The 72,089-nt window shown below is 38.5% G+C and overlaps 1 pseudogene; it reads left to right on the top strand.

The window, feature by feature from the left end:
• The first annotated feature begins 59,051 nt into the window (after positions 1 to 59,051).
• On the top strand, positions 59,052 to 60,046 carry LOC132233147 (notchless protein homolog 1-like; annotated as a pseudogene).
• Positions 60,047 to 72,089: the final 12,043 nt, after the last annotated feature.

The following is a 72,089-nucleotide window of genomic DNA, read 5'->3' as shown; positions in this document are numbered from 1 at the left end:
CAGGTAGAGAGATAAAATCCAATGGAGAAAAGGGGCCAGGTAGCAAGAAAAGAAGATATTAAGGAGGAGACGATACAACAGAAATATCTGGATTTTTTTCCCAAATTTTGCTAAACCCAGCTCTGACCTTAGGGAGTATTTATAAATAGGGAGTATTTATTTTCTCCACAAAAGGAGAAAATCTTGTCATTAGTTCATTGTGATAAAAGTTTTCCTTCTATACTTTCCTCTGAAATTATCTTTATGGATAAGCTTATAGGAAATGCTGCTAGTGCACAGGCAAGCAGATTTTTATTTAGTTTAGCTCTGCTTCTGCAGCAGTGCCATTTTGTGTCAGCAGAAATCCACAGTCTGAACCAGCTTAATTTTTAGAAACCTGCTAATACAGAAATCTGAGTAAAAGAACATGAATTGTGATGCAACTTTATTTCCCAATGTGGAAAAAGTCATGGAATTGAGAAGCATAAGTCTCAACAAGAACATGCCATGGAAAACAAAATAAATTAATAGAGAAAGGAAATAAAAATTTTAAAAGTACTCAAAATATTTTTGGAGCAGTTTTACTTTCAAGTATGAGGCAAATTACATAAAATTTGAATTTGACAAAGCATAAATACAGAGATATTTATTACATGTCACATATATATCTTTTAAAAAAACTCATGTTATCAATAGGCAGAACAGTTTGGTGGCTAGAAATATTTAGTCTGATAATAAAATTATCTGTCTGAAAGCATATTAAAATGATGAATTTTTTGCTAGCAACTTTTAACTATAATATCTAAACTCTACTATAAAAATTCAAATTATGTGTACTTGAAATTTGGTAAGATTTTCTGATCATTATTCTTATAACCCAGCATTTCTTGAAAAAATTCTATGTTCCATAGAATTGTTATATAGAGCCCAAGACTATTCAAAGTAATACACTGAGCTGCTAGTACAAAATATATATATATAATCATATATATAATCTCCAAGATAATTCCTATAATGAAAATATGTGTATAATACATATTGGAGAAAAGATTAAGCCATTAACTATTCAGAGGAAAGAAGAGGACATATTTGAACCAGATCATTAAAAGACTATTTATAGATGGCTGCTGCAAGAAAGGTAATATTCAGGAAATCACTAGTTCAATATTGATGTAATGTAAAATGTGAAGATCTATGACAGTAAATGTGTCTAGACAGGTAAGTGGGAACAATACTCTTAAAAATCAGATATGGTTAAAAAATAATATTTTTATCAATATTTTATAATATAAATTGGTCGTGCTATTCTTATATTTATTTCTTTAAAAAGATTATACTGAAAGCAATGTGACAATATGTTGTGAAAGATTAAAATTCTGAGGCAGGATACTGATAAAGAGGTGCTATTTTTCAATATTTCTCCTTTCTTTCTCCCTTTTTCTTTTTATTGCTTTATTTGTTCCTTTGTTAGCTCGGCTCTTCTGCCTCTATCTTACTTGTAATTATTGTTCCTGGCCCCTCACAGCATGACCTTTTCTCTAATCATCTGAAGGCACAGCCCCTGCACTCGTCTTTTCTGATCACAAAACGGTCAGAAAGGCCAGGAAATCGGGAACTTGAACTGTGGTAGTTCTTGTAAAAAACAGCACTAGTGTTTTTCGTATCATTTTTGTGTGTGAAACACTACATATTTTCATTATAAAAATTGATATAATGGAGCCAATACATTAATTACAGAACACAATTTATATTTCATAAAGAAATACTGGTTAGTCTATGATATGATAGTGAATTTGTGTGTGTGTGTATATATATATGTATATATATAAATTCATACACTTACATAAATGTATATATGTACTTATATATCTATCTGAATATACAATAAGTTTCTAAAGATATTGAACTTAGAAGAGTGCCCAACATATCAGTCATTAAGAAAATTACATAAGTGAATAGAACATTAGTAATATTTGAGCTTTCTTCATGATCTGATAAATATCCAAGCTGTCACAAGTTGCTATATAATATGATGAAGCTATAAAAACAGCATGCCTGAACCAACAAATCTAATATTTACCCAATAATATCATTAAAAAATATTATGTTATTTAAAAAAGAATGGTGAAAAATAAAGATGTCTATTTTTAGGCAATGTGACAGGAATGTACCATTTACAAGAAAAGATAGGAAGTGTTAAATACTAGATGTTAAAAAATGATTTACATAGATTCACATAAAATATAGATAACTGATCTTTAACAAAGGAGAATAATCAGTTACAATTAGAAAAGACAGTCTTTTCAATACATCACACTGGAATAACTGGGCATTCATGCAAATAGTGAATCTAGATACAGTTCTTGCACCCTTCATAAATATAACTCAAAATATTTCAAATATAAATGTAAAACAAAACACTATAAAACTCCAGAAAATAAAATAGGAAAAATCTAGATGACCTTGGGCATGACAATGACCTTTTAGATAAAACTAAAGAAATAATCCATGAAAAAATTTGATAAACTGGACTTCCTTAAAATTGAAAACTTCTGCTTTGCAAAAGATACTCACTGTAGAAAATATTTGCAAATGGCATATCCAGTAAAGGACTGTTATCCAAAATTTACAAAAAACTTTTAAAACTGAAAAATAATAAATTGAGCAACCTGATTAGAACCCAATTAGATATGGGCAAAGGACTTTACTGAACACTTCACTAAAGCAGTTATACACATGGGCGCTAGCCGGTCTGGCTTAGTGGATAGAGCCTCGGCCTCCAGACCACATGGTCTTAGGGTTTGATTCTGGTCAAGGGCACATACCTTGGTTACAGACTCCTCCTCAACCTGGGCCCTGTTCTGAGCTCTTGTAGGAGGCAATCAATCGATGTGTTCCTATCACATCAATGTTTCTCTCTGTCTTTTCCTCTCTCTTCCACTCCTCCTAAAAATTAATGGAAAAATATCCTCGGGTGAGAATTAACAACAACAAAGAAATGATACACATGGCAAATAGGCTTAGGAAAGGACGCTCCACATAATACATCATCAGGAAAACACATGTTAAAACAAAAAGGAGGCACAATGCATGCTATTAGAATGGCCAGAACAAAATGCAGACACCACCAAATGCTGGTAAGGATATGAAGCAACAGGGACTCTCATTCAATGCTGGTAGAAATGCAAAATAGTACAGCCTCTTTGGAAAACAGTCTGGCAATTTTTTACAGAACACACATTCTCTTTTCACATGATCCATCAGTCACACTTGGCATTTATTGCTCAAATGAGTTGCAAACTTATGTCCATTCAAAAGTTTGCACATACATGTTTATAGCAGCTTCATTCATAATTGCCAAAACTTGGAAGCAACCAATATGTCCTTCAGTAGGTGAATAGAAATATAAACTGGGGTGCATTCAGACAAAAATGAGTATTTAAGTCATGAAAAACCATGAAGGAATCTTAAGTGCATAGTATTAAGTGAAAGAGGGCAATCTGCAAGTCTATATACCGTATGATTCCAATTATATGCCATTCAAGAAAAGGCTGAACTATGGAAACAGTACAAATATCAGTGGTTGCCAGAGGTTAAGGGGAAGGAAGGGGTAAATATGCAAAACACAGAGGACTTAATATGGCAGGGAAACTACTCTGTATTACACTGTAATGGCATATACATGGCATACATCTGTCCAAGCAGACAGGATATACAACACCAAGAGTGAACCCTAACTTAAAGTGTAGACTTTAGGTGAAGATATGTCAATGTATGTTCATCAGTTGTAACGATGTGCCATCTGGTGCAGCAGACATTTTAGTGTATGTGTGGGGGCCAGGGAAGTATGTACCTGCTGCTCCGTTTCACTGTCAACCTAAAGTTTCTCTAAAAAATTGAAGTCAATCTAAAGGAAAAAATGATTTACCATACTTATCTAAGTCACACACTATATACTTTTTATCAGATTTAAAATATGGACTTTTGAGTGTCAGTACATGATTACCACATAAATATTTTTAATTAGCATGTTTCTATTTTAATAAGGCATCCAGTTTTGTAAAATATGCTGGGTAAAATAATATGTATTTATCTTATGATTGTGTTCATTCTTAAATCCCATAACATATTATCTGTGAACCAAAAAACTCATTGTCTTTTGCATTTGTTCTTACTTGAATATGAAATTATATTATATTACTCATACTTTTTAGATGTTAGGATTTGTGAATGAAATGTTATAAGGTTGCAGTTACTAAAATCAAATTTCAAAAAAAATCCAATCTCATTATTTAAGTTAATTTAAAAATAATTTTTTTCTCTCTTTTTTAAGGCTCAACTAAATATATTTCAAAATTCATAGCAGTGAATATCCTGGGCTCACACGAAGTTTAGGTTATTTCAACTTCAAGTAAAACAAATATACCAATATTGAAAATTATATATTTCTAATTGTTGAAAATAGATATATCTACATTTACTACATCCATGTTTCATTATGTAAATTTAATTTGTTGAGAAAATCTTATTTAATATTGATTTTCATATTAAAATAATACCTATAAAATATACTTAAATAGGTCCTAAAACATAACATAATAACTATTACCAAGTAGAAGTAAAACCATGAAAAAATATGAATGCATTTATTGTTTTACCAGTAAAATAAGTATTTTTTCTGCATGTTTCTAAATTAAACCTCAAAAGCTTATATTTTTAATAACAAACATGAAATTATAAACACCAGCTAGTCAGATACGCAGATGGTATCCCTAACATGGCAAGAAAGAGGAGCATAGAATGACACTTCCATTGTTTATGTTTTCAGTTAAGGAAGAAAGCCCTGGGGAGGTGGAAGTGCAGACATAATGTATAATCTTCACCAATTAGTAATTAGACTTTATGCACACAAAAGTGTAAAACTCTTTTAATTACATGCTTTCCTAGAGCCACAAATGGGCATACTGAACTCAGAGAACTCCCCAGGCCTTTTACCTCATTATTGCTATTTCAGTCAAAAGTATGTTTGTTCTTTTGAGTCCATCCAACCATATTATATTGTGCGCCACGTGAGTCAGAAGCCTTCTGCTATTGTCTACAAGACATACAGCAGCAAAGTACATGTTCTACTATCAAGCTGTTCTAATCTAGATGAAGAGGAGACAAATATTCAAATTAATATAATTTTGATAATAAAGAACTAATATGCTAATTAGACCGAACAGCTGAATGACCTTCCGGATGGACATCCTTCCGGACGAAGCTGGGGCTGTGAGAGCCAGCTGAGGCTGTGAAGGGCTGCAAGGGCCAGCTGAGGCAGCCAGGGCTGCGAGGGCCAAGACCCTTGCACGAATTTCGTGCATCAGGCCTCTAGTAAAAATGATAATAAGATCTGACTGGATTAGAAAAAAATTGACTCTATCTGATTCAAAATAAAGGAAATTATATAAAGTACAAAGTACAGAAAATTCTTCATGGAGCTAGCATTTGAGCTGAGCATTGAACCGAGAAAAAAGATACAGAAGGTGAATCAGAGTTTAGAGAAAAGTCCATTACCACACTTTCTTCTGGGGTGAGCTCCCTGTAAAGATTACAAATCAGTAATGTCTTTTCTCAGACATTACTAGGCTCAAAATAATGGAAGGAAGCTTGTAAATGGAGAGTAAATTTAGGTACAGACTCCTGAGGTAGAATGACCACCATTAAATTGCAATTGAGAGGAAGAATACCCACTGCTTATAGCAGAGACGTAGGAACCCCAAGTCTCAGAAATAAACTAAGCTGATAAGCAGCAGCAAAGGCTTCAGAAAATAAGTGAGAAAGGACTAAAGAAGATCTTTGAATTATTTTTATCAGTAGCTAATTGGTTAGCAGATTTAGGGAGCAGTGTCAGTAGAATTTAGAGGCAATATTTCAAGGACGCATTTAGTGAGTAAATAATATTACGTATGTGTCCGTGCAAGGAGACAGTCATCATGAAGTAACTTATATTAGTTTTTATCATTTCCTCAGTTGAGGGGATTAGGGTTTTGAGAGAGGCTATAACATTTAGAAGCTGCATGGGAAACAAAGAAAATAACCTAGGGAATGCCAATATCATCATGTCATTCATTCATTCTTTCATCAATGTTATATGTCTGAGGGCTGCCATTCACAACTGAGTCTGCAATGCACATGACACATAAGGTCCCTGACGCAGATGTGGAGTGGGATAACAGAATTTAACATTTACAAACAAGTATTTTATAAAATACGTCCCAAAGGCAAAGCTATCTCTGCCTTTTTCTGATTTGTCGGTGTCCACTGATACCAATGATTAAAAAAACAAAACATGACTCTACCTGCCGGTTTGGCTCAGTGGTTGAGCATTGTCCCATGGACCAAGAAGTCACGGTTCAATTCCAATCAGGCACGATGCTTGGGTTGTGGGCTTGATCCCCAGCAGGAGGCATGTAGAAGGCAGCCAATCAATGGTTTTCTCTCATTGTTGATGTTTCTGTCTCTCCTCCTCTTTCTCTCTCCAAAATCAATAAAAACATTTTTTAAAGTCTGAGTTTGTCTTACAGATTAGCGGGCTTCAACTTTAGAAGAGAGTGCTATTCTAGTCACCTCATCCTGTGTTATATGTGTTAGAAATATATGTATTTTCATGTTTGTATCTAGACTTTGCCTTATGAGTTTTGGCAGTGTCTAAGATTATCTCTAACAATTATAATAAAACGAAGTCTTGGAGGAGTCTGGGGCTGATTAACTTAGAGGGAATGACACAGTATTAATAGCTATAAAGCAGAATACATTCTCAGAGTAGAAAAATGAGAGTGAGGGTGAAAGCGCTGGGAGAGACTTACATGGGTCTGGCATTCTATTGGGGCTCTACTTTAGTAGGTGGGATGCCACTCAGTTGACCTGGGGAAACACGTGTGCATTTTATAAGGTAACAAAAATGGCGGTGGGAGGACTACCGTTATCCACTGGGGGTAGCTAGTAAGAAAATGGGGACTTAACATTAGGTAAAAAGTAAATTTTTCAAATCATGGTGAGAGATTAGATGACATTATGTCACATTTGTCCAATTCCAGAAAAAATACTATGGTTTTTGTTTGTTTGTTTTGATGTGTGTGTGTGTGTGTGTGTGTGTGCGTGTGTATGTGTTTGCATGATAAAACTGATATTGAATGTAAGAGATAGTAGACCCACTAACGTCTAGCAATTTACAGATATGAGGTACAGGGAAAAGATTAAAATATCTAGGACTCTGTGTATCATGTCATGAAAGACAATGGAGATTTGGTTGGATAAAGTCTGACTGGAAGCCACAATGAGACTGGGGGCTACTAGCATAGGTAACAGGGAAGCTAGTAAGAGTCACTATTAAGAGTAAAATTAATGAGAATGGGGGTAGTAGAAAGACATTGTATGTAGAGAGAGAAATTATTTCAGAATTTAAAATATAAGACATAAGACATTTCTGATAGAGACACATTTTAATATTAGTTATTTATTAGTTGCCTAAAAAACAGTGAAGATTATTGCAATTTAAAAATTTAATGAAGAGTGAGACCAGAATTTGAGAAGAGTCTTTACTGTTTATTTTAAAAAATTCAAAAATAATGGTAGAGGGTGAGTTGACTATGAAAATTATGATGAATGAGCTGAAATTATTAAAATAATTGGATGAGTGTCCTGGACTTTCATAGATGACCCCAATGAGAAAGATGGTGAAAATGGTATCAGGATGCAAATCACATGGAAAGGGGTTATTGTGGGGCAGAGGTTCTGGGGAAAGAGAGAGCCATAGCACATTTAGTTCCTTTTCCAAAGGTATGAATACTAAAAAAAAAAAAAAAAAAAAGACTGGAAGGAAGGGCAGCTTACTTTGGAGAGCACCTCAAAGTTATAATAAGGCTAGAAAAATTACAATTAATGAGAGATTATATGTGAATAGAAAAGTCAAAATCATAATGGAATTTGCTTATGATAAAGGTGTTATCCTAGAACAATTCCAAAATTAAGTATAAGAGAACCACATCCCAATGAACTTTATAATTATAATTTGATTTACAACATCAACAATGAAGAGTCATTAAAATTTAGCAACTCATTGTGCAATAAATACAATGTATTTATTTTTCATACAAATATAATAAGGACATAGTTTTCTATTATGGTTTTTATAATGTCTATCAATTAGTATTTGAACTTTGTCACAATTATAGTAAAAAATTCAAATACAGTCAAATAAATTCAGAGGCCCACAAAAAATAATACAGAATTGTTAGTGAAATTTATGGATTAAACTTGCCTTGAATCGCAATGATCTAAATCTTGTTTTTATGAGATATTTACATTCAAGTCTATGTAGGTCATTAACAAAAGTAATCATATTCAGTATACTGTTACATAAACTTCAAATGCCAGTCACCTGGAACTTGTTGTTCACTGACTGTAAAAATGGCAAAAAGATGGTATTGCCATGATTGTTAATGAATGAATCTTAATACAATACTTAGTTAGCTAAGTATTGAAAATGGGCTTAATTTATGAATGGCATTTATTATCTTGTTCTGTAAGTAATAGGTTATATATTAAAATGTTACTAAGTAAAATTATTAGAAACCAACCCATGTAGTCTTACTACATATTTAATTATGAGAACCAAAAAGAACTATTATAAATGGTGTAAACTTATATATTGAAAACATAGATATATTCAATGTCTTTCATTAACGTTATATGTCTCTATAAATCAAAAGCAAATTCATTTGCTCGAGTCATTCATTCTGTATTTCGCATAATAATTCTACACGCATTTAAGTGCTAAACCTGTCCCAATCCTATGCTAATTTCCAGAGATACAGATTAAAAAAGAAATAGTAAAGATGGATTATTGTAAATGGTAAAAATCTCTAACATTTTCATATGAATATGTTTGCAATATCAATGCACTTATAAAAGTTTAAATAAATGTTGTCTTAGTGGGATGATTTGGTTCTTGTTTAAAGTAGTGAATACTAGCCCCTGAATATGCTATCCCAGGTTATATATGTTGGTCTCTTCTGGACATTATGATGCTGCATAATGAACAAACACAAAATCTCTGTTAGTGTGAATTGCCCTGCCATCACATTCGGAGTACATTCCATCTGCCCGAGTAAGTCAGACGGCCAAGCCCAGCATCAGTAGGGCAGGGACGTACACACTCCCTTTTGTGAAAGAAGCCACAAAGGTCACGTGGCAGACACTGTAGATGGGAGAAGAAACAAAGAAATGAGGATGCTAACATGATTTACCACACTCTCCTGGAATAATATACAAGCAAAGGTGGTATTCATTGCTTCTTCCTATGTGCACTTACTGAAACAACTCGTTTAAAGAAAGTGAGAAAGTACATGAATGATCATGAAAAAATTTACCTTATACTAGTAAACACTTTAGATGTCTGTAAAATATTAGTGGCAAGCTAGTTGAAGTTTCAATATAGTTCTGTATTCCATACAGGATAAATACATTTCCTACAGTAGTGATTTCCAAATTATGTTGGGAAGCTATGATACATAAAATATTGATGTGTAGGCCTTTCCCTTGGAGATTTTCATTTAACTGGAGTTAGGGGACTCAGATATATGTATTTTTAATGGAGTTCTCAGTTGATTCTTAACAATATTTCAATACTATTGGTCCATTGATATATTATACTGATGTCATGAACATTTATTAATTTAAACATTTTTCAAATATTTGCAAGAAGAGTATCCATGAAATCTTTTTAAATGGTAATTTAACAATGATTTTATATAATCATTTCTCACAGGATAAAACTTTATAGTTTACCTAAAAAGTAAAAAAATATGAAATATTCAGAGGGGTCAACATAGAACATTTAATGTGAACAAAATCTATTAAAACAATACAATGTTTTTTTAAGTTTTTAATTTTGACACTGTTGCAGATGTCCTTCACCCACTCCCCTTTGCCAATGTCCATCCACCCCCACCTCCACCTCCTTGGCCTTCACCACACTATTGTCAGTGTCCATGGGATATGCATATATGTTCTTTAGCTAATCCTACCACCTTCTTTATACAGTCTCTCCCACTGCCACCCTTCAGTTTGTTCCATGTATCCATGCTTCTCTTTCTATTTTGTTCATCAGTTTATTTTCTTCATTAGATTCCAAATGTTAGTGAGATTGTATGGTATCTGTCTTTCTCTGACTTAGTTTGCTTAGCATAATACTCTCTATCAGCCGTGGGCAAACTATGGCCCGTGGGCCGGATCCAGCCCGTTTGAAATGAATAAAACTAAAAAAAAAAAAAAAAGACCGTACCCTTTTATGTAATGATGTTTACTTTGAATTTATATTAGTTCACACAAACACTCCATCCATGCTTTTGTTCCGGCCCTCCGGTCCAGTTTAAGAACCCATTGTGGCCCTCGAGTCAAAAAGTTTGCCCACCCCTGCATCTAGGTCCATTTATGCTGTCTCAAAAGGTAAGAGATCCTTCTTTTTTGCAGGTGAATATTATTCTATTGCGTAAACGTGCAATGGATTTTTTATATTTAAAAAAATTCCCATCACCATTTATCTCCTCTATGCCCTCTTCCACCTTCACTTCCCCCTTTCCCAGCCCAATCATGACATTGTTACCCATGTCCCTGAGATCTCTCTCACCTTTTTTTCTTCTTTGTTCAATCCTTCCAGTCCCCCCAAAACCCTCCCCTGCCCCACCAGAGCTATCTGCCTGCTCTCTGTTTATGAGTCTGTCTCTATTATGCTTGATGGTTCTGCTTGTTCATTAAACGCCACATATGAGTGAAAGCATATGGTACTTGTCTTTCTCTGACTGGCTTATTTCACTTAGCATAATGTTCTCCAGGTTCATTCATGCTGTCCCAAAGGGTAGAATTTTCTTCCTTTTTAAGGCAGAGTAGTAGTTCCTTGTGTAAAATGTACCATAGCTTTTTTTATGTACTCATCTACTGAGGGACCCTGGGCTGCTTCCAAATCTTGGCTATTGTAAATAACACTGCAATGAACATAGGCATACATATATTCTTTTATTCTTTCAAATTAGTGTTTTGGGTTTCTTTGTATAAATTCTGAGAATTTAAATCACTGGGTCATAAGGCAGCTTCATTTTTAATTTTTTGAGATGACTCCATACTGCTTCCACAGTGGCTGCACCAATCTGCATTCCCATCAACAGTGCACAAGGGTTCCCTTTTCTTTATATCCTGCCAACAGTTGTTTGTTGACTTATTAATGATAGCCATTCTGAAAGGTGCAAGGTGATATTTCATGGTGGTTTTAATTTGTGTTTCTCCAGTGATTAGTGACGTTGAGCATGTTTTCACTGTCTATTGGCCGTCTGTATGTCCTCTTTGGAGAAGAATCTATTCATCTATTTTGCTTATTTTTTAATTAGATTGTTTGTTTTTCTGGTGTTGAGTTTTTTATAAGTTACTAGAGGCCTAATGCACGAAACTTGTGCAAGAGTAGGCCCTCCTTCCCCCGGCTGCTGCCAGCTTCTCTCTGGCACTCGGGACCCAGGCTTCCCTCGCAGCCCTGGCTTCGTCCAGAAGGTCGTGTGGAAGGACATCAGGTCTAATTAGGATATTAAACTTTTATTATTATAGATTTATAAATTTTGGATATTAGCTCCTTATCAGATATATCTTTGGCAAGTATGTTCTCACATTCAGATTCAGGGGGTTGTCTTTTCATTTTATTACTGGTTTCTTTTGCTGTGCAAAAACTCTTTAGTTTGATGTAGTAGCATTTGTTTATTTTTTCTTTTGTTTCCCTTGCCCAAGGTGTATATCAAAAAAAATATTACTATGAGAAATGTTTGAGATTTTATTGTCTATATTTCTTCTTGAATTTTTATGCTTTCATGACTTATATTTAAAGCCTTTTTTTCCATTTTGAATTTATTCTCGTATATGGTGTAAATTGGTGGTCTGGTTTCATTTTAAGCATGTACCTGTCTAATTTTCCCAGCATCATTCATTGAAGAGACTGTCTTTATTCCATTGAATGTTCTTGCCTCTTTCATCAAATATTTTTTATTATTATTATTAGTTAAGGTATTACAAATGTGTCCTCATCCCCCCCATTAACCCCCAACCTCCCCCCCCCACTGTCCCGCACACTCATGTTCCCATCCCCCTGTTGTCCATGTCCATTGGTTTGGCTTATATACATGTATACAAGTCCTTCAGTTAATCTCTTCCCCTTACCCCCGCCCTCCCCTACTTTCCTTCTGGGGATTGATAGCCTGATTGCTGTTTCTCAGTCTTTGGGTCTGTCCCTTTTCATCAGTCTATGTTGTTCTCTATAATCCACAAATGAGTGAGACCATGTGGTATTTATCTTTCTCTGACTGGCTTATTTCACTTAGCATAATGCTCTCCAGTTCCATCCGTGCTGTTGCAAAAGGCAAGAGTTCCTTTTTTTTTTTTTTTACCACAGCATAGTATTCCATTGTGTATATGTACCACAGTTTTCTAATCCACTCATCTGCTGATGGGCACTTAGGCTGTTTCCAAATCTTAGCTATGGTGAATTGTGCTGCTATGAACATAGGGGTGCATATTTGACCATAAAGTCGTGGGTTGGTTTTTGAGCTCTCTGTTCTGTTTTGGTCTATACGCTTGTTCTTACGCCAGTACCAGTCTGTTTGATTACAATGACCTTGTAATATAATTTGATATCCAGTATTGTGATCTCTCCAACTTTATTTTTCTTTCTCAAGATTGCTGAGGCTATATGTGGTCTTTTTCCGTTCCATTAACATTTTTGGAATATTTTTTTCTAGATCGGTGAAATATATCATTGGTGTTTTAATAGGAATTGCATTGAATGTATAGGTTGTTTTGGGTAGTATGGAAATTTTATTGATGTTAATTCTTCCAATCCATGAGCATGCTATATGCTTCTACTTATTTGTAACAATGCATTTTTTTAAAATAAATCATATACTATATATTGTTATTTTCATAAACATGGTTAGGAAAACATTAAATATGTCTATAATGTCCTATAAAAAGGAGGTTTGAGCTATGCAAATACTTCATAAAGATTAATCTTTCAGAATATTTCTTAATATTCTGAAAATAACATTAATTTTTATTTTTAAGATAAAAGAACTGTCTTAACACAAATTAAATCAAGATAAATAATATTGACATAATTACTAATATTTTGGTTAGTTTTAAAATTCCAAGATATTTTTTCTCATGTAATTGTTTTAATACACCAGTAATTGTGGTCCTTTGCCAGTTTTATAAATACGCTCATGGGTATAGCCTTAAGAATATGTGTACAGAGCTAGCAAGGAAAAGCAGGAAATGAGTTTAAAGTAAATGTGATATAAATACTAGTGAAATTCCAAGCATGATACCCTGTGTTTGGCATTTCACTGGATTAGGGTGATACATTATTGTAGAATAAAGACATCGCTCTACCCTTTTCATCCTTCTGGTGAAAAAAGTGTCATGTTTATGATACATATTTAAGGACGAGCACAAAGTACCCTGGATCTCAGCTCTGCAAGCACTAAAGGCTATTAATCCTAGCTACCTAGAACCTGGAAGTCATTGAGAATAAGCTATAGTAGCCTGATCATCTCTATTGAATATGGTTTTTCTATCTTGGCCCTTGAGACAGTAGAAAGTCATTCTTAGTATGTCAGAATAATTTGGTGATTTGAATAATGGAGGCATCTGTGTTTAAACGATGCAGACACAGTCAATACACACTGTCAAACAGTTCTTATTCCATGGAGAATAACGGAAGTTAAACATCTTGTTCGGTATTGTGAACATTACGTGTTTTTCAATTTGCAGGGACTTATCTGTTGACTTTGTCAAAGATGAGCTGGGTAATTGAGGCAGTTATCACGTTCACTGTACTCAAATGCCCTCTTGGGGAACCTTATATTTTATATCAATTACAAAATGAAATTACTTTTCCTCTGCAATGAAAATGTTATTTTCTAAAACCACATCCAATCACTGTTTTCACTGAAATGACTTATTGTTTATTCTCATAGTTCAAAGTATTCAACAGTTTGTTATAATAATCACCATTGTTTTTAAAATTAGCAATATAAGCACTAGCATTGAAAAAACATTCTTAACCCAAAGATAGTTACTCTATTTCTCAGAAAAATTCTGTAATTTGCAAATGAGAAGACAGAGGCTCCGACAGGTTAATTAAACTGTCCAGGATCTGGATGCAAATCCATGCTGTCTGCCATAAAACTGTGCTCCTCTCACTCCGCCATGTTGTTTGGGAACTTTAGGATGAGCTTTTACCTGCCTATGTACCTGGCTGAGACATATTTCCCAAAACTTAGGTTGTATATACATCAAACGAAATACCAGATCGATAAAAGAAAATAAACAAATGCATGTAAATGTAATTAGTATCATGTACAGAAATACATGGCAAGCCAGGATAATTACAATTTAAATAAAAAAATTAATGTATACTAGTAGGACATGTTACAGGAAATTGTGTATACCTGCAGCTAATTGGTTTAATGTATAGAATTCACTGCAAGTGTTCATGGCTATGCCCTTATTTCACTTTTCAGAATTTAATGTTTCTTTGAGAAAGAATTCAGTAAGGACCTAAGCACTAATCATGGCTTATCAAAGAAAAACTATTAAATCAATCAATGTGATTGATTACTATATAAATAAGACGGTAAATACAGTGTTATGAATATTACATTTTTATATTCCCTCATTTATGGTACAGTGTGTAATCCTGAATTAACTAGATAAAAAGTCATTTGAGAACAGAGGGACAAAAGTGATGGATTTTTGAACTATGAGTTTATATTGGAATATAAAATGTAAAGAAAATAAAAATTCAAAAGAGGATTTATGCCAGCTTTCCTTTTGTGTGTGTTTTCATTCATTAGAAAATTATATCTATTAAGGGTTCTACATTAAGAGACGTCCAGGGAATATAGCAATTAATAAAATAGGTATGAATATTTTACCAGTGAACTTTTGCTCCTTTACCAACCAATACAAAGTTGAGTGCTTTAATAATGAAGCTACATTTCCCCTTTAATCTTTACATTTTAATTTTGGATGATTGAATCATATTAATTAAATAAGCAGTTATTCATGTCCACCTAAGTGAGAAATACTGCTTTTCATTTTTTTATTTCATTCTGATGGTTATATTTATCTTTATCTCAGGAAATATTTTGTCATTGATATTAATTTTCATGGGTATCAATTATTAACTGAGCGTTATCATGGTTGCTAAGAAACTGAGGAATTGAATTGAGAATTTTTATCTGCACTGAACAATATCCAGGAAATAGAATCTGCGAATTTGGTAACAATGTAAAACTACATGGTTAAAAATAAACATAATTAAAATTATTTCAAAATAGTATGAACTGAGAACTCAACAAATATGTAACTATATGAATGAGTTTTAATAAAGAAATAGTTTTTCATGGGAAAATAACATCATAGTCATTAAAAGTTTGCCATTTTAGAAAACAAAAGAGATAAGCTATAGTCTCCAAATGGAATAAAGTTATATTTTCCCTCCTCCTGACTATTTATAAAGATGGTACTAATCCTTTTCATTTTAAAACCCATGTTAGTTTCAGAAACATTTCAAAAAATTGTTTTGATGACAATGTCTCAATAAAAAGCCTCTCCATTTATATTTCAAAATTTTCAAACAGTGTCAATAAATTGGCTAATACAAAGAAATTATGTAAATTGTCTTTTAAAGCCTTTTGGATTGTTTTTAGTAGTAAGCAGGCTGCTGATGTATGCCGGGAGAGGTCAGGTGGTGCTGGGAGGGGAGCGAGGGGCGGGACAAAGGAGCTTGCTTTCCATTCCTGTAAGCCCCAAAACAGCCCAGGTACTCCGGCTAGCTGGTGCTCAGAGCTTTCTGATCCATTTAATGAATTTTGAAGATTTGGGATATTTGAACGTAGGGGAGGATTTGGGTTTCCCTGCTGAGAGCTCCCACGGACAGGGCTCTCATTACCTTTCAAAATACCAGTACACTTCCAATTGCCCACATAATTAGTTTCCACGATCTTACATAGCCCTCATCACCTGAAGATGCTCACTGTTCCTGTTATATTCCAATTCAGTCTAGAGACCTGAGAATTATGATTATCAAACGGAGCCACTGTATGGATTCCAAAATTTTGTTGGCCCACCAGAGGAAATAAATTCTTTCCTCACGGGCTTTCATGTAAAAGTTCTCATATCTTTGGTTGCTATGGCTAGAATGTTGGAAGACCTTCCCAGGTTTGGAGCAATTGCGATATCATGGACAGGATCAGTAACTGTCATGAGAGTTTCGGCTTTTGCATATTTCCTAGTGTTTTTATGATATTAAAAATCTGAACTTTGGTCATTGCAATTGGACTAATGATAAATTTTTACAATTCTAATTTCAAGATTGATTAAATATTTCTCATAAAGATTGTTTTGAGTACTAATTTATCTGTTGTAGAATTGATTTATATGTGGTTATTAGTACAACTCTGTCATTTCTTTGTAATATTTTAAAAGTATTAGTAAAGCGGGAGAGAAATAATCAGAAAATGAACTTAAACTGTACAACTTGTAGCCAAATTAAACATTTGATATTGCTTCATTTATAATTTGTTAGTAAAATGAAAACACCTCTGCAAGTTTTTTATTCAGATTTTCTAAAGAGGTAAATGTTTCTAATATGTGCTTATATATTTTTATGGTGTGATTACATGGCTTAAAGTTTCCTTCAAGTCAACTTTGGAAACACACTATAAGAGAAGCAGGTAAAATTTTGCTAAAATTGTGCATGCACATTAACTTCCACATTCCTCATCCCAGTATTTTCTAATTTAGTTGGCTGCTTCATGTAGCTCATATACTATAGAACTGTGGCATTGATGAAAAAGCTGTCCATCTTTGTTTGCTAAGATGTATAAGTATTACAGGTAAATTATAAATTGGCAGAATCACAAGAGGACATTCTCTGAACCCCTCCAGTTATCAAAATTGTGTGCTATTCTAAGGTTTTACAGAAAAACAACTAAGAATATTCAAAGATTGCATTTCTTTGAAAGCATCTTGCAATAGCTGGCCATGCTTTATGAAAGTATATATGAATTGATTTCAGCATCATGATTGCATTAAAAAAATTGTATGCCTGCTGCTATTACAAATGAAGCATTGCTTGAAATAAAGAAAAAACTTATTAGATTTCCAAATTTACAGTATAGCATCAAATGATTCTGAGAGGTTAGAACATGTTTTAAATTATAAATCTCATGTCTTTTTTGTAACATTCATTCTGATTATAGTTTCCTACTTTCAGGTTTCTATATTTGCTTAGGCAAGCTTGATTTGAGTGAGGTTCTTGTTTCTTTTTATTATGTTCTGTTAGTTTTTGGAATGAATATACCAAAGCCTTTTCTTCTCTGTTGTTTTGTTTTATTCCTGTCTTCATTGTTTCAGGTATTTCTTTTCCCTTCTGGATTCCCCAAGAGCTGGATTGAGATGGCCCAATTAGGCCCAAGTCTTCTCCTCCTCCTTCTCCCCTTACCCCTCCTCCTCCCTTTTCCTGTCCTCCTCCTCCCCTCTCCCTTCCCCCCTCTTTTTTCCCCTTCCCCTCCTCTTCATCCTCTTTTCTGGTAGAGAACTCTGGATGCTGACACTGCCAACCTCCAGTATCCTCACCCTTGCAGATGATCTCTGTCAGCCTTTCAATCCTTTGCTTGAGAATGAAGGGGTTTAAAACACTAACTTAACACTTAAAGGCTTTATGTGAGTACCTGTGAAAACTTTCATTCCTGACTGCTTTTCTTTTTTTCTTCATTTTTATTTCAGAAAATTTTCTAATGTAAGGTCTGTCTTGCATGTATTACAACCAGAACATAGTGTTTGGAACTTACATGTGTGTGAGCTTCTGTATCAAAGGACTGTTTTCTTCATTGGTTGATAACCTGTGATGAAATAAGATATGTGCAAGTTACATTTAACTGTGAGAATCGTACTCAGCAGCTGAGGTCAAAGTACCCGTTCTGTAAATTTTATTTTGAATTGTTACCATGGTGTTAAGTTTCTCATTGGGTGTCATACTGCTCAATGGGAAAGGGGATCATTAGAAAGTTCACCCTGCCTTTGAGACATAATAAGAAATGTTTTTAAATATACAGGATAACATGGAAACTGACCAGTTTGTAAAATAAATCATTTCTGTGAATAAAGCAGCAAAATATAATATGGACTGTTTGTCCCTTTTTTTTTTTTACAAAGGAGTTTGTTTTTACTACTTGAAATTACTGTTTAAAGCTTTACAATTATTCTCCAAGTAGGATTATTCAATACAATATATTTAAAAAGATAAAAATTTGCCATTTTATATCTAGTTCTTACTTTTTAAACATATGTAAAGTCAGATAGGAAGGGAGATAGAATCTTTTCTAAAGAAAATTGAATACTGAGGTCTGTTTTGTGCACATATTCCAGCTGAAATAATCCAGCTGAAGGATCCTAGGCTACTGGACAGAACTTACACTTGGGGGACAAGTGACCTAAACTTGATCCCTGGTAGTGCTACCTAATTACAGGGAGATCCATGGCATACCACGGGTTTACTTACTTTTTTTAAAAAATTTTTTACTTCAAGTTCAAAACAATAGCTATATTTTTCATTAATTTATTATGAAGGAATATAATAAAAGTAATTACCAGACACAATTTGCCAGTGCAAAAAAAAGCTTTGTAAATAACACAGTGTTGCTTTGTAATTGTGACTTGAAATCAGATACTTCTAAAGCCATTATTCTGAGGTTTTCAAACGTTTAGAAGGTGGAGTTAGCGGTGATTGCTATATTCTCCTTTTTGCTTACCCATGTTCTCTAATTTTCTAGAAGTCATATATATATATATATATACATATATATATATATATATATTGACTGCATAGCTTAAAAATTTAAAAATAACTTATAAATAACAATTCAGCACCAGAAAAAACAATTTAATTTAAAAATGGGCAAAGGACCTGAATAGACACTTCTCCAAAGAGGACATACAGATGACCAATAGACATATGAAAAGATGCTCAATGTCACTAATCATCAGAAAAATGAAAATTCAAGCAACAATGAAATATCATCTCACACCTGTCAGAATGGCTGCCATCAATAAATCAACAAACAAGTGCTGGCAAGGATATAGAGTAAAGAGACCCTTATGCACTATTGGTGGGAATGCAGCTATTGTGAAAACAGTATATAGTTACCTCAATAAATTAAAAATGTAGCTGCTTTATGACCCCCTGATTCAACTTCTCAGAATTTATCTAAAGAAACCAAAAACACTAATTGGAAAGAATATATACACCCCTATATTTATTGCAGCTTTATTTACAATAGCCAAGTTTTGGAAGCAGCCTGAGTGCCCATCAGTAAAGACGAGTGGATAAAAAAGCTGTGGCACATTTGCATAATGGGATACTACTCAGCCATAAAAAAGAAGGGCATCTTACCCTTTTCAACAACACAAATGGATCTAGGGAGTATTACGCTATGTGAAATAAGCCAGTCAGAGAAAGACAAGTCTCATATGGTTTCACTTATATGTTTAATTTAATGAACAAAATAAACAAACAAATAAAATAGTAACAGATTCACAAATACAGAGACCAGACTGACAGCTGTCTGAAGGGAGGGGGCTGCAGAACTGGGTAAAAAAAGTGAAGAGGTTAAGGGGAAAAAACAAATTCATAGTCAGATATAATACCAGAGGGTAAGGGGCTTGGGCAAGGTAGGAGAGGGAAAGGAGGGATAAATGGTGATGGAAGGAGACTCCTTGGGGTGGTGAACACACAATACAATGTGCAGATAATGTATTAGAGAAGCATACACTTAAAACTTATATAATTTTATTAACCAATATAACCAATATCTCTCCAATAAATTCAATAAAAAAATGTTAAAAGAGTTTTTGGAAACCAAGATAAATTAGGACAATTTGATGATGGAAATGATTATTGAGACCCTACTTATAGATAGGGCTTAATGAGCACATAAATTATGGCAACTTATGTTCATATAATGTTATTACTACCTGTAAACTGTGGTTACATAATTGGGTAATGAAAATTTATTTATTTTATTTCCTAAATAATTTTCTACTTTAATGATGACTGATTTAAACAGAATATATTTTATTATTGTCAACAGCATAGGGAGTTTTGAGGATTTGAATGTATCTACACAAAGTACTTAAAACAGTGTTTGAAAAACAGTTCACTATTATTATTACACTAGAGGCCCAGTGCACGAAATATGTGCACAGGAGTGGTGGTGTCCCTCAGCCTGACCTGCACCCTCTCCAATTTGGGAGCCCTCAGGGGATGTCCTACTGTTGGCTTGGGGCCATTCTCCATGGTTCTCTGCTGTCTGCAGGGCCTGCCTGCTCCACACCACACCAGAGGGACGGGCAAGCAGGCCCTGCTGGGTGCTGCCTGTGGGGCCCGCTTGCCTGCTTGTGCTGGCGCACTTGCCTGCTGAGCTCACGTTGCTGGGGTGATGCCGCCAGCGTCCTGCCCCAGCCTCTATGGGTGCTGCCATCTTTGTTGTGGAGTGACAGTTAATTTGCATATCACTCTTTTATTAGATAGGATAATTATTATTACTTTTATTTATTTTGGCTCATGTTGATGATATTATTACCAAGGAAAGACTGTTATGATTTCTAGTTACTTTTATTTTTGGGAACTACCTGGTAGTGGGATCATGCAAATGTGTTTTATATTGAATAACAGATCATATAAACATACGGCCTTATTTTAAAAAGACAGTCAGCTTGGCCATTGTGGCTCAATTGGTTGAGCTTCATCTTGTGCATCTGGGGGTTGCTGATTTGAGTCTAGGACAGGGCACATGTTTCTTTTTCACATTGAAGTTTTTCTCTCCTTCTCCCTTCCTCTCTAAAATCAATAGAGAAAACATGAAAAAAATATCACTATTGCATCTTTATTTTAAGTATATATTTCTGAATAAAAAATTATGCTAAAGTAGGGAAGAATTTGTATTTATAGACTGTGTCATAGAACAGGTTCTCTTCTCTCAGGTCAATGCTTCTGATCCCAGAAAAAGATAGCAGTAAGAAGGCATATATCTCTAAAGGAATGAGAGTCATATATTTGGCAAGAGCTGCACTGACTGATTCACAAGGACTAATAGCACTGTGCAAGAAAATATGTTAGAAAATAGCTGTTTTGGCATAGAAACAATAAATGTGAGTGCATCGATTTAAAAAACAACAACAAGACAAATAACCAGAAAGTAAAAGGCCCTAATTTCTGGCCTCAGAGCCTGTCGGCCAAAAGTTGGCTGTGAATAAGAAACCAAGTGGTTTTCAACACAAGAGGTAAATATAATATTAGAGTAATACTAAGTATGATAGGAAGAGATTTGAAATTGCAACATCTACTGTAAATCCATACATTATAACAAGAAATGGACTGGATGTAGTAAAGAATAGCTTGCTGTGAGGGTATATACTTTTATGGAAAACATAAATCAAAGAGTAAAAGACATTAAGGCGAAGCCTCCCTTTCAAGTCCTATCCATGCTCATGTGACAATGACACAAGATTACTCGCCTTCTGGTTATGTCATAGGGTTTCACAAGTCCAAGCATTGTTACTGTATTTCCTTCTAGAATGCACTACAGAGAATAGCTAGATGTCCACTGTTTTTTTTTACACTCAGGAGCTAACACTTTAAAGGTATTTTATTTTTTTGTAAAGGTATTCTAATGCCCTTCCCCTCTAAAAAAAAAACCACACCAAAAACAAACAAACAAAAACACACACACAAACAACACAAGAAAACAGCAACCATAACAACAAAAACAATTCCATGTAATGTTATGTAGATTCTATTTCAGTTTCTAACACACCTATAAGTCTGTCTTTCTTGCTCAATGGAGCTTCTAAGGGGCAATATTACAGTTATTCACTTCATGATAATTTGCAAAGATATATGTCAGACACCTCTGCTAAGCACCAAGGATACAGAAATGGGAAAAACCTTGGAACATGAGGAAAACAGTGAGCCACTGAGTCCGGGGCTAAGAGAAAACATAGTTTGGTGTTAGAAAAATGTTGGCAAGCCATGTTGAGGCTTGGGAATTTTATCCTCAATGAGTGGAAATCCATTGAAGTCTTTTAACATTTGAAATGCAACAACAAGATTTTCATTGGATGAGGAAGAATGGATCTATGAAACAGAAGAAGAAAACTTGCATATGGACACAGTGATAAGAGTGTTTTGTTTTGTTTTTAAAGACTATACTGGTAAATCAAGAGGCTGTAAATTTGAAGATCTGGGGCAGGAATATGGTTGTATCAATGGAGAGATGTGTGTAGATTCAAGAGTAATATAGTCAGAGATATACATGATCATGAATTTTCATCTGTGGTTCCCTCTGGATGCATGGACAGTTTCCCTTGTCAGTTTGATGAACACCTAGTTACTTGTTTCCACCTCATGCGAGGATATGTTTGTTGAGGGAGAGCTAGAAAGAGAGACATTGATGTGAGTTAAAAACGTTGATTGGTTGCCTCCTCTAGGTGGCATAATTGGGAATTGAACTTGCAATTTTATTTTTATTTATTTATTTTTAATGTACAGGCCAACACTCCAATTAACTGAGCCACTGGTCCAGAGCCCTAATTATTTTTTAAGACTAACTTCAGGAAGCATACATAAGATTCAGTTTATGGATCATTCCAGACCTGCAAACTTGTATTCTTGTCTGGTCAGAGCTGCACTAGCATAGACTTTCGCGATTCCCAAGGTCATGCAAGTTAGTACCGCTGCTGTTACTGATTCTGGTTCAGAGGCCAGCCAAGGGGTCTCTGAAGCCACTTCACCTATTCCCTTTCCTTCCTTCCATGCACGCCCTACAGAGTCAAACTTCACACCAATATCCTCTCATTTCTTGCTTCTAGAAATGCGGCATCCCTCTCGTTGCTCCTAAACGGACACTTCTCCAAAGAGGACATACAGATGGCCAAGAGACATATGAAAAAATGCTCAATGTCACTGATCATCAGAGAGATGCAAATTAAAATGACAATGATATACCACCTCACACTGCCAGAATGGCTACCATCAACAAACTAACAATGACAATTGCTGGAAAGGATGTAAAGAAAAGGGAACCCTCATGTACTGCTGGTGGGAATGCAGACTGGTGCAACCACTGTGGAAAACAGTGTTGAGTTTCCTCAAAATATTAAAAATGGAACTCCCATTTGACACAGTGGTCCCACTTCTAGGAATATATCCTTAGAAACCTGAAACACCAATCAGAAAGAATATATGCACCTATGTGTTCTTAGCAGCACACTTTACAATAGCTAAGATCTGGAAACAACCCAAGTGCCCATCAGTAGATAAGTAGATAAAAAAGCTGTGGTACGTTTACACAATGGAATACTATGCAGCAGTAAAAAGGAAGAGTCTCTTATCCTTCGAGCCAGCATGGAGGGACCTTGAGAGTATTATGCTAAGTGAAATAAGCCAGTCAGAGAAAGACAAGTATCACATGGTTTCCCTTGTATGTGGAATCTAATGAACAAAATAATCTGACAGACAAAATAGATCCAGAGACATGGAAGCAAGCAGCAGACAGGATTCTCAGAGGGAAGGAGGGGAGGGCAGAGATCAACCAAAAACTTATCTGCATAACTCATGGTCACATATGATAGTAGGGTAAAGGCCTGGGCTTGGGGATAAGCACAGGGTGAAGGAGGTAAATGGCAAAAAAGGGGGAATATCTGTAACACTTTCAACAATAAATTAAAAAAAACACACCTGATAAACAAAATAGAACCAGAGACATAGAAAAGTGGGACAGACTGATAAATCTTAGAGGGAAAGCAAAGGTGCTTGGATGGGTGGGAAGAGATTAACTAAATAAATTATATGCCTATATGTATAACCTATGGACAAAGACCATAGTGTGGTGAAGGCTTGGGGGTGGGTTGGGTACAGGGTGGAGGGGGTCAATGGGGAAAAAATAAGGGGACATCTATAATACTTTCAAAAATAAAGATAAGTTTTAAAAAATAAAATAAAATAAAAATTGTATTGTGCACATTTTAATTAATTTGCCCAGCTAGTTCTCCTAAACTTTAAGTTCTTTGAAGACATTGACACTTCTGACACCAATCACAGAACCCATAATATAGTAAAAATATTTAATCAATATTTGAAGAATGAAGGAATAAATGCAAGATATACTACAATCACAGCAAATATTACTCTGTAAATTTAGGATCTAAAAGTATTTGTTGGCCCTGAATAATTATGCTTCTTAATATTAAAAACTCAAAATTCTAATTTAATAATTCTCCCCTTTTTGTTTTCACTTATTTTAATTTTTATCTCTCTCTCTCTCTCTCTCTCTCTCTCTCTCTCTCTCTCTCTCACACACACACACACACACACACACACACACACACACACACACACACAATGCTTCTTTACTTTGAATTTCTGGACCTTTTTAAAATTTATGGCACCCTAGTTCTTATTTTTTGCTTATATAATATCCTATTGCATCAATGCATTTTTTATGTAGGGAAAGTATAAATTATTAAATCAAGTCTCCAAGATCATTAAATGTTGAAAATTCGTAAATAGGTCACATAAAGGACAGTCAAATGCAATAAATATTTTCCAACCATGTCTAAGATAAAGACATTAGTATACTCTTCAACAAAATAAAAACACATAATACAAATAATTATTTTAACTATAGGAAAACATGCCAGAGGAGATATTAAAAACATCGCTGAGTTATATAAAGCCATTCTACCCAGTGAGGAATCACATTTCATTCCATTTATAACATTGATGCTACTTTTCTCCTTTATGACAATTTTGGCAATGGAGAATTTTTTACTACAACCAGACAAAAAATAATAATAATAATATTAATTAAATAAATGCAGTTAAGCCCTTCAATAACTGCAATTACAACATTTAACTTGTTTTCTTTTCTGCGCATTTTAAAAAGCCTTCAGGCTGACTTATACATTTAATTTCTATTTCACACTTTCCGTATTTTTCTTATCTTAATGTGACATTGTGAAACTCAGATTACAAACATTGCGAGTGGAGCTGATTACACTCTCATAGGTCTCTGTCAAAGAATGCACTGTTCTCATAATGAAAAGTGATAGGTATAGCTTATGCATGATAATGGGTTTTCAAAGAAAGTTTAAGAATTAAAATGATACATTTTTTTAAATGGCAGGATAAACCATAACATTTTTCAATATTTCAATAAAAATGAGCAAATATACCTTTGCTATTGTGTTGCTCTAGTCATGAGAGGTCACCACATAATTCAAATAGTGAGTAGAACTTATCAATATGTAAGATGATAAATCATAACTCTAAATAGACACATTCTACGTCAGTTTCTTTGTTTCAAAAGTAAATATGGATATCATAATGTAACATTTCAGGATTAACCTGAGAATTGCTAAAAAATTATTTTAATTGTAAAATGGTTGTCCCTATGATTCCACTGAAACTTAACCATTGACAAAGACTCATTAAACTAGTACAAATGGCTCTACATTTTCTGGCATTTCTTCCATCTCCTCTACAAATAAATTTCACAATCCTTGAATTATTTCAAAGTGAAAAATTAATATATCATTGAATAGAAAAAAACACATTAGTGCCTTAAATTGTAACTGGGCTAGTATTGACTGGTTTTATTTTCACTAAATTTGACTACTTCAAGGTGACACAATTTTCTTTGCCCCTGGAGTCATTTTTTTTTCATTTGTTACCTTCTTAGCTAGGCCATGATAACAAGAATACAAGTGTCCATGTTAACATGCCCACGGAACAATAGGCATTGTTGGGACTGTTCATAAACCAAGACGTTTTACTTTGCTCGGTCAGATGCTTCTCACCAGTGATGTGCCAGTGAAACCATATTTCTCCTCTCTTTTAATTGGTTCAGGTTAAATGGATTTTCTTTCTTTGAAATAACATTTGTTTGTTGTTCTTTGGCACTTTAGTTATTAGTGTTCATTTTATCAATTTAAATAAAATATCAGCATATACTTGACAGAATTAGACTTCTGAAAATAAGTTTTGATAAAGTGTCATGATTATATAAATATGAAAATAGTGTCACTTGAGTTATTTCAATTCAGTATAATTCTCTTTTCTCTTTTAATAATCTTTTCTACTTTCCAATCTCTTTTATTCTTGATTTTCAATGGCAGATTAAGGCAGATTGTAGTGATTTCAATTTCACTAAACATATTGTTAAAGATCTTTTCCAAAAAAAGGTACCCCTTCCGACTGCCACTTTAGTTATTTATGTAACTGATTTTTCAAATATGATATTTATAAACAGATTCCTGTTTAATGACTATATAAAATTGATTTGGTGAAGGTATTCTGACAAAAAGAAGGTACTCAGGCATTCCAAAAAGATGTCTGTAGAATGCACTGATGGTCAGACTAACACCTCCTCCAATGTACTGTGTTAGAACAACACCCACAAAGGACAGTTGTGGCTGTGGCTCAAAATATTCTTTCAGAGCAGCACCATTGTTTAACCTAGAAAGCATGTGATTTGCCAAGTTACCCACTAATTTACCTCCTATGTAAACAGAAATCCATAATAAAAAATAAATTATAATTATTTAATTTTAGAAAATTTAATAATGTTAACTGTAGTTACCACAGTTTCAAAACTGCATCAACTCTTTTTTTTGGCCCCAAATCCCACTAGTCTTCCCAGATTTTAGAAGTAATGACTTAATTGTGTCTTGCCAACATCATTCAGAGATGTTTATAGACCAACACTTATTAAAGCATCACTACCCATCTGTTTTAAAATCTCAGTATCAGGAATTCCCAGAATGCAGAAAATTGTGTAAAAACTACAGAGGTTGTGTTTGGTCTATAACTTTCTCTTTAGAATTTTGATGCCATCAGATTTTGTACTTTCTTGTAGCACATTAGGCGATCTTTGGGTGATGGAGAATATACTTTCACACTTCTGTTTAATTAAATCATGTTGACAAGACATGATTTTTGTAGCCCTCTTCACAACCATGAGGGTCTATACCACATGCCCCTGCTCCTTTGGACCATTTGTTTATTTCATGTAATAGGCTCAAGTTGAGGCATCTAAGCAACATAGCACGAGCTCAACTTTCTTCCTTGAACTTATTGCAACCCAGAGAAACCCTCTCATCCTTTCTGTTTACAAATGAAAGGTAGAGGCTGCTTCTCCTCCCCTCAATCAGGTTTGCCATTTCTGCCTTATCTCTATATTATGGCATTCTTATATATATATTACATGCCTGGTGCACAAAATTCGTGCACAGGCAGGGGGGTACCCACAGCCCAGCCTGCACCCTCTCCAATCCGGGACCCCTTGAAGATGTCTGACTGCCAGTTTAGTCCCGATCTCAGGGATCGGGACTAAACCGGCAGTCGGAAATCCATCTCACAATCCTGGACTGCTGGCTCCTAATCGCTCCTAACTGCCCCCAACTGCCGGCCTGATCACCCCTCACTGCCTCTGCGTGCTGGCCTGATCACCCCTAACTTACTCCCTGCTGGCCTGGTCGCCCCCAACTGCCCCCCTCTGCCAATCTGGTCACCCCTAACTGGTCCCCCCTTATGGCCTGGTCACTCCCAATTGACCCCCCTGCTGGCCTGGTCGCCCCCAACTGCCCCCCTCTGCCAATCTGGTCACCCCTAACTGGTCCCCCCTTATGGCCTGGTCACTCCCAATTGACCCCCCTGCTGGCCTGGTTGCCCCCAACTGTTCCCCCTCCCATCCTGGTTATCCCATGAAGCCTGCTCTTTAGTTGTTTGGTTGTCCCTCACTAACCCCCTTGCCAGCCTGGTAGTAGGCAGCCATCTTGTGAGGGAATGAGGGTTAACTTGCATATTAACTCTTTATTATATAGGATACCAGCTTAATTGCTCATCAGATTCCAGATGAGAGATGATCAACTTTCTACTTTCTAAAGGGAAATACATAGCCATTAATAATGAAAGGAAGATCTACAATTATTGTCATTGCAAGCAAAGAAGAAGCAAAAGAAGAAGCTAAACAATTTTTGTTGTTTGTTACAATCAAATTTCATGAAACTACATGAGGAAAAATGTATTAAGAGTTTACATAGCAAAAATTAAAGTATGTCAGGATTCTACCTTAAGCAACAAATGTTCAGAAGCAAACCTGCTCTGGTTAATGGTCTTTATTTTACGAAAATTAAAAAAGCCATACACTCAGCCATGGAGTATAAACCATCACAATTGTCTATTATATGAATTCTTTTTACCTTTCTTATAGCTGATATCTAAGAATGATAAGATTTAGGGTTTTAGCTGAAGTTTGACTGGGGTGAGGAAGCGAACATGAAGTTGTCATTTAAATTCCAAAGCATCTGAACATTTCTCATGATAAGATCTCTAGAGACTGAGCAAGAAAAATATCTTTGAAACAGGGCCCAAGTTTGTTGTGATAAGCTGACCCTTTCCTGATAATATTCTGATTGTCATGGTATTTGGAGAGACTTCAACTAGAAATGAGTCACATTGAACTATACATCCTGTTCAAAATAAACAACTTATGGTTAAGTGGGAAGTCTTCATACCTATGATTTCAAAGATCTAACAATCAAATATGACACAAACAAATCTATTTTGAAATATATTGTTTCCTCTGTTTTTGCACATGTGCTAGCATGGTGCACTGTGTTTTCTGCAATTGTTTAAAATAACAACATATCCAACACCCTTTTCTGATAAAAACTCTCAAGCAAGGTGGGAATACAAGGATCATACCTCAACATAATAAAAGCTATATATGACAAACACACAGCCAACATCATACTCAATGGGCAAAAATTAAAACCATTTCCCTTAAGAACAGGAACAAGACAGGGATGCCCAGTCTCACCGCTCCTGTTTGACATAGTACTGGAAATACTAGCCATTGCAATTAGACAAGAAGAAGAAATAAAAGGCATTCAAATTGGAAAAGAAGTAAAATTGTCCTTATTCACAGATGACATAATATTGTACATAAAAAACCCTAAAGACTCCATCAAAGAACTATTAGACTTGATAAATGAATTTGGCAATGTAGCAGGATACAAAATTAATGCCAAGAAATCTATGGCATTTCTATACACCAATAGTGAACTTACAGAAAGAGAGACTAAAAGAACAATCCCATTTATCATCAAACCAAAAAAAAATTAAGATACCTAGGAATAAACTTAACTAAAGAGGTAAAAGACCTCTACTCAGGAAACTAGAGGATGTTGAAAAAATAGATAGAGGAAGACATAAATAGATGGAAGAACATACCATGTTCATGGATTGGTAGAATCAACATCAACAAAATGTCCATACTAACCAAAGCAATCTATAAATTCAACGCACTTCTTATTAAAATACCAACAGCATATTTCACAGATCTAGAACAAACTCTTCAAAAATTCATCTAGAATAAAAAAAGACCCCGAATAGGTGCAGTGATCCTGAGAAAGAAGAACAAAGTAGGTGTGATCTCAACACCTGATATCAAGCTGTATTACAAAGCCTCTGTTCTCAAAACTGCCTGGTACTGGCACAAGAACAGACATATAGATCAATATAGAGAACCCAGAAATCAACCCCAACCAATATGCTCGATTAATATTTGACAAAGGATTCAAGAACATACAATGGAGTCAAGACAGTCTCTTCAATAAATGGTGTTGGGAAAATTGGACAGATACATACACCATCTTACACCATACACAAAAATAAACTCAAAATGAATAAAAGACTTAAATGTTAGACAGGAAACCATAAAAATACTAGAGGAATCCAAAGGCAAAAAAATCTCTGACATATGCCAAAGTACTTTCTTCACTGATACTGCTCCTAGGGCATTGGAAACAAAAGAGAAAATAAATAAATGGGACATCAAAATAAAAAGTTTCTGCACAGCAAAAGAAACTATCAACAAAACAACAAGAAAGCCCACTGCATGGGGGAACATATTTGCCAATGTTATCACCAATAAGGGTTTAATCTCCAACATTTATAGAGAACTCATACAACTTAACAAAAGGAAGATAAACAATCCAATCAAAAAAAGGGCAAAGGACCTAAATAGACATTTTTCAAGAGAGGACATTCAGAAAGCCAAGAGACTTATGAAAACATGCTCAAAGTTACTAATCATCTGAGAGATGCAAATCAAAACAACAATGAGGTATCATCTCACACCTGTCAGAATGGCTATCATCAACAAATCAACAAACGACAAGTGCTGGATAGGATGCGGAGAAAAGGGAACACTCGTGCACTGCTGGTGGGAATGCAGACTGGTGCAGCCACTATGGAAGACAGTATGGAGTTTACTTAAAAAACTGAAAATGGAACTCTCATTTGACTCATTGATCCCACTGCTAGGAATATATCCCAAGAAACCAGAAACACCAATCAGAAAGGATATATGCATCCCTATGTTCATAGCAGCACAATTTACCGTAGCTAAGATTTGGAAACAGCCTAAGTGCCCATCAGTAGATGAATGGATTAGAAAACTGTGGTACATCTACACGATGGAATACTATGCTGCTATAAAAAAAGAAGGAATTCTTACCATTTATAAAAGAATGGATGGAACTAGAGAGCATTATGCTAAGTGAAATAAGCCAGTCAATGAAAGAAAAATACCACATGATCTCACTCATTTATGAATAATAAAGACCATTATAAACTGATGAACAAAAATTGATACAGAGGCAGAGTAGCATCAAACAGACTGTCAAACTACAGCCGGAAGGCCGGAGAGGATTTGGGGATGGAGGGGGTGTGGTAAGAGATAAACCAAAGGACTTGTATGCATGTATGTAAGCATAAGCAATGAACACAAGCCACTGGGGGGTAGGGGAAGCTGGGGGGGGGGAAGGAGACATATGTAATGCTATTTGTAATACTTTCAGCAATAAAAAATAAAAAAATAAAAAAATAAAAATAAATAAATAAATAAATAAAATAAAATAACAACATTTATTGAAGATAATGTCATAATAATACATGAAAACCTTTCCACTTTGCATAACCTTTATATTGTACTTTTGGTCTCTTAAGTTCCATAACTAAACCATTATTGGAAAATGTTTATATTGTTTTCAATCTTTAGGTATTATAAACAATGCTAAAATGAGTATAGAATATAAAAATTCTGAGAATTATAAATTCTAATCAAAGGAATGTACAGGTATAATTTGGTTGATTTTCCAAAATGGTCTACAAAAATTATATTAATTTATATCCTAAACAATAATATTTTAGAGTGGCTCTTCTCTCACAAACTCAGTAAAGAGGAATGTTAATGTCTCTGCCAATCTGATAAATAAAAAATGAAACTTAATAATATTTTAATATGAATTTTATTAAATTAAAGTGACATTGAGTACTTTTATCATATACTTAAGAGTTTTGTGAGTACTTTATTAATATTATTTGATGTATTTTTATTTGGTAATTAGGTTTTTTTTTTCACATATTCATTTTTAAAAATATTTTATGGATTGAGAAAACTGGCCTTTTTTTCTGTCAAATAAATTGAAAAATATTTTCTCCTATGGCCATTCATCTTTACTTGTAATAGTTTTTGCTTTGCAAGTATGTTTATGTATGTCAATATTAAATGTTTATGTCTTCTGGGATTGCATTAAAGTAACAAAGATTTTACACACTACAATATTTAAAAGAATTTAAAAAGTAATTTTCCTAAAGATTTTTTTGGTGCTCTTATAGTTTTAGTTTTCACATTTATAAATATTTTATTGATATGGTATGTATTCCAATATAAGATAAGAGCTATGGGTCCACCTGCATTTATTATTCCAAAGGCTACCCTGTTTCTTATAAACTACTTATAAGAAAAATAAGTATTGTGATTGCTTATAAAATTAACTAGTTAAAATAATAGCTTTCACACATTAAAGAGTTATATATTTGAAAGAAAATACACCTATACAATAAGAACCCTAAAGATAAAATACCTTAATATTAACAAGGAATAAATGAATTTTATATAAAGATAGACATGTGTTTCTAAATCTATAAGATGGTATGACATGAATAAGTAGAAAGTTATAGAATGTTCTGGGCAGACAAGCATTAAAAGATATCAATTTCTACCAAAGTAATACTAACAAATTAATATAATCTCAAGAAATTTAACTACAGGATCTTTTTACAACTAGATACATGTCTATGAAAAAATAAACAAACAAGTATAACTAGAATAAAAATCTGAAAAAAGAAGACTGATAGGAGTCATTATGCTAATAGAACAAGTTGGAGCTATGCCATGGAGCCTAAATAAATGAAGCAGTATGGCATGGAACAAATCCAGAAAATGGAATATAATCCCCTACAGAACTTTAAAATATGAGAAAGGTGACAACTTGATTTGTGAACAACAAAAAAAAATGTATTATTTAATGGCAGGCTCCTTTTCAGGAGCATAGCATTTCAGAATTTTTTTAAAAAAATATATTTTATTGATTGTTTACAGAGAGGAAGGGAGAGAGATAGAGAGAAACATCGATGAGAGAGAAACATCGATCAGCTGCCTCCTGCACATCTCCTACTGGGGATATGCCCGCAACCCAGGTACATGCCCTTGACTGGAATCGAACCTGGGACCTTTCAGTCCGCAGGCCGACTCTCTATCCACTGAGCCAAACCGGTTTCGGCAGCATTTCAGAATTTTTATATTTATACATTTTTGTGAATTTTAAAACTTATTTTTCTCTTTTGGTGGATATTGATTCCATAAACATTTTTTTAAAATGTATTTTTATTGATTTCAGAGAGGAAGGAAGAAGGAGAGAGAGAGAGAAACATCAATGATGAGAGAGAATCATTGATTGGCTGCCTCTAGCATGCCCCACACTGGGGATCAAGTCCACAACTAGGGCAATTGTCCTGACCTGGAATCTGTGACTTCCTGGTTCATAGGTCCATGCTCAAACACTGAGCCACACCTGTCAGGCTCCATAAGTAATTCTGAGATAAAACTACTAGTAAGTATACTGTATTATGATAGAAATTATTAGAGACACAATAATTAGATGTGCTATTTATCCAATGAAAACATTTTAGGTAGTTAAGAATTTTAAAAACTCAGAAATTTAAATATAGGTTTATATGTATAAATACAGTGCCATAGAAATATGCTATTGCTAGAATCCCAAAGTTCCTTATTTTGCCAATCCAATGGCCACTTATATGTATTTATGGTATCCATTGTCAGATCTGCATTTGAAGCAATTGAAAACTCCTTCCCTCTTTATTTTTTAAAATGATGATAAATATTCACAACATAGCCCAGCCAGTGTGGCTCAGATGGTTGAGAGTCAAACCATGCACTAGGAGGTCACCAGTTATATTCCAGGGCAAAGCAAATGCTTAGGTTGTGGTCTTGATTCCCAGCAGGGGGCTTGCAGGAGGCCACCGATCAATGTTTCTCATCAGTGTTTCTATCTCCATCTCCCTTCCTCTCTCTAAATTCAATATTTTTAAAAAATATTCATAACATAAAATTTATAATTTGAGGTGTGGGAAACATTCGACTCACAGGCCATTATAAGGCCTGAGAAGTCATTTGGTCTGGCCCTGCCAAGGCATTAGGGGTAAGTTAATTAAATGTTGACCACATACAACAGGCTAATATTAAAGTTGATAATTTTGTATGGCCTGTGGATGATGGTATAAATATCCAAATGGCCTTTGAAAGAAAAATGTTCCCACCCTTAAACTATCTTTAAGTGTATATTCTGGGGCATTAAGTGCATTCACATTATCATGCACCCATCACCCACCCGTTTACAGAACTTTTACATCTTCTCAAACTAAAAGCCTATCTCTATTAAACAATAACTTTTATTCTCCAACTATCCCCAGTTTCTAGCAATCACCATTCTAACTTCTATTTCTATGAATTTAATTACCCTAAGTAATTAAATTAATAGAATTACACAATATTTTTCTTTTTGTCTGATTTGTTTCACTTAGCATAATGTCCTTAAGGTATCAGAATTATCTTCCATTTTAAACCTGAAAAATATCTCATTGTATGTATATAGCACATTTTGTTTATCCATTAATCAGTCAATGGGCACTTGCGTTACTTCCACGTTTAGACTCTTGTCTATAATGCTGCTATGAGAATGAGAATACAAATATGTCTTTGGGTCTCTGATTTCAATTGATTTGTGTTACAACTAGAATTCTGGATCATATAGTAACTATATTTTAGCATTTTTTCCACAGCATTGTCTGCACTTGTTATTTATTTATTTATTTATTTATTTATTTATTTATTTATTTATTTAATTTTTAGGGGGGATAGTAGCCATAATAATGAGTGTAAAATAATATCTCATAATGGTTTTAACTTACATTTCCTTAATGTTAGTGATATTGAGAATCATTTCATATAGTTATATATTTACTTACTATCTGTTTTTTTTTTCCTTTGTTGCTGTTGATATTTAAAATAGGGACAGACATTGATTTGTTGTTCCACTTATTTATGCTTTCATTGATAGATTCCTACATGTGCCTTGACAGGGGATCAAACCCACAACCTTGGCATATCAGGACAATGCTCTAACCAACTGAGCTACATGGCAGGGCTTATTATCTATTTGTTTATCTCCTGTGCATAAATTTCTATTCAAAATTGGGTTGTTTGGATTATTTGTTGTTGAGTTATATGAGGTCTTTACTTATTCTGAATATTAATCCCTTATTAGATATACTAGAGGCCCGTTGCACAAAAATTTGTGCACTTTGGGGGTCCCGCAGCCCAGCCTGTGCCCTCTTCCAGTCTGGGACCCCTCGGGGGATGACCACCTGCTGGCTTAGGCCTGCTCCCCAGGGAATTGGGCCTAAGCTGGCAGTCGGACATCCCTCTGGCAGCCCAGGAGCCCACAGGGGATGTCCACTTGTCAGCAGGGAGCAGGCCTAAGCTGCAGTCGAACATCCTTAGTGCTGCTGAGGAGGCGGGAGAGGCTCCCGTCACCACTGCTGTGCTGGCAGCTGGCAGCCTGGCTTGTGGCTGAGCAGAGCTCCCTCGTGGGAGCACACTGACCACCAGGGGGGAGCTCCTGCATTGAGCGTCTGCCCATGGTGGTCAGTGTGTGTCATAGTGACCAGCATTTTCCAGTTGTGCTGCTGTTATGATCAATTTGCATATCACCCTTTTATTATATGCCTGGTGCACAGGTGGGGCCGGCTGGTTTGCCTTGAAGGGTGTCCCAGATTAGGGTGGGGGTACTACTGGGATGCCTGGCCAGCCTAGGTAAGGGGCTGATGGCTGTTTGCAGGCTGGCCACGGACCCCAGCCACCCAAGCTCCCAGTGGAGGCTGGCTGGAAGCAGGTATCTGGGATTTATTTATCTTCTATAATTGAAACCATGTTGCCTTTAGCAGAGGCCACAGTGGCCAGGGCAGGCTTGAAGCTTGGCTTCCTCCATCACTGGGGCAACAAAGCCTCCAGCTTGTTCCAGCTCCGTGGGCCACCATCTTGGTTGGGTTAATTTGCATATAGCCGCTCTGATTGGCTGGTGGGTATGGCTTGGGGTGTAGTGAAGGTACGGTCAATTTTCATGTTTCTCTTTTATTAGATTAGATTATAGAAATATTTTCTCCCGTTCCAAGAAGCACTATGAAATATTATAAAGATTATTAAATAACAATAAATTGATAATTCAAAAATGTTACTAATACTTAAAGACCTAAATTTAAGAATGAAAACTTTAAAACTCATAGAAGCAAATATAAAGAGATAGCTTCATGGCAATGGATTCAGTAGTGATTTCCTCAATATGACACCAAAAGCACAGATAACATAAGAAAAATAAATGAATTGAACTTAATTAAAACTGAAAACTTTTGTGCATCAAAAAATAGTATCAAGAAAGTAAAACAGAAACACATGGAATGGGAGAAAATATTATTATTAAATAGGATGTTATTTCATTTACTTCTTGCATTTGCTCTTCTTGTTTTGAAGTCAGCTGACTTCATTTTAGTTGTCTATATTAATTTTTTTCTTTTTATTCAATTTATTAGATTGATATTGATTAATAAAATTACATAAGTTTTGGGTGTACAATTCTATAATACATCATTTGTGTATTGTGTTCTGTGTTCACCACCATAGTCAAGTCTCCTTCCATCACCATATATTAATTTCTATTAACCTTAGGAGTTCTTCAGATTTATTACAGTGTTTAGGAACAGACTTTTGGGGGTGACGTGGACTTTTCATTCTCAAGATTCTCATATTCCGTAATCCTGGAAAATTATCACTCATTATCCTTAAAATATTGCCTCTTTTATTTATATTCTCCCCTTCTGAAATTGATATTCAGTTACTGTTGACTTTAGCATTATGTTATGGATCTCTATTGATTAAGCCTCAGTGCAAATATAGAGTGGAATATTACTTGGCCATAAAAAAGGATAAAATCTTATTAATTGTGACAGCATGGATGGATCCAAATGTTATTATGGTAAGTGAAACAACTCAGTCAGAGAAAGACAAATACTATATGATTTTACTTATATGTGAAATTTAAAGAAAATAAATGAACAAACAAAAGAGAAACAGACTCAGACACAGAGCAGACTGGATGAAAGAGGTGAAGAAACACACTGACAGTTACATAAAGTACAGCATAGGGAATAAATCAATAATATTATAATAACTATGATGCCAGGTGGGTACTGGAAAGTTCACGAGGGATATTTTGAAAGTATTCGATTAACTAACCACTATGCTGTATACCTAAAAGCAGTACAAATAATATTGAAAATAGGCTGTAATCTATACTAATAAAAGTGTAATATGCTAATTAGACTGGACAGCTGAACGACCTTCCAGACAACCTCCTGGACAAAGCGGGGACTGCGAAGGCAGAGCCCTTTGCACTAATTTCGTGCATCAGGCCTCTAGTTGAAAAAAAATAATGAAACTGATTTTAAAAAGAGACATAAATTATAGTTTTAATTTAACAGAGAACTGTATTTCTCACACAATAGAACTGCATTTCTTTCTCACATAATAGGTTAGGAAGGGAGTGTAGCTTTAATCTACACAGTTATCAGGGACACAGAATTTTTCCTCTTGTTATTCTGCCATTGATTAGGATGTTACTCTCGTTAACATGTCTGGCAGAGGCAATGCTGGCTCATCAGCACCACATCCTTGTTCTGGCTTATGGGAAGAGATAGAAGGTGCTGGAGAATAAGAAAAGTTTTTTCAAGGAAGTGATATGGAAGATGCTCAAAAGCACACCCATTCAAAACTTAGCCACATGGCCAGTAGCTACTTTCCCAACTAAAACTCATGTGTATATGTGAGTGTGTATGTGTGTGACTTTCATTATAAATAAGAGGGGAGAAAGAATGCAGAGAGAGGTGATGGCAGAGCCATAGTCTATATAAAATGTTTATCTCAAGTTTCTATGTTGTTCGGTTTTTTTCTTGTTTCTTTTTTTGTGGGTGTCCTTCATGCGTATTATTTCATTATGTGACAATTATTTTTATTGTGTGCTCCTCTTTAACAAATAAATTCCTCTTCTGTGGAGGTCTCTGGGCCTCCTGTTCTAGAAGTGTCTCTGAGAGCATAAGGTTTTGCTACTACTAAGGTCCCAGAGAAGTGAAATATCACCCCAAATTTAGGATGCTGGTGCCTTAGGTGGATATTTTTTCCTTCCCTGAGCTCCAGAAAGAAGCATGAATATTTCTGCTTCTCTGGACCAAGAAATACAGCTTTTCTACCCTTTTATTAAGTAGATAAAGATACAACTTGTTTTATAAATAAGAACAATCATGCTTGGATAATATGTATAAACTAGTACCTTGGAAAAATCATGATATATGATTACCTTCGCCCACCTCCCCCACTTAAAGCCAAGATCTATAAAAGTTTTCAGTTCTAACTCCCTGCCTCACACATGCCCAAATCTTTCAAAAATGTATTAGATGGGCAGATATAGCTTTTGAGGTTGGAAATGCCTGGAGCTGCTGGAGGGTGGGACCAAAACCCCTGTCATAAAGCTTATATGCAATGTCTATGACTAGGTCAGATGCTCTGATTTTAAGAAAGTGAGATATCTAAATTGGACTCCAGGAAGTGCTCTGAAGCTTCTTCAGAAACTCTGTTCTTCCTAGAATCTACACTTATACTTTTTAAGTATCATATTAATGCCATCAAATTATAAAACATTTTTCCATAATAATTTCTTACTTAGACTCACAGGATTTTTAATAATTTTAGAATATATAGATATAGATATAGATATAGATATAGATATAGATATAGATATAGATATAGATATAGATATAGATATAGATATATATCCTATCTAATAATAGACAAACATGGTAATTGACCATACATCCACTATGCTTCCCATTGGCTAATCAGCAGGATATGCAAATTAACTGCCAACAAAGATGGCGACCGGCAGCCACACAGCTGAAGCGAACAGGAGGCTTGCTTGCTCCAGTGATGGAGGAAGCCAAGGTTCCCCGCCTGCCGTGGGCTAGCTCTGAGCTCCGGAAGCAACAGTGTTATACAAGCTAAACAAGCCCCAGATACCTGCTTTCAGCCAGCCATGGCCTCAGAGCTGGAGCAAGCAGGACAGCAACAATGTTTCAATTATAGAAGCCAAACAAACCCCAGATATCTGCTTTCAGCCAGCCATGGCCTCAGAACTGCGGCTGGGCCTCAGAGCTGGAGCTGGCTCTCAGCTCCAGTGACAGCTATAGACGGTAAATAAATCCCAGAATAAAATAAAAAGAAAAATAGGAGAGGCTGGGAGCTTGAGTCGCCAACCTGCCTGAAAACGGCCCTCAGCCCCTCACTCAGGCTGGCCAGGCACCCCAGTGGGGACCCCCATCCTGAAGGCGGTGTAACCAGCTGCACACAGCCATCAGCCCGTCATCCAGGCTGGCCAGGCACCCACCCTGATCCGGGACACCCTTCAGGGCAAACCAGCCGGCCCCCACCCGTGCACCAGGCCTCTATCCTACATAGTAAAAGGGTAATATGAAAACTGGCCCTAACAGCAGAACCACTGGGAATGACTGGTCACTATGACACACACTGACCACCAGGGGGCAGATGCTCAATGCAGGAGCTGCCTCCTGGTGGTCAGTGTGCTCCCCCATGGGGACCTCTGCTTAGCCACAAGCCAGGCTGATGGCTGCCAGTACAGCGGTGGTGGTGGGAGCCTCTTCTGCCTCCTCAGCAGCGCTAAGGATGTCCGACTGCAGCTTAGGTATGCTCCCCACTGGTAAGTGGACATCCTCTAGGGCTGCCGGGCTGCCAGAGGGATTCCTGATTGTCAGCTTAGGCCTGATCCCCCGGGGAGCAGGCCTAAGCCAGCAGGTGGTCATCCCCTGAGGGGTCCCAGACTGCAAGAGGGCACAGCCCGGGCTGAGGCACCCCCCACCCCCGAGTGCACAAATTTTTGTGCACCGGGCCTCTAGTGTGTGTGTGTGTGTGTGTGTGTGTGTGTGTGTGTGTGTGTGTGTATATATATATATATATATATATATATATATATATATATATATATATATATATTGCATTTATCCTATATAATGAAGAGGTAATATGCAAATTGACCATCACTCCAATGCACAAGATGGCCGCTCCCATTTGGAAACAAGATGACTGCCACAAGATGGCCAGGAGGGGAGGGCAGTTGTGGTTGATCAGGCCTGTAGGAGAGGACAGTTGGGAGGAACCAGGTCTCCAAGGGAGGGTAGTTAGGGACAACCAGGCTGGCAGGGGAGTGATTAGGAGGTGATCAAGCTGGCAGGTGGGAAAGCACTTGGGAGCCAGCAGTTCTGGATTGGGAGAGGGATGTCCAACCTCCCATTTAGGCCTGATCCCATTTGAGGGTCCCAAATTGGAGAGGGTGCAGGCTGGGCTTAGGGGAACCCCCCCTCCAGTGTATGAATTGCACCAGGCCTCTAGTATCCTATCTAATAAAAGAGTAATATGTAAATTAACCATCACTCTAAGACAAAGATGGCAGTGCCCATAGTGGCTGGCCTGGAATGCTAGCAGCATTGCCCCGGTAACGCGAGCCCAGCATCCATCCCAGCTGCATGGAGGGAGGGATGGGGAAGGGCCTCGGGCCAGAGTCTGGAGCAAGGGATGCTGGGCTCCTGGAGTCCGCCTCCATGCATGCCCAGTGTCCGAGCCCCGGCTGGGTGCAGGGAGGGAAGGGGAAGGGAGGCACCTTGGGCTGGAGTCTGTGGTGAGGAACGCTGGGCTCACAGCGATGCATTCAGCTTTGGAAGTTATTTACTAATCATCAGTAAGTAAATAACTTCTAAAGCTGAACATGTGTGCTCAGCCAGGTGAAAAAAGGGGAAGGGAGGGGCGTCGGGCTTGAGTCCGCCCCCAGGCTGGGCACAGGGAGGGAAGGCAAGAGGCCTTGGGCCAGAGTCTGCACCCAGGACGCATGGAGGGAGGAGAAGGAAGGGGCCTCAGGCTGGAGTCTAAGGCGAGGTATGCTGGCATCGTTGCAGGCTGGGCTGAGGGACCACCCCCCACCCCCCCACCCCCGCATGAATTTTGTGCATCGGGCCTCTAGTATTTCATAAAACTCTCAAAAGTAATGTAAGCTATAAAGGTAGTCACTGAATGGACTGTGAAATAATCTGATGAGGACTCTGATAACAAGAGTGTTCAAAAGGACACACTATGAACAGGAGATCAAGGTTTACCCCAGTGTGGTAAGAGATCTACAGATTTGAAAAAAAATAGTGCAGTCTCTTCTGTAAGATATTACTCTGAAAATACTGACCTCGATGTTGGAAGAAAATGAGAAAACCAATTTCCAAAAATTCATGTGACTGCCTGCAAAGCCCATGTGTCCTAATTCCTTGATTAAACGATATGGTTAATGTAAAATCAACCATTGATATAACAGCTTCTTGAGAATTAAAGGAATCACCATAGTAGATAGCAAGTATATCACCAAGTAGACAGCACCTGATTTCACAAATCCTGCAACATGAGAAGCAAAGTGGAAGATGCATTCTTCAAAGATGAACTTAGGCTGAATTTAGGAAAACTACGGGAGAAAACCAGAATGGAGAAAGTGGGAAATACATTAAATCTTCTCATTGGAGAGGGTACAGAAGCAGAAACAAAGACTGTGAAATGGATTATCCTGGGAAAAAAAGTGTTAGGAAATATATTTTACTTAGAAATGATCATACAATAATCAAAAGTCAGAAAATAATTTAGTGAAAGAAATTTTTAAAATAGGGAAAGCCCTATAATGCAAGGATATTGGAATATAACCGTAGTGCCTGCATATAAAATATTTTACCACAATGCAGATTTACTAATTCCAAACATATGCAATACAATAACTTTTTAAATAAAATAAAATAAAATAATGCATGGAATGATTTAAGCCCATGGACCAACAAAAATCCTACACAGAAAAAAATGACTTCATCACTTTTATAAATGCAAGGTGAGATAAAGATTTCTAATTACCCTGAGAAAATACTAGTATACAAATAGAGTTCTAATGCTTGTTCAGTCTTGAAGAAACAAAATCTGCTTAATTATACTACAAACTATTTTTGAGCAATACCAGATGCATAGTATATACCCTGGTATAATATATTTCTATGATTTTTTGAAATTTAGGAAAATAAAAAGATTCTGCTCAGATCATTCAAGTGTGAACCAGGAAGATAATTTTTTGTTTCAATGTATGTTAATTGAATTTTGACAACCATTTTCTTTCCTTTAGACTTATACAGTTTCATTTATTTTTATCCTAGTCTGGTGAATAGGTAACTCTCAATCTGTGTCTCACTTTTTCTTACAGTTAATTCTGTGGCCACTGCACAATGTAGTGAAATATGTGTTGTGTCCCAAACATTTTGTAAGGGGCCTTAATAAAACCATATTTCCCAATAAAAATAATTAATGACAATGATATTTTAAAATTTATCTTCAGGTATGCAAATATGTGTTAATTTGTTATAATTTATAGATTGCACTTTGAAATTTTGCCTGCAAAAATACTCTAATAATGTCTCTTGAATACAAATAAATCCAGATAAAATCTGATGATATGTTCTTGTCTTTTTAAAAGAAATAATAATATAAAGTATATGAATAGGTAGTTACCATTTCACTTCCCTTTAGCCCTCAATTCTAATGTCACACCAACATTTCACTCATTTTCTTCCAAGGATATTTGACTCACAAAATAATAGAAGTCCCAGTTCCCTTCCTTCCATGTGGCATGCACCACAATCCAGCCTACATTCTGTATCTCAGTGCTAAGAATAGTTAAAATGTCTGAGAGAGGTTGATGTCAGCACTGGGAGGGGTATGTGCATGTGGGTGGGGGGTACAAGGTATTTATGAGTATGAGATGTGGGTTTGTGAGTGTATGCATTATCTAAGAAACAGAGGGTCAATGTTGAGATTCATTGAAGGCTTTCCAAATGCAATTGGGAGTTGAATGTTTCCAGGTTACTATTTAGTGACATAGCTGTGCAGTTGAGAGGTGCCGCACAGGCACTACTTGCTTTATTGAGTGTAAGCGCATTTGACCTTATTGATTTAGATATTAGTCTGGAAATATGTAAGAGAGATAGATAATAAGAGAGAATAGCTTCGTAGTGACAGGGAAGGAATATGCAGAAGAGAGGAACTGTAAGAGACAGACTATTCAAAAAGATAAATTTACTAGAGGCCAGGTGCACAAAAATTTGTGCACTTGGGGGGGAGGGGGTCCCTCAGCCTGGCCTGTGCCCTCTCGCTGCCTGGGACCCCTCAGGGGATGACCACCTGCTGGCTTAGGCCCGCTCCCCTGGGGATTGGGCCTAAGATGGCAATCAGACATCCCTCTGGCAGCCCGGCAGCCCTCAGGGGATGTCCACTTGCCAGGCGGGAGCAGGCCTAAACTGCAGTTGAACATCCTTAGCACTTCTGAGGAGGCAGGAGAGGCTCCCACCACCACCGCTGTACTGGCAGCCATCAGCCTGGCTTGTGGCTGAACAGAGCTCCTCCCATGTGAGAGTGCCCTGACCACCAGAGGGCAGCTCCTGCATTGAGCGTCTGCCCCCTGGTGGTCAGTGTGTGTCATAGTGACCAGTCATTCCCAGTGGTTCTGCTGTTAGGGCCAGTTTGCATATTACCCTTTTACTATATAGGATAGAGGCCTGGTGCACGGGCAGGAGCTGGCTGGGTTGCCCTGAAGGGTGTCCCAGAACAGGGTGGGGGTGCCACTTTGGTGCCTGGCCAGCCTGGATGAGGGGATGATGGCTGTTTGCAGCTGATCACACCCCCTTCAGGGTGAGAGTCCCGCTTGGGTGCCTGCCTAGCCTGGATGAGGGGATGATGGCTGTTTGCAGCTGGTCACACCCCCCTTCAGGGTGGGGGTCCCCACTGGGGTGCCTGGCCAGTCTGGGTGAGGGGCTGAGGGCCATTTTCAGACTGGTGGGTGACTGAAGCTCCCAACCTCTCCTTTTTTTTCTTTATTCTTTTTAATTCTGGGATTTGTTTACCTTCTATGGCTGTCACTGGAGCTGAGAGCTGGCTTTAGCTCTGAGTCTTGGCTCCAGCTCTGAGACCTCAGCTGCTGAAAGCAGTTATTTGGGTTTGTTTGGGTTCTATATTGTAACACTGTTGCAGTCCTGCTCGCTCCAGCTCTGACGGCTGAAAGCAGGTTTCTGGGGTTTGTTTAGCTTCTATAATTGCAACATTGTTTCTTAGAGTGAAAGCTCAGAGGCCAGAAGTGGCAGGCGGGGAACCTTGGCTTCCTCCATCACCGGAGCTAGCAAGCCTGCTGCTCGCTTCAGCTGCCTGGCTGCCAGCCACCATCTTGGTTGGCAGTTAATTTGCATATCTTGCTGATTAGCCAATGGGAAGGGTAGCGAAGTTATGGTTAATTACCATGTTTCTCTATTATTAGATAGGACTAGTAGCCCTGTGCACAAAAATTTTTGCACTCGGGGGTGAGTGTGAGGGTTGTGGTGCCAGACCCCTCAGCCTGACCTGCACCCTCTGTCATGTTCCTGGATCCCAGCCACTCCTGGCCTAGGCACAGGCTTACAGGCTTGGGGTGGCCTGGCTCCCGAGGCCCCATTTTATCAAGAGAACAAAGTCGGCGTTAGTTACAGCCCTCACTGAACCCAGTACAGTGCATCTGTGCATACAACTGCCTCGTTCATGTGCCTGCTTCGCCCTGCTGAATTACTAACATCTTGAGGACATAGCTCTGTCTTATCCTGCTTCTCCTTCAGTGCCTGGCCTGGTGCCAGGGACCTGAGAGGGTTTTCTGAGTGAGTGAATAATGAGCGAGTGAATGAGTGAATGAATGAGCAAGTAAGTGAATGAGCAAGCAGCTATGGGGGTGGCAACTTCTGCAGCGTTGCCATGGCAAAATGGTAGAAGTTCCAGCCCCACTCCAGGCTGCCTGAAGTCCACCCCAGGAAAGTTCCCGCTCTGCTCCCAGCGGCCTGGCGCCCCTCTCCTGGCTGCATACTGAATTACTAACATCTTGAGGACATAGCTCTGTCTTATCCTGCTTCAACTTCAGTGCCTGGCCTGGTGCCAGGGACCTGAGAGGGTTTGCTGAGTGAGTGAATGAGTGAATGAATGAGTGAGTGAAGGAGTGAGTGAATGAGCAAGTAAGTGAATGAGCAAGCAGCTACCGGTTGGGATAGTTCACACTCCGCTCTGGGCTGCCTGACGCAAACCCCGGGAAGTTCCCGCCCTGCTCCCAGCGGCCCCACTCCCCTCTCCTGGCTGCATAGTTTGCACTCCACTCTCGGCTGCCTGATGCAAACTCTTGGCAGTTCCCACCCTGCTCCTAGCAGCCCCACTCCCCTCTCCCAGCTGCATAGTATGCTCAGGGCAAAGGCGCCTGGGTGTTCACGTTGGCAGATCGGTGCATTAGTACCTGCCAACCTGGGATCCCTATGGGAAGGCCGTTTGTGGGCGCAGCCGGTGGCTGATCGGTTCATTAGCACCTGCCAGCCATGGATCCCTGCGGGAGGGCTATTTTTGGGCGTGACCATTGGCAGATAAGTGCATTAGCACTCGCCAACCTGGGATACCCTCGGGTGGGCCGTTTGCAGGTGCAGCCGGTGGCTGATCAGTGCATTAGTACCCGCCAACCCTGGATCCCCACGGGAAGGCTGTTTGTGGGTGCAGCCAGTGGCTGATCGGTGCATTAGCATTCGCCAACCTGGGATACCCTCGGGTGGGCCGTTTGCGGGCATGGCCATTGGCGAATCAGTGCTATAGCACCCGCCAACCTGGGGTCCCAATGGGAAAGCCCTTTGTGGGCGTGGCCAGTGGCGATCAGCGCATTAGCACCTGCCAACCGGGGATCCCGACGGGAGGGCCGTTTGTGGGCGTGTCTGGTGGTGGATCGCTGTGGTCCCACCGGCCAGCCCTGGATCGGGTCCCATACGGGCTGCCTGCCACCGGGGTCGCAGATAACAGGCCCGGATGGCAGTGGGGCAGGCGGGATGGCGCTGTCCCGCCCTGCCTGTAGTATGCAAATTAGCTGCCATCTTTGTTGGCAGTTTACCGCCATCTTGGTTGGCAGTTAATTTGCGTATCACCCTGATTAGCCAATGGGAAGCGTGTTGGAGGTACGGTTAATTACCGTGTTTGTCTATTATTAGATAGGATGAGAATATCTGAGTGACAGGAATTTATGTCAGAGAGAATTAGAATATGACAGGTACGTAGAAAAATCAGGCTTCAGATCACAGAAAGGAAGTACATGTGTTTGGCAGCATAAGGAGGAAGCAAAGGATAAAAAATATAAGGTGAGGGCAGAATAAAGAAATGTTTTAGGGTTAGAAAAAGACAGTAACTAGAAGGAAAATTCAACTTTAGGAAATTCATTTTTATAATCATGGTTTTTCACACTAAAAAAGTACAAACAAAAAGAACGATTTGTTTTTTGTGATAATAGTAAATAAGTTAAATTGTATGGGAAATTTTCAGGAAACATAATTTTAGCTGTGGCAAACAGTATTTTTCTCTCTATATTCATTTTCAATCACCCAGAATGATGGGAAGGTGCGATGGAAGCCAAAGAAATTGAATTCCTATTTTTTTCAATCCTCATCTGATGACGTCATCATTGGTTTTTAGAGAGATGGGAAGGGAGCGAGAGAAAGGGAGAAACACCCATGTGAGAGAGATACAGGATCAAACCCACAACCTGGGAAATCATAGGTTGACTGGAAATCGTAGCTTTGATCTTTTGATGCACCAGAGGATGCTGCAACCAACTGAGCCACAACAGCCAGGGCAAAAAAACTGAATTTCATTCCAGTATTTACACACATAGTTGTAGCACTTGATTTTGAAAAGCAGCATTCTGCTTTAGGTTTTCAGTGTGAAATATCTTTAATGCCATTATTATACTGGCCTAGGAAATCAAATTCCATAAATGCTTGGTGCCCTCTCTCAGTGCTGCTCGAAATTGCTTCTCAGTGCCAATGTTTCATGCAGCCTTACTGTGTGCTTTCTTCCTCTATTCCCCAGTATGTCTTCCACCCTTCCAGACCAAGGACTGTGTTTTACCCCCACTACATCTTTGGTGGCTAAGAATTCATGAATGGAAGGAGAGGAAAATCTCATTTTAGGACATGGAGATGAAGGTTTTTGCCTTGGACTGTGAGATAGATTTGCCCAGGAAATGCTGGCCACACGTTAGATTTCCCGGTACAAAATCATCATTCCTAGATGCCTGTACACATCTTCCCTGCTGACTGATGTCTCTGTCGGTTGTTTACACTTTTGATCAGTCCTCTGTTCACAAGCATAGGCAAATATGAAAGGCTTTTCCCTTCATAGTTTTAGAGATTGTATTATAATAACAATATCCAAGCTTTAATCTTCCAGGATTTATAAACAAACTTGTTTACAATTAAAAAGTGAGTAAAGCTAAGAGTGAATTTATCATATTAGTGAGATATGAACTCCTTTTTTTCTCATGATTTTTAGACGTAAGTAAAGATAAATATATGCCAAGGATTTATTAACCTGCAGCCTCTATGAAATATTATATATCCATACATTCAACAAATTATATTTTGGCAGCATAGTATGTGCCAGGTAACCTTCTAGGAGGTTTTAGTATACAGCAATGAAAATAATAAGTTGCTCATCTATGAATAAAACAAAAAGATAAACATTTAGAAGACTACTATATTTTTTGTTTAAATTGAGAAATACTGTTTACTATGTCCTATAATTATAGACCATGATGTTTATTTTAATATATAATAAAAAAACTAAGTACTTTCCACAATTTTTATATTTTGTGAGTAGCATAATCAATTAACAGAATTTTTAGAGAACAAAGTCATGATTTTTAAATGATAATGTAAAAATGGCTTAATTAAATGTTTTGGTGGTGCCAGGAGATGGAAAGCTAGGTCATTAGGCTCCTTTGATACTAAGGAAGCAATGAAACTATCAAGACCTTTTTCATTATATAGTATAATAGCTCAAGTTGAACCACTGCAAAAACAATTATAGATTGCTAAGAAAGTAAAAAGGCAAGACAAGAAAAATCATTTGGTCATAGCTACAAATTTTGCAGAGTGATTATCATATTTAAGATATGGTATCCTAAGGCAATACTACTAAAGCAAATCACTACTGAAAGCATCTTTGGTATCTGAAAATCAAATCTCAGCTCAATTTAAAATTTATCTTTAGTGCAGTGACTTGCACAATGGATTTCCTTGGGCCGTGTGGTGTAGCAGTTGCAGGGCTGTGCACTGAGTAATGTACTAATCAATTTTATATGGATGCCACTACCCTTCATTTTGTCAGTTTCCTGCTTGGTATTACTTCTCTAAGCTTATTCTGGAAAGTGGTCATGTCAGTCATATTTAATGCCACAGGAGTTTATTATATTACTTAAAAAGAATAGGTGTCCCTTTTAAAAGACAAGCAAATTCTTATGCAAATATCATCTGACTTTAGGACTTTCTCTTTTCTTTTTCTTCTATCTTCTTTCTTTTCTTTCACTCCTTTCTTCTCTCTTTCTTTCCCTCTTGACTTCTTTTTTCTTCTTTTCCTATTCTCTTTTTTTTCAATAGCATTTTCAGTATCAGTCTCATTAATCACTGTCACTCTATCTTCTTTTACCATTTCACCTCTAGTTTAGATTTATCATAACAGGCCTCAAAAGATTTTGTGCCCTTACTTTGTCTACTCTAATATAGTATTCACCATCTCTATATGTGTACCTAAAGATTTTCACTTTAAATTTTTTACTCTGTTTACTGCAGGAAATAAGCCATCTTTCATTCCCCTATCATTCTCTGCAATAAGTAAAATATTGGCTCCCAGAGAAAAGAACTAGTATTTAAGTATGCATGTCATTGATATAACCTATACTAATGAAAAGGTAATATGCTAATTAGACCAGAGGTCTTGTGGACATCCGTCTTGACAAAGCCAGGCGAAGCCGTCTGTGGTCCCAGATACCTGCAGTTGGCCAGAGGGAGGGAAGCCTGGGTCCCTTGTGCAGGGTCCAAGGCAGAGGTGGTTAGGGGTGATTGAGTGGGCAGGGGAGCAGTTAGGAGTGATCAGGCTGGCAGGCAGAAGGGTTAGGGGCAATCAGCAGGCAGGCAAAGTGGTTAAGGGGGAATCAGGCTGGCAGGCAGGCAGGCAAGCATTTAGGAGCCAGCTGTCCAGGAGTGAAGACAAGCCTGCAGTCTCCAGAAGTGGGAAAGGGCAAGGAAGCAGATTCTCTCCTACAACCTCAAAAGGGATGCAGCCCTGTCAACACCTTGTTTTTAGAGTTTTAGACCCATGAAGCTCTGTTGGGCATCTGACCCACATAACTGTAAGGTAATAGTTGTTTTTGTTGTTTTAAACCTATAAGTTTATTGTAATTTGTTACAGCAGAAATAGAAAAGTAACACCTCAAGAAGAAAAATAAAAAGGAGAAATTGAAATTTACTGCCAGCCTTCACCATCAAATCTGACTCACAAAAATAAGAAAAGAAATATTACATATGTGTAAGTATTATGTTGCCAACTCACAGCTATTTTATAATTCCTGTCAAAAGGAGTCATCACCATATGTAAAAGCCTCACTTGGTGTTGAATCACACAAATATAACTCCTCAGGGCCATCAACTCTAAATGTTTAAGTTAAGTGTATGTGGATCTATTGGAAACAAAAATTGTCCACAGCAAATAAAAGGTGTTGTGCCTATGTACCCTGAAAGGATTTGCAATAGAAGGTTAAACCTCCTGGAGCTGGGGCCAATTATACTGGAACTGGGACAGGGCTCAGCCTGACTCAGCTCACCAGGGTCAGCATCCTGACTGACCTCCATCAAGTCAGAAAGCAACATTGGGGAGCTTTTTACTGCTTGACTATCAACTGCAGAGAGCTAAGCAATATCCAGTAAGGCCATATAATGAGAAGATTTTGTTACATGGATAGAACTACAGAAATCCTGTGTTTATAGTGGAGATCCAATTCTCAGCAAGCGAAGCTTTTAGTTACCACCCTCCTAAGTGTAAAAGAAAAGTGAAATACGCTACACTTCTCCACAATCTGTCTTTTCTTCCTGTCAGGTTCTGCCTAAAATGCAGCCCAGTGACTGAAGTTAAACTACATCCAGGTGCTAGTACTGGCACAGGACTCAAGGTAATAAAGTTCTACCTGGAGCAGGGCTGCTGAGCAGCAGATGGAGAGCGATTCTATGCAGCTCCTGGCACATGCTGCTTTCCATCTAACAACCCACATCCCACAAGCCTGACTGGAAATGAGAGACATATTTGCTTAGGCCTCAATGCATTTGCCCAGAAACTGTTTAAGAAGGAGAAAATATCTCTGAGAAAAATGAGCTTCGATACAATTCCATCCTATACATGATGGAGTATTTATCACACATTTTACACAATTTCTTGTTTCACTTTTTATGAAAAAATTTAACATTTACCTCATCAAAATCCATTTTTATGTTTCACTTAAATCAAGCTTGGTGCCTGATAGAATCACATCCTTAAGAGCAGAGAAGGGCCGCTCAGTGTCACTCTGCTGATCCTCTCCAGCAAGACACAGTTTAACTATTTTTTCAAAAGCAGAGAAAGAGAGTCCATAGAAATGTTTTTGCTTTTTTTCCTCTTTTTTTTTCTTTCTTTACAAGGATGAAATAGAAGTGTTCCTCTCCTGGGAAAAAGTAATATTGTTAAACTCCCTCACAGAAGAACACAAACACTTTATTCTTTGAAAAGAATGCTAGATAATGGGTTAAGTTTAGGTGTTTATTCTATACTATGTATGAGTCCACATGGGGCCTTGAGCCAATTTCAAGTACATGCAAGGAAGGTCTAACCTTGCAGACTCTGTTAACTCAGCAGCCTTCCTAAGTGGCCCCAGGGGTTCACTAGTCCATGCACTCTTCATATCAAAGCTTGCATCAACATAACAGTTATTACTCTGTACCATTGGGGACAATTTCTCCTCATTTGAAAACTTTCTTTCAGGTGACTAGGGAATGAAAAATTTGTGAACGCACTCACAAGGAATATATATAATAGAAATCACTCAGTATGGGATTGCAATTTAGAGATACATTATTTAATGAGGAAGGGGTCGCCTTCAAGATACAGTTGAGTTAAACATCGATTAGTTATAATTTTTTACGAGGGCAATTAGACATACATGAAATCTGTAAACCTCTGAAAATATAATATATACCCAGTTATACTGCACAAGCACAAAATTAGTGAATTCTTGTATAAAGTAACTCACCACATGAAAGAAAATATATCATTTCACAGAAAATTGATCTTTAGTTCATGATATAACCAAAGGCTAGAATATTTTTTCAGGCACAAATGTTAGCAATGATTCTTTTCAATATATATATATTTTTTCCACTACTCAATGGCAGTAGAAAACACGATTGCATTTCATTTAATGTATAGCTAAATTTGGAACAAGAATAAATAAAAAGTATTTAAAATTAAAATGATACACTTATCAATGAGTAAAAACACAACATTTAGATTGCTAAGGAAAACCATCCAGTGGAATTATTTGTTCTTTTTGTCCAGAGAGACCTTGCATGTAATAAAAATGGGAAAACATATGTATACTAGAGGTCCAGTGCACGAATTCGTACACGTGTTGGGTCCCTCAACTTGGCTGGCGGTCAGGGCCGATCAGGGCCATCTCGCCCAGTCCCTATTGGGGTGGTCGGGGCTGGCCAGCCAGGCAGAGGGACCGTGGGAAGTTGGCTGCCACAGGAGGTTGGCTGTGGGAGCACACTGACTACCAGGGAGCAGCTCCTGCATCGAGCATCTGCACTTGGTGGTCAGTGCACGTCATAGTGACTGGTCGACTGGTCGTTTGGTCGTTTGGTCATAACGGTCACTTAGGCTTTCATATTTATATATTTAAAAGCTTTATATTTTTAAAGCAGTTAGGTTCACCGTAAAATTGAGAGGACTGTAATTATTTTTATAATAATCACGGGTATATGAAAAACAAACAAGTAAAAAACATAATAATGCCTTCCTGACTATGGCTTTCCGCATCTAGAAAATCAAATCTACTTGGACTCATTAATATATAATTTTTAGCATGCAAAAATGTTTTAGTTTCAATATATGAAAATATCTGAGTCCAGTTTGGCTCGGTGGACAGAGCGTCGGCCTGGAGACTAAAGAGTCCCTGCTTCAATTCCGGTCAAGGGCAGGTGCCTTGGTTGCAGGCTCCGCCCAGGCCCAGGCCCTGGTCAGGGCATGTGCAGCAGGCAATCAGTCAATGCATTTCTCTCATATCAATGTTTTCTCTGTCGTTCCCTGTCTCTCCCACTCTCTCTAAAAGATCAATGAAAAAATATCCTCAGGTGAAGATTAACAAAAAAACAAAAAAAGAAAAATAAAAAAATAAAATCTACACTCCTTTCCTCTTTTCTTTGATATGAACACCTTTTTATTTTAACCAATTGAAATTTTTCTCCAAGTAGCATAATTAATCTTGCCAGCTGAAATAAATAAACTGTATATTCGCTACTGTTTATGAGGTATAATGACCTCTTGTCAGGGAGCTGTTTTTCCCCTGACATATGTATACACACACAATTTAGGCAGTTTGAAATTTAATGTTGGATTTAAAGTATTAGATGCTAAAAGTCATTATAAATTCATATCACTATTCAAATTTATTTATTGTCAGGGCTACATGTAATAGAATATTAAAAAATGAAAAGTTAGTTACAAAGATAAAAATTTGCAAAATGACAGTTGGTTTGTTCACTAACGGTACAGGTTTTTATACTAGGGTGGAGGAAAACTGGGAAGAGAGGTCTTTTAATGACGGCCAGGTATTTTTTTTAAAAAAAAATGAGTTGCTGGTGGACATGCAGACTGGTGCAGCCACTGTGAAGAACAGTATGGAGTTTCCTCAAAAATTTAAAAATGGAACTTCCATTTGACGCAGTAATACCACTCCTAGGAATATATCCCAAGAAAGCAGAAACACCAATGAGAAAGGATATATGCTCCCCTATGTTCATAGCAGCTCATTTTACAATAGCTAAGATTTGGAAACAGCCTAAATGCCCATTAGCAGATGAGTGGATTAGAAAACTGTGGTACATCTACACAATGGAATACTAACGTGCTATAAAGAAGGAATTCTTACCATTTGCAGCAGCATGGGTGGAACTGGAGAGCATTATGCTAAGTGAAATAAGCCAGGCAGTGAAAGAAAAACACCACATGATCTCACTCATTTATGGATAATAAAGAATTATAACCTGATGAACAAAAAGATAGATACAGAAGCAGAGAAGCATCGAACAGACTGTCAAAGTACAGCAGCAAGGCTGGGGAGTGTAGAGAGGGGTGGTAAGAGATCAACCAAAGGACTTGTATGCATGCATATAAGCATAACCAATGCATGCAAGGCACGGGGGTGTGGGGTGAGGGCATGTGCCAGGGGGTAGGGGAGGATGGGGGGAAGTTTAATGGGGACAAAAAGGAGATATATGTACTACTATTTGTAATACTTTAAACAATAAAATAAAATAATAAAATAAATTAAAAAAATAAAATAAATAAATAAAAAGTGAGTTGAAAGTTTACTCTTTGAAACAATCTTAAATGTGATATATTTGGAATCAACCAGCCAACAAAACACAGGTTTATAATATTTTTAAAGATTCTTTATCAAGTCCAAATGGAGCTTCTCTAATCAAACCTAGGATTCAGTACTAGAGAAACCATTCACTGATATCTGCTTAGTTTTTAAATACATATTGTTTTTGTCATTATTTTTCAATGGATAGAGGTTTCTTATTCTGGTGAACATCCACCACCGTTCATCCTATCTAATAAAGAGGTAATATGCAAATTGACCATCACTCCAACACACAAGATGGCTGCCACCATGTAGTTAAAGATGGCCATCAGAGGAGGGCAGTTGTGGGCAATCAGTCCAGCAGGGGAGGGCAGTTGGGGGGGACCAGGCCTTCAGGGGAGGGCAGTTGGGGGCAACCAGGCCTTCAGGGGAGGGCAGTTGGGGGCAACCAGGCCTTCAGGGGAGGGCAGTTGGGGGGGACCAAGCCTGCAGGGGAGGATAGTTAGGGGCAACCAGGCCAGCAGGGGAGGGCAGTTGGGGGCTATTGGGCCAGCAGGGGAACAGTTAGGCATTGATCAGGCTGGCAGGGGAATGGTTAGGGGGTGATCAGGCTGGTAGACAGAAATGATTAGGGGCAATCAGGCAGGCAGGCAGGCTAGCAGTTGGGAGCCAGCAGTTCTAGATTGTGAGAGGGATGTCCCAGATTGGAGAGGGTGCAGGCTGGGCTGCGGGACACATCCCCCATGCATGAATTTCGTGCACTGGGCCTCTAGTCTATATATATATAAAACCCTAATATGAAAATAGACCGAACGGTGGAACAATTGAACAACTGGTTGCTATGACATGTGCTGACCGCTAGGGGGCACACGCAGAACATAGCAGGCATTAGCAGCAGGTGGCAGAGTGCTGAACATGACGTGCGTAGGTTACGGAGGGATGGTGAAGCAGGTGAGCGGGGGCGCCAGACCAAGGCAGGGCACTGGTCACTGTCATCAGGGTGAGCCTCTGATAGTTATTGAAAATTCTTTGCACCCACTGCCAGCGCTCGGCACCGGCCCCGATGGCTTGCTGCTGGCAGCAGGTACAAGAGGCGGCTGCTGGCCCCAATTGCCCCTCAGGGCTTCTCCATCTCCCCCTGCTCTTGAGGGGTGACCAGGGCAGTAGCTGCCACTCTCACCCACTGATGGCGCCAGTCCCACTTGCACTCACTGCTGGGGCTGGCCCTAATTGCTCCACACCATCAGCGGGTGCAAGTAGAGCTGGTGCTGGCTGCATGTGGGAGCAGTGAAGGTGGGAGTGAGCGGGGCTGCCAGCAGACAGGGGAAGGGGGCCATGGTGGGAGGGACCAAGACCCTCCCCTGTGCCCAACACAGCCTTGCAGCCCACAGTTCCTTTCAAGGTGTACGGATATGTGCACTGGGCTCCTAGTTCTTTAATAATATGAGTTATAAAGAAATAAAATAATCTGCCCATATTAATAAACTATAGATTGCTTAGAATGAAGCTACAAAATGCTGTAGATTCCTCCCTGATGAACACATTAGCAACAGTAATGTGCAATTCCACAAGTTATTTGGTTGAAGAAGAATGACACAACAATGATCCAGGTCAATTTACATATTCCTGGATTGTCACTAAAGGCAGTTATTAGAAGAGGAAGGTACGTCTTGGGTTGAAGCCAGGGAGGGACCAAAGATCTCTTCTTTTCAGTGAAAACTTCCTTTTTTATCTTTCAATACTATCTTTATTTAAAATGAGTATAGGACTGGATCTACTGACATTTTAGTGGAATAAATCAAGGGAAGTATGTTAAACTCAGCTGAAAGTTGTAGCTTGAAGGAGATTCAAATGTAATGTGTCTGTGGGATTCTGGGAAAGGAGTGCAGGGATTAAAGGAGATATGAATAAGACTGCTAGCCCACTCTTATTATTTCTTTTAAGTAGAGGAAGTTATATTGTTGTGACAGTATTGACTTTGATCCATCCATTCACCCACTGCATAACAGGAAAATGAAATGGCTTATGCAGTTAGTGAGTTTAGAAGAAAAGGGAGTTAGTTGCACAGTAATGTGCAATTCCACAAGTGAGTTAGTTACCCGCATGGAACATAATTCTGTTCTTCTCCTCAGGTGTACGCTCTGTCCTTAAAAGAAGATGTCTTTACCAGCTTAACCCTGCTAGAAATATAATTCACAAACCTAGGATTCAGTACTAGAGAAACCATTCACTGATATCTGCTTAGTTTTTAAATACATATTGTTTTTGTCATTATTTTTCAATTAATTTAACATTTGAGTGCAGACGTGTAGTCTATTTCTTTTTCTTTATTCTCACTCAAGAACATTTTTCCCTTGATTTTAGAGAGTGCAAGAGAGAGGGAAAGACAGAGAGAAATATCGATGTGAGAGAAACACATGGACTGGTTGCCTCCTGAACATGTCCTGACCAGGGCCCAGGCCTGGGAAGAGCCTGCAACCAAGGTACTTGCCCTTAACTGGAATAAAACTTGGGACCCTTTGGTCTGCAGGCTGACGCTCTATCCACTGAGCCAAACCAGCTAGGGCAGAAGTATAGTCTATTAATTGAGCCTCTTTTTACCCCAACATATGGTGTATAGCTGAAACCTATGAGAAATATATAGGGAGTAGAATATTGGTGAGCCAAATGAACATTATAGAAAGATTTTTGTTGAAATTGGGATACATGTGGGGTGCCTGGAGCTTTTCTACATGAGCAGGGCATTTTGACTCTTCGGTCTATAGATGCCTATTTGAGCCATGAAGCTACTTTTCATAACTATATAGATGGATAGTTGTCACACTTTGGCTGTTACATGTTGACCTGTTAGGATGTATGAAACCTTAGTTTTTGTTTTTTGTTTTTTTGTTTTGCTTTGTTTTTATTTTAAGATATATTTTATTTGTTTCAGAGGGGAAGGAAGAGGGAGAGAGATACAGAGACATCAATGATGAGAGGGAATAATCGATTAGTTGCCTCCTGCATGCCCCACCCTGGGGATTGAGGCTGCAACCTGGGCATGTGCCATGACCAGGAATCAAACTATGATCTCCTGATTTATAGGTTGATGCTCAACCACTGAGCCATGCCAGCCAGGCTGAAGCCTTAGGTTATCTTTTGTTGTTGTTGTTGTTTTTTAATATTCTATCTTGCAGGCCACTGCAGCTTGTTGATGCTTTATCCCCAGGTGAGTGGCTATTTCTATGTCATCAACAGTTTCTTAACCCTAAATAAATGTCCACGGGCCTCAGAAATCACAGGAGACGTATGGGATTCAACAGAGGCCGAGACATGGCAAATGTTTGAATATGACTAGGGGTTGACTTAGTCAAGTTTGATGTGCAAGTGTTATCTCAAAAGTGCCAACCACAAGAGATTTGGTAAATTAATGTCATCTAGTCAGGCCTCAGTAAGGGGTAGGGTTTAGTGGTCTCAAATAGCTTCATGATGCAAAGCACTGGTGCTTATCCATTAATTAATTATACAATTATAGCTTTTTCTCTTTTTATAGAGTAAATGGAACCTGCCACAGATAAGCCTTTTATATGTTAGGAGGAAATAAGAATATTTGCTGCTTTAAAATTTTAAGGCACCTAAGTACTGAGTATACTATAGAATAATTAAGATTCCTTAGTTTTAAATGGTTAATCCCATACCTTACTGAGCATTTATAGTTTCGTTGTGCCATAAATCCATTCTCCATTTAAGCCAACAGGGATTTTTGAGCATATAACTTACCCACAATTTCAAAAGTCAGAAAAATTTCAAATAAAAATTGAATATAGTAATTGCCTATATTCACCTAAGAAAAAAGGCCACATTAATTTATGAAATTAATACTCTAAAGGAAAAGAACAAAGAGGAAATACATGGCAGGAGAATCAGAAAGTATCTTAATGTGTGGAGTTCAGATCGGAATTCAAAGCTGGTTGAGATTTCTCAACTCAAGAAGTTGAAAGTGGATTGTCATTAGCGAATATTTTGTTCAGCTCCCCTGAGACAAAATTTAGACAAAATTTACTAGTATAGGTCAGTAAGAAAAAGGCAAGTGAAATAGAGAATCATTTTGCAAATGTTACTAACCTTACATGTATCATGGAAGGAAAAGGGCAAAATTAAGAAACATTAAACTGCTATTCAGTGAAAACTTTCTGAAATGCATGAATGAACAGTAGGAAGAAATAAAATATAACAGTCATACTACAGTGCTGCCAAAAAAGAAGTAACTAATAAAGTGCAGCTTTATGGTTGTCATAAAATGAGGAGGCATTTTATATATTGCTATTATATGATGAGTATACAAAATAAAGGTGCACAATAGTGTGGATAGTAGAAGGATATAGTAATTGCTCATATAGGTAAGAAATATCTTAGGGAGAGTGCATAAGAAATCGATAACCTGGGGAAGGAAAGTGAATGCCTGAAGGAAAAGAGAATGGGTCTTTTCACTATGTGTACTTTCATATCCTTTTGTTTGTATATGAATGTGTATTAAAAATAAATAAATACCCTAAGGAAAATATGAAAAAAACTCTTGGAAATAATAAACTTAGCAAGTTTGCAAGGTTCAAAATCAACACTCAAAAATCAGTTGCATTTTTATACAGTAACAACAAATAATTCAAGAAAATTAAGACAAAATTTCATTTCCAATAATATCAAGAAAAATAAATGTTTAGTGTTTCCTTTGTGGAAGGGAGGATGCCTTTGTACCCCAAGGCAAGATATGTTGCTGTAAAAGAATGGTGCTTGCAGGACAGTGTTGAGGAAATATAATTGAAAACAAAATCTTCTCCATATTCAGCAAACCTCTCCAGAGGGGTAGAAGTAAAAGAAAATGATTCCATATTGAATAAACATTAAACCAGAATGTGGTGGACATCACAGGCAATCCGCTTAGAAATTGCACAATCTTCTCTGATTGGAGGTAGTTTTTCTATCTGAGGAACTTAGGCTTCTACCTTCCCACAGAAACTTGATAAAGTCAATCCAAGGTCATAAAGCTGGCCAGAGACTTATTTATATACAGGGTGAGGCAAAAGTAGGTGGACAGTTATTTGTATGGAAAGTAATACAATGATTAATACATGACAATACAAGAATAAACTCTTTTGTGCACTCACAACTGTAGACCTTCTTTTGCTACATCCTGTATTTTAAAGTTCTGCATACATTTCATAGATACAGAGAAAGAACTCACAATTACACTTGTTCTAAAGTAAATTCTAAAAATAGGAGAGGGAAGTCTGTCCTTTATTTTCTCTTATTTTCAACAGGTTGAAAGACCTCTTATTTTTAATTTGTATTTGCCCTTACAACAGGCTTCAGAATCTCAGGCTACCCTACTAATTCACTGCATCACAAAAATTAGTAGGGTAGCCCCACACTGTTTGTGGAGAGCACCAACAGTTTCTTGATTTTGATAGATAAGGTGCTGGACTCACAGCTATTAAAATCTGAAGGCAGGAAGGTGGAGAGAGCAATCTTCACACACAATCCAAAAATACAGAGCAGCTTTCTCCTCCATGTGGGGAAACAGGATGGCAGAGACAGTGATGGTCAAGGCGGCTGCGCATGACATGCAAAGGCTGCTAGTGCTGTTCTAGGTTGAGGCCTGGCAGCTACTGGGCTCCCTGTTGGATGTAGGAAAGGGGCAGCTCATGTGCAAAGTGCTGCTAGCCCAGGGGGATCTCCTACCACTGGATTTCTATGTCTGAGAGGCTGAGATTATCTCCTCACTGGGGAGGATGCTGGGAGTGGCGACAGAGAAGGTTCTCAACATCATTTATCAGCCACAAGCTATCTTCAAGATCCGTGCTATGACCGGCTGCACCAGCTCCTTGGAGGGTTACAGTGAGGCAGTCATTACTGTGGCCTTCATCCCCAGGACCCTTGGTGGCAATAGCAAGTAGGTCAGGGGCCTAAGCTGGGAGCCCCTCAGCACATACTCTGAGTGCCACTATGTGGCCAGCAGCTCCAAGGATGGCAGTGTGTGGATCTGGGACACAACCTCAGGCCACTGTGAGCGCATCTTCACGGGCACACCCAGTCAGTCACCTGTCTCTGATGGGGAGGAGGTGGGCTTCTCTACTCTACGTCACAGGATTGTAACATTAAAGTCTGGAGGGCCCACGATAGTACTATGCTGGACTCTTCAAGGCCATGGCCTTTGGGTGAATACCATGGCCTTCAGCATTGACTATACCCTGTGCACAGGGGCCTTTGAGCCAGCTAAGGCCTTGGTTAATGCCTCAAAGGGTCCTTACAGGAGTAAAAGGAGACGGCTCTGAGCCGATTGTGTGGGACCAGTGCCCTAAGAAGGTGCTGTCTGTCTCAGAAAACTTCACCTTATTCCTTGGTCCCCTGCAGAGAACAAGAAGCCCCTTGCACGGATGACTGGACACCAGGCCCTCATCAACCAGGTGCTCTTCTCCCCTGACTCCTGCATGGTCTCCAGCACCTCCTTTGACAAGTCCACCAAGCTGTGGGATGGCAGAACAGGTGGGATGGCTTCCCTGTGTGGTCACGTGGCTTCCGTGTACCAGATAGCATGGTCAGCTGACAGCCAGCACCCGGTCATTGGCAGCAGTGACAGCACATTGAAGGCTTGGGACATGAGGCCCAGAAGCTGGACACAGACTTGCCAGGCCACAGAGATGAGGTGTATGCTATCAACTGGAGTCCAGATAGCCAAAGAGCGGGAAAGTGGCGAGGACAAATGCCTTGGGTATGGAGGACATGAGAAATCTCGCAGCTCTCTCTGACCCCCACCTGGACTCGGCCTGTGCCAGGTGCCTGCCCTGACAGAGAACCAAGACCAGGGTGGTGACCCAGAGAACAAGTGTGGCCTCCTGTCCTTGCACAGACTGCAATGGGGTCCCTCCCCAGAGCAGATCAGAGGTCACAGGAAGTCTCCATGGAGCTCAGTCCTTGGCCATCACTCTGCACCTTCCTGGTACCATAAGGGGTGGCAGGAGGCCAGGCAATGACTAGACCCCTGCTGCTGACCCTGCCATCTTTCCCAGATGTCAGCTCTATTCAGGGTCAGACTTCAGATTCTGTGACCAAATAACTTATATTTTAGAAAAACAGTACAAAATACAGGGTAATAGTGGTATAAGGCATGTTTTTGTATTGATGTCATCTTGAAATACTAAATGCTAGGAAAAGTAGATATCAGGAAGGTTCACTACCTAAACGAGCATGAAGAGGAACCTCCAAAGAGGTCAAACAGAGGAGGCAACACTCAAGGAATGGTGCAACTAGGAGATGAGATATTGGAGTCCTCCAAAGAACCTATTATTGTTCCCTCTTTTAAATGCTCGCATTTAGATGCTGCTCATAAAAGAGAAAATTCAAATGCAAGATAAAATTATTAACAACACAGAATAAAGAGCCTTTCCTTATGGAATTTTTATCCTTCCCGCTTTTATCCTTAAAGTTGCGTTGCAGGAGCTAGGGAAGAAGGAGGTAAAACAAAGAGGGTAAAAATAATCAACTCTCTTCTTCTTTCCACTGTTCTATCCCCTGCCTAGGGAAAGAAGAGAAACACTGAATTAGAAGTGAGATTAAAGACTGATTTAGACTGCATGAAATATTTTCATGCCCAAAAGTGCCTGGAAAGCTATAGAATTTTGCCAAAATGTTGCCAGAAAAAATTCCAACAAAACGTTTGAGGGGAGGGAAGTGTTGGTATGTGTTCCAACAATACCAAACCAAGTTCATCCCATTGATTAAACCATGGCCTGTGCTAAATATTTATATCCAAAATACATGCACATATTTTTGCAATGGAGAAGATGCCAGTATAAACTCTTTCTGGTATTTCTTTTGTTTCTTTGGCTACATAATCCGTGTTTTCTTTGTTTTGTTTTGTGTACATGAATATAGTTTGCCATTTAAGCATACAGACTTCTTTGAGTTCCTTCTTAACTTATTTGTACAACATCAATTACATAATTTAATCACTTTAGACAGTACTTCCTTCCACCTTCCATTTTACCTCAATGTTTTCATTATTATACTAGAGGCCTGGTGCACAAAAATTTGTGCACTTGCGGGGGAGGGGAGTTTCTCAGCCTGGCCTGTGCCCTCTCACAGTCTGGGACCCCTTGGGAGATAACGACCTGCTGGCTTAGGCCTGCTCCCAGGTGGCAGAGGGCAGGCCCAATCCCTAGGTGCAGCCCCTGGTTGGGCTCAGAGCAGGGTTGATTGGGGAGTTGGGGTGCCGCCCCCTGTCATGCACAGAGCAGGGTGGATCGGGAGGTTGTGATGCCACCCTCAGTGACGCTCAGGGTAGGGCCAATTGGGGGGTTGGGGCACCGCCCCCAGTCACACTCAAGACAGGGTTGATGGGGAGGTTGCGGCGCCACCCCCTGTCACTCACAGAGCAGGGCCAATCAAGGGGTTGGGGTGCTGCCCCCTGTCACGCACAGAGCAGGACCCATCAGGGGGGTTGGGGCTCTGTACCCGGTCACGCACAGAGCAGGGTTGATCAGGGGTTGGGGCGCTGCCCCCTGTCACACACAGAGCAGGGCCCATCAGGGGGTTGAGGAGCTCCCCCCTGTCACTCACAGAATAGGGCCGATAGGGGAGGTGGGGCACCGCCCCCTGTCACACACAGATCAGGGCAGATCAGGGGGTTGGGGCGCCGCACCCTGTCACACTCAGGGCAGGGCCGATGGGGAGCTTATGGCTCTACCCCATCACACACAGAGCAGGGCCGATCAGGGGGTTGGGGCACTGCAGCCTGTCACACACAGAGCCTCAGGACAATCAGGGGGTTGGGGAGCTTCCCGCTATCAGGCACAGAGCAGGGCTGACCAGGGGGTTGGGGCGCCTTCCTCTGTCATGAACAGAGCAGGGCAGATAGGGAGGTTGTGGCCCCGCCCCCTGTCACACACAGAGCCGCAGGGCGATCAGGGGTTTTGGTTGCTGCCCCATGTCCCACTGATCCTGGTGCTGGGAGGCCTCGCGGCTCCACTGATCCCGGTGCTGGGAGGCATATTACCCTTTTACTATATAAGATAGAGGCCTGGTTCACGGGTTGGGGCAGGCTGGTTTGCCCTGAAGGGTGTCCTGGATCAGGGTGGGTGTCCCCACTGCAGTGCCTGGCCAGCCTGGATGAGGGGATGATGGCTGTTTGCAGCTGGTCACACACCCTTCAGGGTGGGGGTCCCCACTGGGGTGCCTGGCCAGTCTGGGTGAGGGGCTGAGGGCTGTTTTCAAGCTGGCGGGTGACTGAACCTCCCAACTGCTCCTTTTTTTCTTTTTTTATTCTGGGCCAGCTTTAGCTCTGAGGTTTGGATCCAGCTTTTTGGCCTCGGCTCCTGAAAGCAGGTATCTGGTTTGTTTGGGTTCTATAATTGAAACACTGTTTCAACTCCAGCTCTGAGATCCCAGCTGGCTGAAAGCAGGTTTCTGGGGTTTTGTTTAGCTTCTATATTTATAACAATGTTTCAAACTGCAAGCTCAGAGACCGGCAGCGGCAGGCGGGGAACGTTGGAGTCCTCTGTTACTGAAGCAAGCAAGCCTCATGTTCGCTTCAAGCTGCCTGGCTGCTGGCCGCCATCTTGGCTGGCAGTTAATTTGCATATCGCCCTCATTAGCCAATGGGAAGGGTAGTAGATGTATGCTAATTACCATGTTTCTCTTTTATTAGATAGGATAGTAAGATAATATTATATTGTATTTCATAATTTATAACATTTTTGTTCCCTTGTAGTACTTTTCCACATTTAAATAAATTCAGTCATTGACAGCAGCTATTCCATGACATGGTTCTATATTTCTAAATTCTTTATTTCCCTGAATCTATTTGTGAGCAGTATTCAAGTCATACCTTTGTGGGCAGTATTCACATCATACCTTTCCAGAGAGTCTATAGGTGCTTTGTTCCTGAGCTCTTGTGTAAAGTTCTTTCTTCTGCATCTACGCATGAATGACAGCTTGTGTTTAACGTTTGATTCATCCTTAGAATCACTTAGAACTCAGCGGCCATTACATTACTATAAATTGGAATTGACTATTGCTATTAAGATATATGAGCCAATTTGATTGTTTCCTCTTCATTAGTTAGCTTAGTGTTTTTCGGAAAGCTTGGTAAATTTTTATTTCACATTTAAAATTCAATATTTGCCCCTGATCAGTGCCAAGGTCCCAAGTGCCCAGCAGATAGGAGTAGGTTTCCCTGACAGCAGTGGCAACAGGGGTCCTGTGGGGTCTCTAGGATAGGGCTGTGTCAGGAAGGGGCAGGAGAAGAGAAAGAGAGAGCTACTCTGGCTATTGTGATGGCCTTCACATTGTTGCTGCTCATTCTGGCACTTCTGCCCACCAGGTCAAAAAACCCAGCAATCTGTGCATCACCTTCATCAGCTGCTGCCACAATAGCCCCAATAGCCTCAAAGCCATAGACTGCACCCAGGAAGACAGTGCCCTGAAGTCCGCAGCCAGTCTCTTCCCAGTATTGCTCAGTACTCTTCTACCTCATCTCGACTGTTAAAAGACTTAAGCCAAAAAATATCTCCACTTTTCTATCTCATCTTCTAAAACCCAATTCAAATGATATGTAGAAGTACAGTGTCACAAGGGGAAAAATAGATTTTTATCAAATCTACTAGTTTCATTCCTTATATTATGAGCACAGAAAATGTTAAAATTTCCACATTTGACTGATTTTAAGAGCATATGAAAGATTTGTCTAGATAGCATGTCAATATTTATTCTTCTGGAGTTTCATGTACAGGAGTAAAGAAACATCCAAATATAATATGTGAGTTTATTAAATGTGACTTAAGAAATAGGTAGATGTAGAACTCTATCTTGAAAATAAGATTTCACCTTGATCAACAAAAAAAGGATGAAGTATAGAATGGAAATTGAGTGTGGGAGGTTGTTTGTTTCTTGTTCATTAAATCTATAAGGTTATAGAACAATTATTTTAAATTTTAATATAAAACACTTATTTGATTCTCTTTTATACATTGGAAGGAATCTTCAGGTATTACTGTAAATCTTCTCTATGGAGCAGTAATAATTTAATGCTTGTATACTATAAAAAGGGTTTTATATGACATTCTTACTATACCATTTCCTCTGAGCTTTAAATTTGACTCTTTATTTGACTTTCTTTGTAGTAATTGACACGTGCAAGGTCAGGGATGGATAGTAGACTATTCCAAATTCAAGTATAATGAGTAAATCCTGCTTATACACTTGTAAAGTCAAAGGGTAGACATTTTTGACATTTCCCATCACACACTGATCTCACTAAATCTTAAAATGCTTTTTATTTCTTCATCTGTTCAATAATTTTTCAAATAAAAGGGATCTGTTTTGAAGTCATATTTGACAAATCTTGAATTTAAAAGACAAGCACTTAAAGGATCCCAGAATAATGTAAATTACATGTTTGGGAAGGAGAGATAAGAAGATCAAATACATTAAAATGATACAGAAAAAAAAAGTTTTTTAAATTCCCTTTTAAATTCACAAATCACAAAAGCCACATTTAGAACACTTTCTGTACCAGTCAATAGTTTCAGTTAGGATTTGGTCTTAAGGCTAAAGTGGGCTTAATCTGGAAAGTAAATCTTTTACAACTTCCTCAATGCACAGAAACATTTTAGATATATACAGTTCATAACATTGTTGGTTTAATCAGGCGTGGGGAACATGCGAATGCAGGCCTTATAAGGCCTGCAAAATCATTTTGCCTGGCCCTGCCAAAGTATTAGGGGTGAGTTAAATAAATGTTTGATCAAATATACCAGGCTAATTTTTAGGTTAAAAATTTTGAATGGCCTGTTAATGATGTTATAAAATTCCAAATGGCTCTTGGCAGAAAAAAGGTTTGCCACTCCTGGAATGGTCACATGCTGAGTAAAAATTCTAGCATTCAAATATGGCCATAGTAGTCTTAATAACCTAAGTCAAATTTTTGCCATCTTTAGAAACCTTAATAGGGACAACCAAATCCAACAGATCTCAAGATGCTACATGTGTCAATGAATGCTCCCTTTTGCTTCACCTCTGAGTACTGTACCTTGTTTTGAACTATATTACATATTTGTATAGTTATGTTTTGATTTATAGTAGCTTCTCATGCTATAGAGCTATAGAACTAATTTGTATTAAGAAAAACTAAAAAAAAAAAAAAAAAAAAAAAAAAGGACAGACAGCCAACAATAGTAATACACCCAATCAAGATGTATCTCTGTGTAGACAATTGTAAATGATTATTTCTTGGAACATGGTATTTATGAACACTATACAGATTTATGTTTTTATTTAGGTAAATGTTTTTATTATGTATTTAATAGATTTCTCTTCTATTTTTTCTGTTAGTTTTTTTTTGTTTTTGTTTTTTTTAAGAAAACTCTCTGCATATTCTAGATCTGCTTTGTTTCTCATCCACATGGTAGACACATTTGTTTCTTTATATGTTTTTACTAGGGAGAGACAACCAATAAATGTGTCCTTGCTCTCTGTCTCTACTCTCTCCTCTCCCGCTCCCTTTTATGCTCTCTAAAAATCAATGGAAAAAAATGTCCTCAGGTGAGGATTAACAAAAAAATAAATAATAAGTAAACAAGATTCAACAATATGCTTACAAGAGACTCACATTAGCTTTAAGGACACACATAGTTTAAAAGTGAAGGGATAAAAATATAAATTATATACTAATGGTGACGAAAAAAGTACAGTAAATATTGGTCACAGAAACAAAGAGGATCATTATATAGTGATGAAGGTGTCAATTTATCAAGGGACTATAACAGTTGTTAATATATAGGCACCAACATTAAAGCACCTAAATATTTAAAGTAAATATTAACAGAGTTGAAGGGAGAAATATATAGCAACATGCTAACAGTAGAGGATTTCATTACCCTACTTTCACAGTAGATAAACCATCTAAACAAAATTAATAAAGAAATAGCAGATCTGAATAACGCTGTAGACTGAACGGACCCAAGGGACTTATGAAGAACAATTCACTCAATAGCACCAGGATACATATTCTTCTTAAGCCCACATGGAACATTCTCCAAGATAGATCATATATTAGGTCACAAAACAAATCTTAAGAATGTAAGAATGTTGAAATTATATAAAATAACTTTTCTGAACACAATGGTATGAAACTAGAAACAATAACATAGAAAAACTGAAAAATCCAAAATAAACAAGTAGGACTACATTAAATAAAAACATTTCTGCATAGCAAAGGAAACAATCAACAAAATGAAGAGTCAACCCACAGAATGGGAGACAAGACTTACAAACTGTATATCTGATACAGGTTTAATTGTCTAAAATACATAAGGAACTCAAACAAATCAATAGAAAAAAAATGCCCCTAAACAACGAAAAAAATCATTTAAAAATTAGGTAAAGGACCTAAATATATATTATTTCAAAGGAGACATACAAATGGCCACCAGGTATATGACAAAGATGCTCAACATCAATAATTATCCTCTATAATAAAGAGGTAATATGCAAATTAACCCTCATGCCTTTACAAGATGGCTGCCTACAACCAGGCGGCAGGGGAGTTAGTGAGGGACGACCAAACAACTGAACAGCAGGCTGTGTGGGGCAACCAGGCCGGTAGTGGGGGGCAGTTAGGGGATGACCAGGCCAGCAGAGGGGGGCAGTTGGGGGAGACCAGGCTGGCAGAGGGGGGCAGTTAGGGGTGATCAGGCCAGCATGCAGAGGCAGTGAGGGGCAATCAGGCCAGCAGGGGTTGGGGGGGAAGTTAGGAGTGACCAAGCAGGCAGGCAGGTGAGTGATTAGGAGCCAGTGATCCAAGATTATGAGAGGGATGTCCGACTGCCGGTTTAGGCTCGATCCCCAGGATTGGGCCTAAACCGGCAGTCAGACATCTCTTAAGGGGTTCCGGATTGGAGACGGTGCAGGCTGTGCTGAAGGTGACCCCCCTGCCATGCACGAATTTCGTGCACTGGGCCTCTAGTCAGAGAAATAAAAATCAAAACTGTTGGGTTCGAGCCCCTCTGCTAGGGACAGGACTTCCTTGGATGCTGGGAACTGGAAAAAGATACAAGCAAAAGCAGGTAGATGGAACATGCTTTATTGCAGACAGAGCAGCCAGCCACCAGCTGTTCAGTAGCATATTTTATACTAACTCAAACAAAAGAAACTTCTTGTCAAAGATTTACATTGGTGTTACATAAAATAAAGGTTGCCTATGCAATGTGTACAGTAAGACTCTGGTGTCATTGCCTTTGTGCATGCGTATGGCAAATGGGCCTTTAACATCCCTTGTACTCTAGTCAGAGCCCCCACAACAACCAAAATGAGATATCACTTCACATCTGTTAGGATACTGTTATAAAAAAAATAAGAGATAACAGGTGTTGGCAATGGTGTTGAGAAAAGGAAACCCTTGTACATTATAAGGGGAATATAAATTAGAGTAATAAAGAAATCGTGGTATATCCTATATAATAAAGAGGTAATATGCAAATTAACCCTCACCCTGTCACAAGATGACTGTGCCCATAGCAGAGGTGGGGTTCCCGTAACACAAAATGGTTGCACCCATAGTAGAAGCAGGGTTCCCATAATGAGCCATAATGAGTGATCAGCAGGGACCAGAGGCTGTGTGGCCCCTGGGCCAGAGTGGGGGACCTGAGGCTGTGCCCCCCACCCAGTGTCAGGCCAGGGGACCTGAGGGCATGCCCCCCCCACCCAGTGGGGCTTGACAGGGGTGGGGCCGGCCAGGTCTGGATTTTACCCAATGGGGGTGGGGCCAGCCGGTAATGGGTCTCGCACGATTTCGAGGTGCGTGTGGGTGGGTGGGGACTTGATTCTGGGTCTCGCAGTGTGCTCCAGACTCTGACAGGAGGAAGATTTTCATATATTAATATTCTTTCATCTCTGACACTTCTATTATAGAGAAAGGGCAAATAGCAATATTAAAATATTTCCTCTAATTAATTCCCTTTTAATGTGCACAAATTTCATGCACTGAGCCACTACTATTTATATACAATGGATTGCTATTCAGCCTTAAAAAAAGGGGAGGTGGGGAAAATCCTGACATTTGTTGTAACATGAATGTGTTCTAGGCACCTCTTACTGACACCAGAGAGGTGTTACAGGACAGCCTCCTGAGTCAGAGGGAGAGGGCTGTTCCCAACCTCAATCCTTGTCTTCTCATATAAATGAATGTGTATGAGAGACCTTAACTGCATTTTGAAAAGCCAATTTATTAAAGCATGCACCTTTACTGAAAAAACAAAGCAAGCAAACCTATATGTCTGCCTTATGAAGTGCAAATGGGCTCTCAGCTAATCTGAAGAGCAGGTTGGGTGGGGGTATGATGTGTTGTATATACTCCTGGTATAGGTTTCAAAATTCCTCCGCTGGATATTTTGGTACAGATTAATTCTCAAGGTCCCTTTTTACTTTGTTGTGGCCTTTCCAGAACTCATGAGAAGCTTCTGGTAACTTTATCCTACCAAGCCTTGAGACTGCTGGCTTCTCTGCTTAGGGAGTAAAACTGCCCATTTTTTCCCCTTCCTGTCTCCCTTTCTGCATTCTCATTAGGTGGTTTTTTAACCGTTTGCTCTGCATCCTTGGCTGGGGAAGATAAAGGCTTGTTAGTTACAAGCTGGCTGCAAATTGCCCACACTGTTTGACCTTGTTTTAACTTTCCTGTTTCAGTTTCCCTATTCCTCCTGCCCTGGAATCCTGTAACAGATGTGCCTGGAGAACATGATGCTAAGTGAAATAAACCAGAAAGAGAGAGATAAATACTGTATAGTATTTAGTATTACTTATATGTAGAATCTAAAATAAATACATATACAAACAATCTCACAAAAACAGAGAGGAGAATAGTGGTTGCCAGCAGCCAGGGGGTGGGGTAATGGGAGGTGATCAAAGGAAATAGTTTTCAGTAATACAATAAAGAGGTTCTGAGTATCTAATATATAGTATGATGAATATAGTTAACGATGCAGTATTATATACTTGGAATTTACTAAGAGAATAAATCTTGAGGAGAGAACCAAGATGGCGGCATAGGTTAACGCCGGAGTTTGCTGCTTTGAACAACTACTTCAAAAGTGAAACTAAAACACGGAACGGACATCACCCAGAACCACAGGAACGCTGGCTGAGTGGAAGTCCTACAACTAGGAGGAAAGAGAAACGCACAGGGACACTCAGAGGAGGCGCAGTGGTGAAGTCAAATTCTGAGGTGCGGAGTGCGCGGAGCAGGCTGGCGGCGGAGGGCGCGATTGTTGTTTTCAATCGGGAGGGAGTCGCAGACTCTGAGCACCAGATCCGGGCGAGTCTTTAGGGACCCAGACTCAAAGGGGAGAAGCGGGACTGTCTGGCTTCGGTCAGAGCGAGTGCAGCTTTCTCTCCGAGCTTTGCAGCGGGTGCTGGGACTCAGAGAGGCAGAGCCCCTGGGGACAGGACTGAGAGCCGCCATAACTGCTCTCTCCCGCCCACCCTGTTGATCCTGTGCGACCCGCCCCGCCCAAGCCCTGCACAGAGGCATTTGCCGGATAGCCTCAGGCAAAAGCTAGATTAGCACCTCCCTAGAGGACAGAAGTTCTCTCACTGCTGACACAGCTGATTCTCATAGCCACTTGGCCTGGAGGTCAAACCCTCCCTGGAATTAGCTACAACAATCAAGATTTAACTATAAGACTTCGAACAAAGACCACTAGGGGGTACACCAAGGAAGCATAACAAAATGCGGAGACAAAGAAACAGGACAAAATTGTCAATGGAAGATATAGAGTTCAGAACCACACTTTTAAGGTCTCTCAAGAACTGTTTAGAAGCTGTCGATAAACTTAATGAGATCTACACGAAAACTAATAAGACCCTCGATCTTATATTGGGGAACCAACGAGAAATTAAGCATACACGGACTGAAATAACGAATATTATACAGACGCCCGACAGCAGACCAGAGGAGCGCAAGAATCAAGTCAATGATTTGAAATGCGAGGAAGCAAAAAACACCCAACCGGAAAAGCAAAATGAAAAAAGAATCCAAAAATGCGAGGATAGTGTAAGGAGCCTCTGGGACAGCTTCAAGCGTACCAACATCAGAATTATAGGGGTGCCAGAAGATGAGAGAGAGCAAGATATTGAAAACCTATTTGAAGAAATAATGACAGAAAACTTCCCCCACCTGGTGAAAGAAATGGACTTACAGGTCCAAGAAGCGCGGAGAACCCCAAACAAAAAGAATCCAAAGAGGACCACACCAAGACACATCATAATTAAAATGCCAAGAGCAAAAGATAAAGAGAGAATCTTAAAAACAGCAAGAGAAAGAAACTCAGTTACCTACAAGGGAATACCCATACGACTGTCAGCTGATTTCTCAACAGAAACTTTGCAGGCCAGGAGAGAGTGGCAAGAAATATTCAAAGTGATGAATACCAAGAACCTACAACCAAGATTACTTTATCCAGCAAAGCTATCATTCAGAATTGAAGGTCAGATAAAGAGCTTCACAGATAAGGAACAGCTAAAGGAGTTCATCACCACCAAACCAGGATTATATGAAATGCTGAAAGGTATCCTTTAAGAAGAGGAAGAGGAAGAAAAAGGTAAAGATACACATTATGAACAACAAATATGCATCTATCAACAAGTGAATCTAAGAATCAAGTGAATTAATAAGCAGATGAACAGAATGAACTGTTGATTATAATAGAATCAGGGACATAGAAAGGGAATGGACTGACTATTCTTGGGGGGGAAGGGGTGTGGGAGATGTGGGAAGAGACTGGACAAAAATCGTGCACCTATGGATGAGGACAGTGGGTGGGGAGTGAGGGCGGAGGGTGGGGCGGGAACTGGGAGGAGGGGAGTTATGGGGGGGAAAAAAAAGAGGAACAAATGTAATAATCTGAACAATAAAGATTTAATTAAAAAAAAAGAATTTACTGAAAAATATTAATCAATTGATTTTATGTTGCAATTTAAAAAAACCGCAAAAGTGTATTACTAGTATTTTTTAATTTTTCTTCTATGTATTCTGACATTTTCTATATTAAAAATAAATGTATTTTAAAAAAAAAGAGAATAAATCTTAAGCATTCTTGACACGCACATGCACACACACACAATTTTTGCTGTGTCTGTTCAAAATGTTTTTGTCCTTAGTGTGCCTTCTTTTTCCTGGTAGCTGAACATGATATAGGAGGTAAAATGACCTGCTTTAAATAAGCCTTTAGTAATATGGTGGCAAGGTGCTGGGGATTAAGACATTCTAAAGTTGTTTATTATTGTCTTAATCTTTTAGTGAATGCTTCTGGACTATGAATTTCACAAGTACAGTCAAACCTTGGTTCTCCAGCGTCTCCCATTTCAAACAATTCAGTCCTCAACCAAGTTGTTCACTGAAAAAATGTCTCAGTTGTCAAACAAAACTTTGGTTCTTGACCCAACAACCCTTTCATGCTTATACCTGTATGATCAGTCATGTAGCTCAGATGATGGCAGAGAATGCACAAATATGAGTCAGTTTATTACTAAACCTCTTGTACTTAATATCTCAGGAAATTGTTCTGTGAATATTTCGTGATTTTTTTTGCTGCTTATCATTATTATTATTAAATATGTACAGTAAGTTGCCATGGGTCCTCAGAAGTTTAGTGAAAGCAGCAAAGTGAAAAGTAAAGTTGCGAGAACAACAATAGAGCCTAAAATATAAATAATTGCAAAGTACGATGGAGGTGTTCATGTGTCTGTTCTGGCTACGATATGGTATGGCAAAATCGAGG

Source organism: Myotis daubentonii, chromosome 1 (genome assembly GCF_963259705.1).
Source record: "Myotis daubentonii chromosome 1, mMyoDau2.1, whole genome shotgun sequence".
In the NCBI taxonomy this organism is placed as follows: Eukaryota; Metazoa; Chordata; class Mammalia; order Chiroptera; family Vespertilionidae; genus Myotis; species Myotis daubentonii.
This window is presented reverse-complemented; position numbering and strand designations above follow the sequence as displayed.